This window comes from Rhinichthys klamathensis, unplaced genomic scaffold, assembly GCF_029890125.1.
Source record: "Rhinichthys klamathensis goyatoka isolate OS25496 unplaced genomic scaffold, OSU_Roscu_1.1 h1tg000098l_1, whole genome shotgun sequence".
Classification (NCBI taxonomy): Eukaryota; Metazoa; Chordata; class Actinopteri; order Cypriniformes; family Leuciscidae; genus Rhinichthys; species Rhinichthys klamathensis.
Genome location: NW_026606637.1, coordinates 3,900,894 through 3,972,808, shown reverse-complemented (window position 1 = coordinate 3,972,808; position 71,915 = coordinate 3,900,894). Strand labels below are relative to the sequence as shown.

At 39.3% G+C, this 71,915-nt stretch overlaps 4 protein-coding genes across 5 annotated transcripts; 3 read left to right on the top strand and 1 right to left on the bottom strand.

Moving 5' to 3' along the window:
- Positions 1-12,732: 12,732 nt before the first annotated feature.
- On the top strand, positions 12,733-14,787 carry ptgfr (prostaglandin F receptor (FP)). The gene is made up of 2 exons (XM_056252638.1): positions 12,733-13,572; positions 14,406-14,787. The coding sequence occupies exons 1-2, from the start codon at positions 12,733-12,735 to the stop codon at positions 14,733-14,735; spliced, it is 1,170 nt and encodes a 389-aa protein (XP_056108613.1). The 3' UTR covers positions 14,736-14,787.
- A 1,923-nt stretch (positions 14,788-16,710) lies between these two features.
- btf3l4 (basic transcription factor 3-like 4) lies at positions 16,711-20,477 on the top strand. The gene is made up of 6 exons (XM_056252714.1): positions 16,711-16,793; positions 19,350-19,411; positions 19,521-19,634; positions 19,715-19,916; positions 19,995-20,054; positions 20,137-20,477. The coding sequence occupies exons 2-6, from the start codon at positions 19,358-19,360 to the stop codon at positions 20,181-20,183; spliced, it is 477 nt and encodes a 158-aa protein (XP_056108689.1). The 5' UTR covers positions 16,711-16,793; positions 19,350-19,357; the 3' UTR covers positions 20,184-20,477.
- A 1,735-nt stretch (positions 20,478-22,212) lies between these two features.
- zfyve9b (zinc finger, FYVE domain containing 9b) lies at positions 22,213-43,974 on the top strand. Of its 2 annotated transcripts, none has more exons than XM_056252705.1 (16): positions 22,213-22,324; positions 24,497-25,061; positions 25,136-25,235; positions 25,325-25,458; positions 25,888-26,002; positions 33,066-33,188; positions 33,421-33,576; positions 33,668-33,898; positions 34,552-34,634; positions 34,738-34,842; positions 35,066-35,216; positions 36,531-36,611; positions 36,769-36,931; positions 37,007-37,112; positions 42,917-43,093; positions 43,623-43,974. In XM_056252705.1, exons 2-16 carry the CDS (start codon positions 24,603-24,605, stop codon positions 43,782-43,784), a joined length of 2,346 nt encoding a protein of 781 aa, XP_056108680.1. In that variant the 5' UTR covers positions 22,213-22,324; positions 24,497-24,602; the 3' UTR covers positions 43,785-43,974. The 2 variants fall into 2 exon arrangements, with proteins under 2 accessions (XP_056108680.1, XP_056108681.1); XM_056252706.1 differs by having other exon boundaries at positions 22,215-22,324; positions 33,671-33,898.
- Positions 43,975-45,807: 1,833 nt separating this feature from the next.
- On the bottom strand, positions 45,808-59,275 carry elovl1b (ELOVL fatty acid elongase 1b). The gene is made up of 8 exons (XM_056252711.1): positions 59,061-59,275; positions 51,782-51,883; positions 48,776-48,966; positions 48,489-48,569; positions 48,331-48,387; positions 48,130-48,235; positions 47,747-47,883; positions 45,808-46,650 (listed from the first exon to the last, which is right to left on the bottom strand). The coding sequence occupies exons 2-8, from the start codon at positions 51,840-51,842 to the stop codon at positions 46,312-46,314; spliced, it is 972 nt and encodes a 323-aa protein (XP_056108686.1). The 5' UTR covers positions 51,843-51,883; positions 59,061-59,275; the 3' UTR covers positions 45,808-46,311.
- Positions 59,276-71,915: the final 12,640 nt, after the last annotated feature.

The following is a 71,915-nucleotide window of genomic DNA, read 5'->3' as shown; positions in this document are numbered from 1 at the left end:
GGTGTAACAGACTACAACTTGCAAGTAATCTGCCCAGCATTGCTAACTTAATACATGTATACACTGCATATTGTCAACTAAATTTTTTAAATGAGTAAGTGCAGCAATATGAATGCAATGCTAAGTGTTTGAAATAACAGAATGCTACATTGCATGGTATGGTATCTTTTTAATTAAATTTTGTGTAAAAATGTCTTTGGTAAAATGATCTAATCAAAAGGTCAGAAAGAAGAAAATGAAGAACTGTAACTGTTTCCATTTATTTGGCAGACTTTAAATGAAAGGTCAAGACGAGCTTGTTGATTTCTGATATATGTTTTATATATTTTGTCATGCATTGTGCACCACTATAAGCTACTGCATTTATCGGCAAATGTAGTGGATCATACAGGCATTCAATGCATTCAGTATGTATTATTTATTATACTGCAGAAATAGTATGTTAGAATGCTATCCAAAACCTGTGAGAAAATTATGTGGTGATAATTTGATCAAGAAGGGTTTAGGTTGGATTTTCTACGTATTTGAAAGTTACATGGACATACTTTGCCCTCTAGTGGCTCTTCACACCCTTACCGTACTGAGGGTTGCAACTCTGGAAGGGCCATGAAACTGATGTGATATTACCACACATTATACATTTAGCTGCTTGTTATTTTAGCATTTGGTTTACAGTACCTTAATTGAAGTGACATGACAAGTGTCGTGCAAAATAATCAGTGATGATAGAGCAGCGTATGGTGATCAGTATCTTTTCAATTCTATTTGGGGTTGAACCTGGTTGGTGTAATGCAGTTCGATAAACGGACATATCTCCTCAAAAATTACTCCTGCTGTCAATGTTTTTAACAATACAGGTGTCAATTTTAACAATACAATACCCTGGTGTCTTGTAAAATCCCACTGCTGTCATTTTACTATTCAAGAAGCTCATTATTTCTTTTTTGCCACTGTGAACCTGATCTCAATCCCGTGTAATTTAAAGACAGACATTCAGAGATATAATTAGATGTAAAATAGTCCATAACTACAGCACTCAGAGCAGCTGAAGTTTATCTGAGATTTGCACTCAAAAAGTTACTAAACAGAAGTTAACTAAAGAAAAATGAAAACAGCAGTTTGCATCAACCTTTTTGAGTTATGACAACTAATAAAATCTACATTGGGTTAGAGAAACTTAAGGTCCCCCTGTGGTGTAAATTAAGCTTTTAATGTTGTTTATATCTCTATGTGGTGTTTTTAATATGCTATACGACAAACTATGTGCAAATTCATTAGTCAACACCATTGCTGAGTATTTGAACCAAAGACAGTCTAAAAATTGCGGTTTGAAATCATTGGTGTTTCTGACGTCACAAACTACCTTGTACGTGTGATCGTCAACGAGTGGATCTCGCTGGCTGTGCTAATCTGCATATTCATAGAACCGCGTATACTAATAGTGGCAAGGGTGTGGAGTTACATTCAAGCTATTTTAAGGCATGAAGAAAAAACTTTCAGGGAAAAAACTTTTAAATATGTCTTTTTTGTTGATCAAAGATGAGTTTTAAGGGATAAAATGATTGACTACAGGGTGACTTTAAGGATTTGTAGTATAAACACTTTTTTTAGCTGATTACTCAAAAGATTTAGTTGGTTACACTTTATTTTGATGGTCTCCTTTAGACATTCGGTTGACTACAAGTAACGTTGCACCTACATGTAAACTAACTCTCATGTATTAGTTGAGTATTGCTAGAGGCAGGGTTAGGGTTAGTAGAATAAGTTGACATGTACTTGCAAAGTTACTCAGGCTATGTTCAGACTGCAGGCAAATCAGATTTTTTTCTCAAATCAGATCTTTTCAGGCAGACGTCCGCACTATTATTTGCAAGTCATCAAATAAGATTTGTGTGTCCAGACATAACCAACCAATCTGCATGGTTTGATTTGGATAACAATGTACCCACGTATGTGACGAGGCTTTCAAAACGGATCCAGGAAAAATGGAGGTTCATCATCTCGCTCTCCAAATAAGCGCCCTGTCGAGTGGCGTTGCAGAACTCCTCCATTGCACAAGAAAAACTCAGCGACGGAGGATACTGGTGTTGTGACGTTCCATGCTGTAGTCACGGCCGCAATCTTTGGACATACCGTTTGAATACCGTACGTGTGAATACTTGCAGCATTTGAAATCCGATTTGTGCAGCCAGAGAGTCCAGACTAAGACGCGTCTGGACAAATTTGTCCAAAATCAGTCCAAATCTGATTATTTGTGTATCCGATTGGAATCTGAACTAAAATGATTGACATCCACATTTGCACCTGTTCAAATCCGATTTGTGTGTCTTTTGTTTTTCGAAATATCCGCATTGGTTTCAATGGCACTGTGATTGCGTTGGTAGGCATACGCCACAAACAAGAACGCAACATGGAGGGGTTTACAATACAGATGTTGTCTTATTTATTACTTGAATGTACTGCTGCCGCACTTGACTACTGCGTCTTATGAGGCTTATATGCAGCATTATTGTCTCCGTTATATTGTCATTTTCTGCTCATCTGGCACCTTGCAACAACACAACCTTGTTTTTGCAGTGACTTTCAGCATGTTTCCTATAACAACGTCTGACATTTTCACATTTTACGCAGCGTGAGAAAGTCACATAAAGCAAGCGAAATCTGGTCAGAGCAGTCAGACTGAAACGGATTTCAAGTAATGCAATTTGAATAGGATTTTTTGCCATTTACACTTGTTATATCTGTTTGGATTTCAAAATTTGGATATGCACAAAAATTGGATTTGGACTAACGTAGCCTATGTCTAAAGAGGACCATCAAAATAAAGTGTTACCTTAAGTTGTTCCAACTAATTTGAGTGCTGGCCCTGAACCAACTGTTCTTCTCTATTTCAGTTCAAAATCACAGCCAGCATTGCAAATGCTAAATTGCAAATTTCAAAAAAACATGCACACCATGTCATAATTACCATAATTTCAATATGAGAACACGGGACTGTGGCAAGCAGGCAGATTGCTAATGAGCGTCACCTGCGCGCCACACCGGCCTCGTGTCTCTCATGAAGGAGCTCCGGGAGGATAAAAGGTGATGACAGTGAAGGGTGAGAGAGGACCAGGCCTGTACTATTTTACGTTGTTTTGTTTATTTTTGTATGGCAGTCATCCGTGAGGGGCTGCCACTTTAATTTCGTTTTGTGTTTGTTTATTTTTATGTTAATGTTACGTTGAATGTTGACACTTCAGGACTGCGTTGTCGTCGTGTCCGGGCGCAGGTCCTTCATCAGATCCGGATACGGCCTGAATCCGGAGGACTGCGGTAAACCTCGGGATAAACAGAGAGACTAATATTAGCGTAGACGCCATCCTTCTTATGATGTAACAAGTACTTATGTGAAGTGTAATCAGGATTTATGGGAAGTGTTCCGGTTCCAGCTGACCTAATCTATGCAGCCTAACATTGAATTATAGAAGTCTATAATGTTATGTGTATGCTAGGTCAAAGAGATGTGTTTTTAGTCTAGCTTTGAACTGACAGAGTGTGTCTGCTTCCCGGACAAAGTTTTGGTGCTAAATAAGAAAAGGATCTACAGCCAGCAGTCGGTTTTGATATTCTAGGTATTATCAACTGGCCAGAATTTTGAGATCGCAATAGACGTGCAGGACTATAATGCGTTAAGAGCTCGCACAAGTACTGGGGAGCTAAACCATTTAGTGCTTTGTAAGTAATCAGCAATATTTTAAAATGTATACAATGTTTAATAGGGAGCCAATGCAGTGTTGACAGGACCGGGCTAATAATATGGTCATACTTCCCGGTTCTGGTAAGAACTCGAGCTGCTGCGTTTTGGACCAACTGTAGTTTGTTTATTAAGCGTGCAGGGCAACCACCCATAATACCATTACAATAATCTAGCCTTGATGTCATGAACGCATGAACTAATTGTTCCACATTTGTCATTGAGAGCATATGATGTAATTGAGATTTATTTTTAAGATGGAAAAATCCGGTTTTAAAGATACTAGACACGTGACTTTCAAATTAAAGATTGGTATCAAAGAGCACACCCAGGTTCCTAACCGACGACGAAGACTTGACAGAGCAGCCATCAAGTGTTAGACAGTATTCTAGGTTATTACGTGAGGACGTTTTTTGTCCAATAATTAGAATCTCTGTTTTTTTCAGAATTAAGTAGTAGGAAATTACTAGTCATCCAGTTTTTTATATCAGCTATGAATTCCGTTAATTTTGTGAATTGGGAAGTTTCGTCAGGGCGTGAAGAAATATAGAGCTGAGTATCATCAGCATAACAGTGAAAACTAATGCCATGCTTCCTAATGATATCTCCCAAGGGTACCATGTACAGAGTGAACAGCAACGGTCCTAGTACTGAGCCTTATGGTACACCATACTGAACTTGTAATCGATAAGACATCTCTTCATTTACTGCTACAAACTGATAACAGTCAGATAAATATGATTTAAACCATGCTAATGCAATTCCACTAATGCCAACATCATTTTCGAGTCTATATAAAATAATGTTGTGGTCAAAAGTATTAAATGCAAAAAAAAGAAGAGGATCTATGACCTATGGAAGCATCTCTTTCAATAGCTTAGTCGGTATAGGGTCTAACATACATGTTGTCGATTTAGATGATTTAAAAGGGTCATATAATGGTGCATGCACTTTTACAAGTTGATTGTACTGAAATGTGTGTTGGCAGTGCCTGTACACAACCATCATAAAATGATAAAAATCCATCCAGTGTTTTTGTTTTAATCTCCTTATATGTTTTCCCCTGCCTCAAATCAAGCCGTTCGACCGTGTGACGTCACACGGTCAGAAGCCCCTCCCACAATTGTTGACTGACAGGAGCGCTTCAACACAGACCCGCCCTCGCTCGTGAGGGAGCTGTCAATCATAGTTCGCACCGAGCACTGTCTATGAGCAGAATGGCGTCTAAGCGATTGTGGTGTTCTGTTCTTGGGTGTAATAACGAACACAGCAGTCATTTTAATGTTCCTAAATCCGAACCGCTTAAGACGCAGTGGCTGAGTTTGTTTTCGAAGGGAATATTCCCCACGAGCAACGTCAATGCTTTCATGTTTGCGCGAATCATTTCACACACCAGACTGCTTTATAAACGAGGGTCAGTATAAAGCTGGATTTGCTAAGAAGCTGCTCATGAAAAAAGGATCGGTACCAGATATTCGTGTTCCTGCTGAATCTCCAGAAGAACGGAAGTGAGTGTAACGTTTTATTAAACTTTATATTAATATATTAATCTTTGCAAATCGCTTGCACGCTTCACGATGAATGAGTCTAAGGTTTACACTCAGGGTACATTACGGCATTTTCTATGTATGACGTTCTCAATATAATTCATGATCCCACGTTTATACTGAACAACGTGTTATGGTTTTTGTGTTATTGTGTTACAAACGGTGTACGCACAGAACAGAGAGGCGGGGGGAGCAAAGCTCATTATCATTTAAAGTCATATGCACTGAAACGGCGTGCTGAAAACAGAGCTGTTTTTGACCAGGTAAAATAAGTGTTTTCTTACAATATGGGAATTTTTTATTAAAGTATATTACAAACTTTTAATTTAGACCCTAAAGAATCATATTAGCTTGTACAAAAATGGCATTATATGACCCTTTTAACAAGTTTAGAAAATTCTTCATCTCCTATAGCAATGAATGAATCAAATTTTTCCTCAAGGAAAAAATCCCTCAGGCTAATTTGAAAACTACAGTTATGTGTGTTGGAGCAGGGTTGGAACTAAACTCTGCAGATCTGTGGCCTTCCAGGAACTCAGTTTAGTACCCATACTGTCAGTAATTACTTGTCATTAGTATTAGCACAGTCATTGTTCATATAGTCAATATAATACAGTCATTGTTCATATAGTCAATATTTGTTAAAAGCCCTTCTAGGGACAGGTGTTGCGAATTAGCCTTGGCTATAAACACTGTGATACAGGCATCGGATTGTTCTTTATGTAATAATCTATGTTTTTTGTATCTGTCCCTATTCAAATAAACAATAAATAAATAAATAAATAAATAATATTTACCTTCATGTAGCCACTTACAACCTAACCATGAGCACTACTCTTCAGCACAGTGGTAGCATTTGCAAATTAAAAGGTTTAATCCAAACAATATGATGCTTTAACTTGAAACCATGCATTTATTTAAGTTGTGGTAATTTAGCAGGTAATTTTCTTTCAGAGTGATTAAAAGAACCTGTGAAATCACAGACCACTGAGCAGAGATGAGCTGCAGCTGACCAATGGCTCATGACAGAAACAGGGCCCAATACTAAAGTCGTACTAAAGTCGGGAGAAACGAACACCATAAAACCACACACCATTTTTCCTTTTTATGTGATACAAAGAGTAATGCAGCACATCTCAGTGTGTACTTATAAAAAGAGATTCTTTCTGACCTGCCCTGGGAAAGATGTCCTCGCTACACACTAAAGAGATACACTCTTCATTCTCACTTTCGAAGCCTGCAGACGTGCAGGTCGTAATCCATTTTAGTATTACAAACCTTGTTCTCTGCTAAGGCACAAGTACCTTCTCTCTCCTTTCTCTTTTTCGGTCTTTATTATAGTGCAAATCTGTGCTAGACATCTGTATTTCAGAGCCAGAGGTCTCTTTTTTTTGTCTGATATTAAATCATTTTTTCCCCGCTTCTTTATTGTGTTTTTGTCCACACTGTTTTTTGCAATCAAGTTAATGTTTTAAAATTAACTTACATTCACAAGATAAGAGGCCTCCGTAGATGTATTTTTATGTTTTATATTTTCTTCAGGCCACTTAGAAGCCTTTTCCAATTAGTACAACCTGCCAGGAATTAAATATATTTTTTAGTCCAACCTTTTGTCTGAGATTGTCCTGCTTTGAACCCATCAGGCTGACTTGTTATCATAAATGTAGTCATTAAAACAATTTACACCTCAGGTTTCTCTGGTGTAATCATGCAAATTTGAATAAGAATAAGTTAGAATTAAGTTTTTGGACTTTGGTGTATTTTAAAGACTGCACTGTTCACTTGAAGCAGGGGGTTAAACAAGTTGTTTCTTTTTCATGCGGACATAATGTCCTTTCCGGTACATGCTGTGTCCTTGGATACACCTGTTGTTCTAGAGGAAGATTGGTTTTCAAATATTTGCTCATGCTATTAAAATATGTTTTTCTAGTCAAGTCAGTCACCTTTATTTATTTGATTCAATGATGTAAACAGAGTTCAATTCTTCTGTAAAGCAGCTCGATAAAGACAACCATACGGGTAATCTGTGCCTATTTCTGTTTTGGGTGGGTTTGAAATGTGTTTTAGTTCAGTCCTGTGTTGCAGTTTGTTTCTATGGTTTTTCATTGATTGATTAAGTTATACACCTGTGACTTGTTTTCCTTGATTAGTTTGCCTTGTGTATACACACTCTGTGTTTGTTCTGTTCATTGTCCATTCACGTCACATTGTTCTCAGTTGTTCTGTTCCTGTTTTTGCCCAGAGTGTTTTGTTTGTTTGTGTATTAAAGTTTAATAAACTGTTACTGCCTGCGATTAGATCCTGCCTCTTACCTCTTTTCTGCAACTGCCCCTGATCAGGCGACAATACAAATCATCTTCCTCTCGCAGGGGGAACCTTCCCCCGAGAGACACACACATGACTTCTTGGATTTATACCATCTAGTCCACTACAACGATAATAGCCTCTGTGTGTTTTCCGGTCAGGTTTCAACATGGAGACGAGAGCTTGGCTGCCTGGAGACGGTCTCAAGAGATGTTTATGGAGTATGAAGAATAGGTGCTTCTACACAATGGTTCCCTCTTTACCATCTGCAAGAGAGAGGAGTCCACCACAGACATGGAGCCTGAGCCTGCCATGATTTCTATGCCAGAGCCGCAGCCAGTGCAAACAATCGTTCCAGAGCCTGAGTCCAGCAAGACGTCTGGAACCGCTGCATGAGCCGGCAACATCGTCTGTCCCCGAAGGAATACTTGGGGAATATGAGGGGATGGAGTGGAGCCCTGTCCCGTCAGCCAAGGAGGATGTAAGTGCACAGAACTTAGCACCCTTAATAATCTTGGAGGAGCATGAAGAGAGCCTTATGCCTGTTTCGTTGCCCTGCACCGAGCCTGTTTCGTAGCCCAACAGCTAGTTATTGAAGTCTTTGATGTTCCTGCCCTGCCTCCCATTCCTACCACCTCTGATGCGTAACAGATTCCTGACCACAGTACAATCCTGAAAATTCTGCCTGTTCCACGTCAGCCAAAAGGGCTGTTCCTGTGTCCAGTATCGACAAGGAAGGCCGTTTATGAACCCCCTGCCTGCACTACCCATTCCTTCAGCCTTGTCTTCACTGCCTCTCATTAGCCATTGGTCTCCTCTTATACTGCCTGCTCTTTTCTCTTTTCTTCGAGGACTGTTAGTTCGCCAACTCAGCCTTGGAGTATTAACCCTATAACTCTTCCCAGACCCTCTGAGCCTGTCATTTTACCTTGGCCAGTCGACAAGTCGGCTCCACCAGGTACCTTGTCCCTCTGGCTTACCTTGGTCAGTAATCACTTTGCCATGGCCATGGACTTACAAGCCTTCGTCTGTGACTTGTCCCTACACCCCTTTGGCTCCGTTGTGCTCCACCTTTCCTTCCGGCTCCATCCCAGTCCTAGGGTGCATCTGCTCTGCCTCTGTCCTCCGCCACCCTGGCTTTGCCTCAGCCGCTCGCCTCCACCTTGGTCTCCAGCACCTTTTGGGTTGGCGGGAAGGAACATGTTACGGCTAATCTGTGTCTGTGTCTGTGTCTGTTTCTGTTTTGGGTGGGTTTGACAAGTTTTAGTTCAGTTTACTGTGAGTTTGTTTCTATGCTTTTTCATTGATTAAGTTATACACCTGTGGCTTGTTTCGTTAATTAGTTTGCCAAACTCTAGGCGTTTCTCAATGTCAAGGAAGGATCCTCGGAAGCCAGAATTTCGAGGATGCTACGTCATCGACATCCGTCGAAGGACTGTTCCAATGTTGAGAATCCTCAGAATTTCAACCAAGGGCGGAGTCCTTAGTTCGGAAAATATCCCATACACAGGAAAGGATGTATATGTGTAGACTTCGCGCTCTCAAATCGTCCACAATCCTATGCGCGCAGCTTTGCTATCTTGTTAAAAAAACATACAAAATGTCGGACGTTAGCGGAGTCAGAGCAATAACGGGGCAATATGCTTTTAAATGTAAGTATATTTCCGCTACCATACATTTGTTTTAACCGTCATATAAGTAAAGTTTAACGTTTAAATGCCAGTACAAATTACTACCGTATTGATATTACAAATTATACAAATTACGTTGATGGCTAACCTGTCATTTTAACAATTGTTAGCTTGTTTGCCGTCACCGGCATTTCTTTTATAAATAACGACTTAAGTTGTACACAGTAATGTAACGTTAATATTATAGGCCTGCCGCCTACCATTCGCAGCGTTATTCATAGCTTTCTCGTCTTTTTTAACAGGGACCAAGGAACAAACGGAGGCGTTTACGTCTCCGTCTAGAAAAAATGCAGTTGTTTACCAGGGGGAGAGACACCGCGGCGAACGTGCACTTGCTAGAATGTTCCATTTACGTGTTCTCTCGAATCCTAAAGAGGATCCTCGCCTAGCCTCTGAAGGAAATGACTTGGAAGGACGCGTCCTGCCAAGGAAGTATCCTTGACATTGAGAAACACCTCCTGTGTTTGTTCTGTTCATTGTCCATTCACATTGCATTTTTTGTTGTTTTGTGTGTTAAAGTTTAAAAAACTGTTAATGCCTGCAATTAGATCCTGCCTCTTACCACTTTTCTGCAACACCATGACACGTAAACAGTTATTATTCAGTTGAAATCAGATCAGTGTGGATTCGTTTCGTTTCAATAACTGTGTAAAGTTCATCAATTATGGAATGAGTTCAATTCATCTACAAAGCAGCTCTGGAGAAAACAGTGATGTCATCATGCAGCTCAGTCCAGTTCTCATCCAATAGTGTCAGTGCAGTCAATCAATAATATTCTAATCTGGTGTTAATTAATAGAAAGACATTCTCTAAATTCTCGTTATATTGTTAGTAGTAAAAAGACATTTTAACCACAGTTATGTAAGTCTTCAGATTTGCTGCTGCTCACTTCAAAAACCTTTAGAGCAGGGGTTGTCAATCTTTTCAGACCCGTCAATCCCTTCATTTATTAATTCCTTTGATTGATAGCATCAAAAGCATCAGAGCGGAGCTAGGAACACCAAATACATTGGTTCTGTTCATATGAAAACTGCACATGCTGATAATATGCATTCTGATATGCACAGCATTCATTTACAACATCTGTTAAATGCAAGTTTAAGCATCATGCTATTGCTAAACTATAGTTCAAACTTTGCCATGTCCTGGATTCATCCCATTACTGTATTGTCCAGTGTTTGAAGCTCAAAACAGGCAAATAAACCAATCAAAGATCATTTTGGTTGCTAATAAAAGTCCAAGGACAGACACAGAGCACGTGATAACAAGATTTCATTTATTAACAAGAACTAACACTGAACAAACTTCTACAGCATTTATTAATCTTATAGCGGATTTTAATCTCAACATTTACTAATACATTTTTAAGATCAAATTGTATCTGTTAACATGCCTAATGCACTGTGAACCAACGTGAAAATGCATTTTTATTAACTGAGATTAACAAAGGAAATAATAAATCCTGTAGGAAGATATAGCTCATTGTTAGTTTGTGTTAGTAAATGCATTAACTAATGTTAACAAATGAGACCTTATTGAAGTGTTACGGAAATTTCTATATATTGGTGCACCCTTTAAAAAAAACTTGGCTCTAGAGGACTTGACCCAGAGCAAGACCTTATGGGGTTTGTCTCTCTGCCAATAAATGACATGAAGGGTTATTTTGTGACCTTGCAAATATTTTTTAGAGCTGTATAAGCCGCCTCATCTGTTTCAGTTTTATAAATTACTGCTGTTTGACAACTTCAAAGAACAGTGGTGGTGGAGTTTAGTCTCTACACATAAACAGACCCACTAATTGAAAAATTAAATTCATGCTGTACTTCATGCAAATCCTTTGTATGATGTAAACTCTATATCCGGCTGTGCATGTTACAAAAACCATATAAAATTTAACACATCTATTTTATGTTTTACTTTTGAAGTAAAAGGTTGAGTTGTGTTTCCTTTCTAAATTAATTTAAGCACATTTTAATCACATTTGTGTTCTCATATATTATGTATAAAATTATGACCACACTATGTGCTTCCAAATCCAAGTGCTTGATTATAATTCCATGTGCCATATATAATAAAATTATTAATTTCAATGTTTGTAAAGACACCTATTACAAAGTGGGGGCAAATCTATTGCTCCGTGTTAGTTAATGCAATGTTAACTGTTGTAAAGTGTTTGTACACTTATTGCTGTAACCTCACTCACAGCCTGTGCGTCAACAATCATATTTCCCCTTGTAAATATTAAATAAATAAAAACTGTCATAATGATGACATCGACATAGAATTTGGCACAATGCAATTTAGCCATTAAGGCTTAAATGTTATTTTATTATAGGATTTATATAATAATTTAGAAGAAGAAGAAGCAGGCAGGACACATCCTGTGCGTAATGGCACTATTTGGCACGCGCAGCGGGTGTTCCGCACATACTGGCCCCGGTAGTGAGAATAAACTGTTGTAATATATGTTAGAGTAATGGATTATATAATCAGATGAAATGATTTATTATATTATAACGATGGACCAAAAAACATAGGACTGTCTACTATATTGAAGAAATTTTGACCAAACCACATCTCGAGCCGACTGATGCGTGATGGGGAACTCGTTGGCCAGTTAACTGTGGTGAACAGAGTGCGCGCATCAGTCTGATATTTCACTGTCAGTGGATTTGCCCAGCAGCCGTTATTCACACTGAGAGAGCGAATGAACCTAGACTGCTGAGACTGACTCGTTTGATTAACAGATTATGGTGAGTAAAACGGAAAAAATTGATTTGGAAACAGGTGATTAGAAACATGAAGCATTTAAGCATTTGTGCGCTCCAAATTATGACAATACATCTTATTGGAAATCTGACCTCAAGTCTGTTATTTGTGATAATTGTTTTAGAAGAATTACAAAAGTTATTTAACGCTTTGGAATGAGCTAATGCTATTTTGTATTTAGGCTACGTTAATCATAGCTATATTTAGGAGATCATTTTGTTTTTATTTCTCAATATGGCTAAACAGGAAACTGTACATGTAACAACAATGAACAATAGTTGACTAAATGTTGTACAAAAGTTAAGCTATAGCCTATATCTTAGAGAGAGAGAAATTGATAGATAGATATATAGATAGATAGATAGATAGATAGATAGATAGATAGATAGATAGATAGATAGATAGATAGATAGATAGATAGATAGACATTTTATATTCTAGTTTTTTTTAACAACAGATTGATCCTAAATTATGCAAAGCTTAAAAATGTTCACAAATGTGCTGTTTCAAGTAAACCAAATAAGTTTGTAGAAAAAGTTACACATATTTTGTTTATAGTGTTGATTTTGGGATCTGGCTACACTGAGACCAAAATGAAGGTCTTATAATTGCACACGTTTGGGTTTCTAAATGACAGTAAATGAGTCTTATCTTGACATTGTTTCATATAAATGAAATCACTTGAATGCTTTGTTTGCAGTGTGAAGTGCCGATCATGTCTTATAATGGGTCAGCTAAAGCTGGATGTTTGGTGTCGAGTGATGATGTGTGTAACGGCAGCTGTACCAAAAGAGAAGTGTCCGTGACCTCGACTGCCATCTCAATGACGGTGGGCATCGTCTCCAACACGCTGGCTCTCTTTATCCTGATCAAAGCCTACCGCAGGTTCAGATTCAAGTCTAAAGCAGCCTTCCTCCTGTTTGCTAGTGGTCTGGTGGTGACTGACTTCTTGGGACACCTGATCAATGGCTCTTTGGCTCTCTACGTTTACGCCTCACAGAAAGACTGGGAAACATTTGACCCTCACAAGTCTCTGTGTGACTTCTTTGGAGTTTGTATGGCGTTCTTCGGCTTGACTCCTCTTCTTCTCGGGAGCTTGATGGCAGTGGAGCGCTGTGTCGGAGTGACCCGTCCTCTCTTCCACACCACGGCGCTGGGGTCCCATCATGTCAAGAGTCTGCTGGGTCTGACCTGGCTCCTAGGTCTGCTGGTGGCCCTGCTGCCCATCCTGTTCCAGCGGTCGTACCAGATGCAGCGTTCACGAAGCTGGTGCTTCTTCCGCCTGCAGGGGCCGCGTGACTGGGTGGATGTCCTTCTGCCCATATTGTTCTCTGTGCTGGGTTTGCTGGCTCTCCTCCTCTCACTAGTGTGCAATACCATGACTTTCCTCACTCTCCTGCGAAGTAGGGTACAACTTGACCGTGATTATCATCGCCATTGTCGTAACACATCACACCATTCTGAGATGGTCTGCCAGCTTTTGGCAATCATGCTGGTTTCCTGTGTGTGCTGGGGGCCAATTTTGGTGAGAAGATGACTCTTATTTCTCACACTGGCTGGTAAATTGCTAAATAAACACTGTGTTATTGCTAAGTAACGAAATTAATAAATAACTGTTCTCTGTTCTCTGTTCAGATACTGAATTTGTGGGATAGGCTATTATAATTCACTAAAAACTACTATTATTATTATTATTATTAGAATATTATAATCATTAATTATGATATTATGTTTTTATTATAATTATAATTACTAAAAATAATAAAAAATAAATAAAATCTAATTATTTGTAGTTATATTATTTACTGGTTAAAGTAAGATTTTTGCAGTAAAGACTGCAATTTATAATTTGTAGGTTTTTGTAATTCAAAACATTATATATATACAGTATATATATATATATATATATATATATATATATATATATATATATATATATATATATATATATATAAAATTATAAAATAATAAATATGTATTTAACAAAAATATAAAAATTGTAAATATATAAATATATACTGTTATATTTTATATTTTAACCTATATACTGTATATATATATATATATATATATATATATACCGGTATATATATATATATACATATTCATGTATTATTATTCATTTTATAAAAATGTAGATGTATTGAATATAAATATATCTTATCTTCAATAGATAAATTATATAATTAAATTTTATATTCAATAAATGTTATTTTATTTAAAATATATAAATTAATTTATATTAAATAAATGCATAAAATTGGTCGAGCATATAAAAAAAATCATTTATTTCTGCTTAGAGCTACACACACAGACGTATAATTTTAGTGACGGATGCTTTTATGATTGAATCCCCAGATAACAGGCATCATCTTCAGCCTACAGGATCACGGTGAGGATCAGGCATCTTACACTCATATGCTGCTGGTTGTACGCATGGCAACATGGAACCAGATCCTCGACCCATGGGTGTACATCCTCCTGCGCAAAGCTGTTTTGAAGAGACTTTTTCTGGTGGCATTGAGACTTTGCAGTCCTCACTTGAAAATGAAACTCCAGTGGCAGGGCATCACTCAGGAGAGCTCCACCATGGAGGTCAGGAGCTCAGTGATCAGCAGACCAGACTTCATCTGCCTGGATGGACCTTTTCCACCAGACACTGCCATTCAATCAGCTCACCCCTCCTGAGCTTCAATGGGGGATACGAGACCTCCATTCACAGATATTGGATCATTACAGAGGGAAAAAAAAAAAACGTTTCTGAGATCCATCCGATGTCTCTTGTAGAGGAAATTTGCATTCATTTAAAAGTTCAGTCTGAGGTCAATCACAGAGAAGTACAATGTGCCAGAAAAGTTCAAATAGGAACCAAAAAGAAGCTAGCAGCATGCATACTGCAACTTAAGACATTTGTTCAAATGGATAGCAGGGTCTATACATGTCTGGTTTTATAGTCTGTTGTGTCAACTAAGTGTGTTTTGAAACGTCGTTAAAAAAAGGTTAAATCAGTTGTATCAGTCATGTTGTATCAGTCATGTTATGCTGTTTTCGTTTGTCTCTCAATTACAGCATAACGTAGCCTAATTAATGTAGCTTTTGCCTTATATTTTGTATATGCTGCAATTTTTTTCAAAAATGTTATATAATGTGTTGTGTAATTTACATATTAAGATATAGTGGGTTTATGTCATCGTGATGTTTGTGTTTTATGATATCTATGTATTTTAGCATTTTTTTATGAAATTGTCTCGATTTAAAAGGTGAACATTTTGCTTGGCTGCTGTAAATGTTTACATGACCAGAGCTGTATATATCTGTGTCAAATATCTATCAAATATAAATATGTCATAATATAGACACCACTACCATATTTAGGACCTATAATGCTTATGTGTTCTGTTGTTAACTTATTATAAAATTTGCTCTGTCTCATGTAAAAGTGGAATAACACAGAATATACTGACATGCATTTATTATTGGGTTATCTTTTCCTAACTGTTAGTAAAAATGTTAAATTATACAAAATATATTAAATTGTGTACTTTATTGTTTGAAAATTTCTATTGGTCATTTTTAGTCAAGGAATAGGGGGAGACATGTTGTAACATGGGGTCAGATACAGTTATTTGACTTGCAAAATCTTAAGTAGCCGTTTCTATAGTTTAATTTGATGCTTTGCATTCATGATAACTTCAAACACATGCTAAAACAGTAAGCTATAAGTTATGACTGTTAGGGGTGAGGGCAGTTATATAACAGTTCATTAAAAAATATTACAACCAACCCCTTATGATGATTCTGATCCCCATCACATCCCCTGTTAAGACAAAAACATATGAGTGTTTTGTTTCATATTGAGGGATTTGTGGGATCATATTTATACGCATGTCTTATCGGACAAAAACATTGACTGTCTCAATTGAGCACATACAAAAAAAAAAAGTTGTGCACATTTGTAGAATTATGTGCATCTAGGAGTTTCCATCCATCGGTTTTTATGTGATATCCCCAAATTCACATAAAATAGGCAGATGGCAACATGGCTAGTAGTGACTGACTGTTATGTGACAAGAATACAGACAAACACACACACACAGCAATTGGTTTTGTGCTAAATGTACAGTCCTTAAAGAAATACAATACAATGTTTTTTGTTACTTTAAATTGTTCGCTTTATTCAAAACTGATCATTCTTTGTTCTTAAAACACTTTGATTGTGTGGATCTTATTTCAGCAAATTGGCTCTCATTCATTGTTGCGTCCATCCCCAGCTGTGTTGCAACTTGTTGTGGGTAACGGAACTCTTTGTGTTTGACATTAACTCACATTATCTGTGATTGTGTGTGTCCAAGAGCGTTATATTTGTAGCAGGTACCATGTATTAATCTTTGGAGATCTAAAACAACCACTGAGTTACCAATGCTGAAACAAAAGTTCCTTTCATCCCCGGTCTCTAAAGCACACGCAGGTATACTTTTATAATTTCATTTTTTTAATAAAAGGCATGCAGTTTATTGGGCTTTGCATGGAATATCTTTCGGCAGATGTCTACATTCAACAAGTTCATGCTTGTTTTAGCCATAGGTTTTAGCTTTACGTTTCCATTATTTAAGCCCGAGCCGCTAGGAGGCAGCATCACCGCTGTTCGCCATTACAACAACAAAAACAACGTGACGTCTTCTTTAGTCTGACCACTTCCGCCCTGCTCATTCAACGCATGCTTCTCTGAGCAGCTGAGTTTATCAGGTCAGTAATGAACCCCGTTCTGTGTTTACTTGAAATATATTACAACCACTATGTCTTCGCTGTAAGCGTTATATGTGTTAAAGTCGCTCATTGCCGTGTGATTGAGATGTGTGTGCATGTGTGTTACGGTGGAGTGGTGCACTCACTCAGATTATGCACCGTCAGGTTTTGTCTTTATTCTCCATCACTGCGTATGCCATCACGTCATGTGTTAGGGACAGAGACAATATTGAAGATAGAGAAGCCTGGAATATTCCTCAAACTGACGAGTAAGCGTTTTTAAACGCGATGCCCTGTCTCATGCCGTAATTTTCCCATCTCAACTAAAGGGCTTTGTAGCTTCCTGACAGGCTTATCGGCAGCAATTCTCTCTGTAAGGACCCTGCAACTCTGAAAGGAAGAGTAGTTTCACAATATATTGTGTGTTTGTGTATTTAGTTATGGAGCTTTATGTGTAGTTTATCTTTTGTGTTGCGTGCCATTTGTAAAATTTTGTATACGAGTAACTAATTATATTAATTGTAAGATATCTTTTAGATAATGAAATGAAAAGTTTTATATATATATATATATATATATATATATATATATATATATATATATATATATATATACATGTATATGTGTGTGTAAATATATGTGATATAAAATATTAGTCAGTAATCACTTTAATCGTCTTGGAGTTTCCATTCATTCATTTTATTATTTTATTTAACTTAAAATCTTAAGTCATGGAAATTTCACTTTTATGATGTGCCATTTTTAATGTGCTCTATGAAATTATCATGTGCTATAGTTTAAAAAGAATATAAGATGGAGAAATTATAGTAAAATATTTTTGTCTTTTTTCGCAAATGTTTGTGCTCCCCTCCCCTGAGAAATTTTGTTCGCTCCCAGATGTATTGCATTCCCCTAAAGAAATTGTGCCTTAACTCGCAAAACGTATCTTTGCAAGCTTCTTTATGAGCGAACGCATTCTTTGTAACTTAAATGTGAATGCAAATTTTCTTGGGGATCCACGAAAACGCAAAAGTTTTACAGGCAAACGTTTTGTAGGCTTCATACCGCACATGTTTTTGAGTGTTTTTAAACATGATTAAATGTGCTGTCTAATTTTTTTATTAGAAAAATGTTTATTTATTTGTTTGTTTCTTTGGTGGTGGTCTAGTGATGATAGCCATTTAGCCTGCAGGGGAAATCCAAACTAAACTAAATATGCAGTCATTTATTTATTTTTTGGGCAAAATTGATACTTAACTCATCACCTTGTATTTTAGTTACAACTAAACATTTTGGTAAATATCCAGTGATGTGAGGGTAAATGGACGATAGATTTTTCATTTTATAGCGAAAAGTGGATGGATCTTATAGCATTTGAATAATGAAGCATCTGTTTGTTGGAAGTCAACAAACCCGTCTAAACCTTCAATGTGGTTATGTGACCTTGTGTCATATAAAAAAAAAAAATATAAAAAAAAAAATGAATGATAGGATCTGTCCAAAACTTTTATAGGACTTGGAAACCCATGATTGCATATTTTGAGAAGATGAAGACTTTCCACCTTAAAGGATTAGTTCACCTCAAAATGAAAATTTCCTGATAATTTACTCACCCCAATGCCATCCGAGATGTTCATGTTCTGTCTTTCTTCAGTGGAAAAGAAATGACGTTTTTTGAGGAAAACATTTTAGGATTTTTCTCCACACAATGGACTTCAACGGTAACCAAATTGTTGAAGTCCAAATCAATGCAGTTTCAAAGGGGTTTGAAGTGCTTCAAATGGCTCTGCACGATCCCAGCTGAGGAATAGGGTCTTATCTAGCGAAACGCTAGGTAATTTTATAAAAATGTATATACTTTTTAACCACAATTTTTCGTCTTGTGCTGGTCTGCGACGCGCCTGGCATTACGTAATCACGTTGGAAAGGTCACGCTGGACGTAGTTGGAAGTATTCCTCAGCTGGGATCGTGCAGAGCCATTTGAAGCACTTCAAACCCCTTTGAAACTGCATTGATTTGGACTTCAACAATTTGGTTACCGTTGAAGTCCATTGTGTGGAGAAAAATCCTGAAATGTTTTTTTCCACTGAAGAAAGAAAGACATGAACATCTTGGATGGCATTGGGGTGAGTAAATTATCAGGAAATTTTCATTTTGAGGTGAACTAATCCTTTAATTGATCATTATAACTACTTTGGTAGAGACTGATTGATTCAAGCATGATCACCTGTGTTGTGCTTGATTTTATATGTACAGACCATGAATATGTCAAAGATTTGATTTGTATTTATGTATTTTTTCTTCTTTTTTTTTTTTTCTTGGGAGGATATTATGTTCATTTGTAAACGTGTGCATTGTCTTAAAGTTTATTAACCTATTTTGCATTTTTATTTATTTATTATTACAACTGTTCTTATTGTTATATTAACATTTGTATGTATGGTTAATTATTTGGCGGAAGGGGTTATTGTGGGTGGGGAGTTCTAACTTTAATTGTATGAAACTTAAAAAAAAAAGTTTAAATAAATAAAAAATGAAGCATCTGTTTGTTACAGAAGTCAGTATGAACCAAGAGAAATTAGCTAAACTTCAAGCCCAGGTCCGGATAGGGGGCAAGGTAAGAAGTATTGTCAATGAAACCTGAACATTAATGATTTTGGACATTTATTATAGTGTTGCTGTTTTTTCCCCCCTGTCTTTACTCAGTCTTGATTTGTTTCCTATAGGGCACTGCACGCAGGAAGAAGAAGGTGGTGCACAGAACAGCAACAGCTGATGACAAGAAACTCCAGAGTTCATTAAAAAAGCTTGCTGTCAATAATATAGCTGGCATTGAAGAGGTAGAGCAGCAGCTCTCCAGTTTTCTTTTCTCATTCAGTCCCGTTCAGAGAACATTGAGAATTTGATCTTGTTTTTACAGGTGAATATGATTAAAGATGATGGCACAGTCATTCACTTCAATAACCCCAAAGTGCAGGCGTCTCTGTCTGCCAATACGTTCGCCATCACGGGCCACGCAGAGACCAAACAGCTCACGGAAATGCTCCCAGGAATCCTCAGTCAGCTCGGCGCTGACAGTCTCACGAGTCTGCGCAAACTCGCCGAGCAGTTCCCCAGACAGGGTGAGTAAAGAGGTGCTTTTGAAATATGGGCGAATTTACAGTTTAGTGTAGACACTGACGTTGTCGTTTCATTTCAAGTTCTCGACAACAAAGCTCCGAAAGCAGAAGATATCGATGAAGAAGATGATGATGTCCCAGGTATGAAGTTTTGAAGTGTTTCTTTTGATCAAGCGGTAAATGGTAAGATGCCGTTTTAAATCATTCTATTCTCTCTTCACAGATCTTGTAGAGAACTTCGACGAGGCTTCAAAGAATGAGGCAAACTGATCATTGGACCTTCAGTAACTCCTGTTCAGGACAAAGTCTCCTGCAGTATTTTTAAATTAGAGTGACAGACATATCATTTCAACACTATCCAGTGAAACCAGAGACTTTTATATCATGAATTGGCTGTTCCAGATCCATCCCTGACCTTTCTCCTGCATTTATACTGTAAGACTGATGGTTACATGGTTATAAATCTTAACCACAATGCTAGTTGAAATGCTAGTTTTGACGGTTGTGTCTTAATTTTTTTTTTTTTTTCTGTTAATTAAATAAAAATAATACTCATAAACCTTTTCTATATGGTGCTTTGCTTTTCTTATAGAAGCTTGAAGAGATTTGACAGTAAAATTATTTTCCCCTTTGAATTGCTAAACAGGTTATGCCAAAACACTATTGGCGCTTTTCCACTGCTGGTACGGCTCGGCTCGGCGCGGCACGGTTCGGCTCGCTTCGCTTTTCCACTGCGTGGTACGACTCGGCTCAGCACGGCGCGGTTCGCTTTAGCTCGGTTTGCTTTTCCACTGCAGTTAGTACCGCTTCAAAGTGGGTGGGATTATAGTCGGACCGTTATAGTTTATCCGCTCCTCGGCAACCAACGAGACAAACGTCTGCACTTCGTCCACTGACCACGATTCAGCCATTTCTTTTTTATGGAAGTTTTCTTTCTTTCTTTTTTCTTCAAGCAAGTCAAGCAAGTAGTTTTAAAACAGGTGCTACAGCGGTGGCTGTTGTCTACTGGCTATTTAAATCTAGTGGGTTTAGTGTCTCGTGTCGCAAATACAATGACGCTGATAGTGACGATTCTGTCTGTCTGACCAATCAGTGATCTGTAGTGTTTTCACGTCACATTTTAGTATCGGTACGGTACGCTTGGAACCTCAACAGACCAGGTACCATTTAAAGTGAGCCGAAGCGAGCCGAGCCGTACCGTACCGTACCATGCAGTGGAAATGCGCCATAAGTGAGCCGTACCGAACCGAGCCGTACTGTACCATGCAGTGGAAAAGCGCCAAAGCGTGCCATACCGAACCGAACCGTACCGTTCCATGCAGTGGAAAAGCGCCATATCGCTACTACTTTTGGCCAAAATGGTGTTGTACAATTAATAATATACTATGTAGCCTATTTAAATGTCATGATTTTTTTATTTATTTTTTATGATGATTACAGCATGACAATCAAGTGGAAACTGCAAATATATATTAAATGTATTTGCAAAGTCCTAAACTGAGAATAAAGATGGTTAAAGTGTCACATGCCGATATTCACACCACAGCTGCTACTTCCGGTGATACTGTAAAGGAAAAATAGTTCATTGTCCAGTTTAGAGATGACAGAAGTCACTTTGAAACCAAGCAATTTTCTCTTGGTAAACGCAGAGAAGTTGTGTGACCAGCCCGGTGCAAAATCTGGAAATCTTTCGCCCTCTTGAGAAATTCCAGATTGCTTGGATTTCTATTGAAACGACTGGATTTCCGGTAAATGCAACCACACTTTAAACAGGATATTTTCTAATTTGGAATTCATTTGAGAATATGAGAAGCATCTATTTCGTGAAGGCTGTTAACCAAAAACATTGTTTCCTTACAGGCTTTATTTGTTTATTAATTTGCAATTATCAGAACATGAATGGTGAGTTAAAATACGATCACATTCACCGATGTTCGGCGAATTTTCGCGGGCGCATCCAGAAATTCAAAAGGAATCCACGCAATCGGTAAAAACTTTCCCACGCAGATTTCGCAAAGTGGATAATCGGCGCGTAGCAGCAGAAAGCTGGTTTGAAAGTGACTTTACTTTTCTTTTCTGTGACTTTTACCTGCGACATTTCGCCAATGTCACCGCACCTTTAAGGTTGGTAATATTGTAATAATAAAATTAAAATATAATATCTGCTATAATGAGACCTAGCTGTCATCATATAGGCTAGTCTACCCAAGTAAAGCAAGAGATGGGCAATATTAATAATTAAGAAAAAGAGGAGATAACTCGTCAGTGTGCACGTTTGACTTCTCAAGTGATTGCGACGCCCCTGTGAACGCGCGTTCATCTCGACCGCCGCTAGCCTCGCGCAGACAGACCTCTGATGGCGAGCACAAGTCAACAGCACACTGAGGTGGCGATGGGATGCAGAGATCCTGGTAAATATACTTACATACATTCGTTATATTTATTCATTCGATGTGTCAGTATCGAGCGCTACATAATCTCTATAATTCCTGAGGGAGTTTTCGGGGTTTTATTCTGAGCTGATGACTGTATAAGTGAGGATGTGGTAATTGGCTCTTGTTGACGGTACTGTGTCGCATTGCTGTAGTCACTCACCAGCAGCCACAGACGAGAGTGATGTGCATCAGCCATGAACACATGCGTTTGCTAACCAGAAGAGATTCTGAATCACAGCCACCACTGCACCGTGTGTGTCCATGTCAAAGGCGTGAAGATCTTGTGTGGAGGTTGCGGCGGCTTGTCTGCAATGCAGTGCTGAGAGAATTACCAAACGCACATTCAGTCATTCCTGCGGTTACAGATGCTACAATAACTTTTTGGAAAACAATTTCACATTAGACGGAGATTACAGAACTAGAATGTTTTGAGACTTTAGTGACGTGCAGACTTGAACGCTCACACTGCAAACGCGCGGCGCGTTCTAGTGTGTCGCGTCGCGGTGCTGGTGGTGTAGTTTGGGGTGAGGCGACAAACTGGCTCTAAATCAGAAAGCAATGCTGTTCAGCACTTTTTTGCAGCGGTTGTTTTATTTATGTCTGTGAATTTTTATATTGAATACACATTGAAATGTGTTAGTGTTTGGATTGAGTGTTTAAATGTATCATTGTGAATATGTATCTGCATACACCCATGCAGACTAGTCATTCTGCCCACTCAGCAAATCCTCACTGTGAAATAGTGATGCAGGACCTGTGTCTGAACACCGTTCAAATCCTGTTTTCTAAATGCATGTTATATAGCCTACCTAATTGTAAACAATTCATCCGTGCATATGTTTTATCTTAAAAGAGAAAAGTGACCATGTAAAGTCTAATCAAAATTTTACAACTGGATCGTCCGGTGTTCTCTCTGGTGTATGCAGAATACATTCATAATGATGCATTTGAACGCAATTAAGTATGCAGGACTTCTTCAATCATTTAGTCCCCTTAAAATCCTCCACTTTTTGAGTGCAACACCAACATCTCAAAATCCAATCAAGAACCAATGAAAATCCCCACTCTATTTTTTTTCTCTCTCTCAATAAACTGTTACACTCAGGACCTCATGTAACCGTTGTTGTTATTAGTAGTTGTTTTTGTTATTTTTTATTTTACTTAATTTTTTTCTATTTTGTTATTTTTCCTCTGTGTACTAAAAAGGAAAAGCTGTTAAAAAAAATTAAGTTTAAAAATAAATATTTCATTTGGCTGTACGACACTATATGGAAGAAAAGATCGCTACTTATGTTTCATCATGACTTTAATACAATAAGTCATTCCCTTTTTACCTTTTAACCACGTAAAGCCTGGCATATGAAATAAAATTCAGAAAAATCTTTGTTTTTAAATGGAAGAGTTTATTGTACCTTTAGACAAAATCTTAAATGTTTAAAAATAAAATAGCTTTCTTTTTTTATTGAGTATCATATTTTATACATCAGGCATTTATGGCTCATATAGTATTGGTACAGTTTGCTGTAGATAATAAAGTTTATCATATAGATAAAGGGAGAATTAGTTGTTTTTTATTTTATTTAGATTTTAAAAAAATATATTTCACTGTAATCTTTTTTTAGTAACTTAAAAAAAAAACTCTTATAAAGCTCACGACCGGGAAGGAAAAAACACCTTAATTTTATTCAGAGGCCGAACTGAGCAAAAATAATATTCGTAAGATATTTAAATGCTTATTTTTATGATCGAAGGTCTGTCGTTTTTATTGTGGGGGATTATAATACATACAACATATATATATATTTTTTAATATTTCCAACAATATAAAAGTTATTCTTATGTTTACTTTATAAAAATCAATAATGATTTCACAGCAAAAGACATGTGTACCACGACCTGAAAGTGGACATTTTTACTAATATACTAAAAGGCCTTTTACTTGTTTTAAAAATATATTGATCAAACAGAAGTTATGCAGTAGATTGTGTATAACTGGCATTTTAGCAACGTTTTGATCATGTTGATAATTTAAAAGAAACTTGTAATATAAAATATGATAGGCTTTATAGTGTTAAAATAGAGACCAAGCAGTCCTGACAAATCCACTGACCTGCTGGGAATTAATACATCTGACTCATCTTTTGGCAGGACTTTGTGCAGGCCATGTCGTGATGGTTTGAGGATAAAACACAGCGCGGGGTGGGCTAAAATATGATCAGCAACCCTCTCGCGTTGAGTTCCCTGCACTGAGACTATGAGGCAAGCAGTGACCGCCACTCTGTCTGTGTGGGGCGAGAGGCGATTCGGGTACTCCACCCTCAAGGACTCCAGCGAGTCTCTGCTAGACGAGCGCAAGCTGAGGCCTGGTCTGAAAGAGGACTCTGTCATTGAAGAGAAAGAGCGGGCGGAGAATGAGCAGGAGCACCTGGAGGCTGTGCTGGGACTCCCATCGTCCCCTGTGGAGGACACTGAGAGCGCGGAGCCCTCAGACTCTACGCTGGAGTCATGCCAGGACCGTAAGAAGAGCGGCTCTAAGAACGCTGACTCTGCGGAGAGGAAGGGTTCTCTAGGTGCTCTGCCTGTGCAGCGCTGCAGTTCCCTGGGCACTACGGCCCCTCAGTGGGTCCCTGATTCTCAAGCACCAGCATGCATGAAATGTGGATCCAAATTCTCCTTCACCAAAAGACGTCATCACTGCAGAGCATGTGGGAAGGTGAGAGATGCATGCGATTCTGTGACCAAATTGTTGTTTACCTTCAAAACGTGAAAAGTCTGTTTGGTTTGCAGGTTTTTTGTGTGGTTTGCTGTGACCTGAGATTTAAGCTGACTCATCTCGGTGGGAAAGAGGGGCGAGTCTGTGTCACCTGTCATTCAACTTTGATTAGCCGTGAGTGATGTGGTGGATTCCGCTACTTATGTGCTTATGTGCTGTTATTACACATTAATTACAGTGTTATAATGATGTAATTTTACCAGGGACTCTTCGCAAGGACCAAAAGAAGGTTTGGTTTGCAGATAATCTCCTTCCCCAGTCTGAGAGTAGAAGTGCCAACAGCTCTCCCATTCACAGGAGTGTGTCTCACACACAGAGGACTGAGCTCGCTCAGGCGGTATGACGGGAGATCTTTCTGCTTATTTTATTTATTCCTTTTAATTTTTTCAAAACACTCTTACAATGACCCTATTTAGATTTTTATTTTATTCTTATTTTTAATTTAATACCTTAATCCCTGTAATCTTTGTTCAGTAACTTTAAAAACACTCTTATAATAATTTTGAGATTATTTTAATATTATTTTAGTATTAGTATTTATCTTAATATGTGCTTTTTCAAGGGGAAATTAATTAAATTACAGTAAGTAATTACTTAGTAATGAGTTCCACCCAATAATCCTTATAAGGACATAAAATAGAGGATATTTTGTTTTATTTGAAATATTTTTGTTTTATATATATCTTGAAATAAACTTTAGAAAAAAGCTTTTCTACCTCATAGCACAGTTATTTTATGTATAGTTGTATTTATTTATTTGCTGTAGGAAGTGACTGACATTAGAGCAGGAGATGAGGTCAGAGGTCTTAATAGCAACTCCACAAAACCCACTCCACCAAAGGACCTTCCGCCTATTCTGACATCAACAGGGGTCAAAGGAGGTATGAATGTGTCCACACACTCACTGCTAATAAAGACATTAGCTCTAGCTTAAATTAGGCTTAAAGGTGACATCTTATGCCCCTTATTCACAAGATTTTAGGGTGTGACCAAAATCGTGCTGTTTTTGTGTGTCCCTTTAAATGCAAATGAGTTGCTGCTCCCCGCCTTTGTTCAGATCCTTTACGCGAGCTTCGGATACTCCAGCAGTAACAAACGCGAATTTCAGTCAAATTTCCGAAAAAACCCTTAGTGCAGCCTTACAGAGAGACTCAGGAAGAGGTTGTAACTTTTAGACTGCACCTGGCCGTTTCTGAATGGTTAGATGGATGTAGTTGTTGATTAATCTCATCACTTGCATGTACTGTCATGTTTAACTTTTACACAACTTGACACCGTTCCCTGATGGTCTTTACTCAGGGGCGGCGCCAGATAATTTTTAACGCAGGTGCTGAGGGGGTGCTAGATCATTGACAGGGGGAGCTGCGCAATTAGCCTATATATATATATATATATATATATATATATATATATATATATATATATATATATATATATATATATATATACACACACACACTCACACACACACTATTATTTAAATGAGCAAAATTTATGATGAGATGTGCCCCAGTTCACGTGCAATGCAATCGCGCCCGCGCCTCCTTATCTTTATCATATTGTCTGCTATATGTGCTTCTTATTTAGGCTATTATACCCAGTCAATTGGTTGATGAAAAATTGATTAAAATTAAGATACAATTTATACAAAACGAAATTCACTTTAAAAAAGGCTTTCTACAAAACAAAACTTAATTTATACTTAACATAAAAAAATAAAAATAAAAAACTTTTTCCTTTAAATCCTGCTTGTCTGGCTTATGCTACTCCGAGCAATGTCCGAACTTGGTATTTTGAGCATGCACTTCTTGCATTGTTTTTGCCTTTTCACGATGACTCGCTTGATTTAGTCCTCAGTTGAGTCGCTTTGGATAAAAGCGTCTGCTAAAATAAATGACTAAATGTAAATGTGTAAATGTAAATTTAATGGTCAAAATCATGTCTGACCCATCATATCTTCCGATATATCGCGCATCTTACTCATGCTGTTCAATTTTCATAATCAGCATATGTAAAAAAAAACAAAAAAAAAACATTATAATATTTTAACAAAAATGAAATTAAATGCGCTTATTTAATGGCTACAACACACATATAGTGGGCCTGACTCTCTAAATATTGAAACAATTAACATTAACAATGCTGAAGTGCAGTTAATTAATAGTAAATGTTAACTTATCTAATTAAGTGTTACCGATTTTTTATACACCGATTCAGAGGTCTCGTGAGTTCAGTGTTGGACATGTCAGTTGTTTTAACTATTCATTAAAGTGAATGGTTAAAATGAGTCATTCGTTTGCGAATCGGACGTGTCATTAGTGGACGTCTACGGCACGCTTGTGATTATCTCGGCAGTTTAGGACATCGCACAAGATTTGCGTCAAAACAGAAAACATTTAATCATTGGAGTTTAGGTCAGCTGAATGGGCGGAACGCTTTTTAGAGACGATAAGCTAGGCAACGTGTTTTTTTTTTAGCACAATTCACACACCGCGGTAATTCAGGAGAACAAATCTCCAAATGCTACACGTGAAACTGCGGTCTTCCGACCTTTTACTATCGTGTCAATTGATTTAGATTAATATGCGCGAGAAGTGTTTGAAGACGTGAGAGTGCGCTCGCGCGGCCGGTGCTCTCTCTCTCTCTGCTCGTGATGCGCCCAAGGGGGTAATCCATCGACCGGAAGTTGAAGCCGGCCAGGTGCCGCCATGTTGTAGCAGAACTTCACTTGCGTTAGCATTTCCATTGACTCCCATTCATTTTGGCGTCACTTTGACAGCGAATAACTTTACATCTGAGGCGTTTAAAGACTCCATTTGTCCATTATTTATTTCTAAAGAAACACGACAATGTATAAAGTGCTCCATTACCTTCTATGTTACATTATGGCCCCGTAGAAACAGTTTTAGTAAAAATAGGCTAACGATTGCGTCATAACCACTCGACTCTCTGTCGCGCTGTACAGAAATTACCGTACAGACAGGAGGAGAAGCTCGCAGGCAATCGGGGGGACGTCCCGTCAAGAGAGAAGCCCATAGATAATGAGTCCATAAAAGCAACGGAATACTTACTCCTGCTCACTCACGATAAAGGACTCTTTGCTCAAGTTCCCCGTCTCTGCAAGATTAACGTTGGCAATTTTTACGCACAGCTACTAGAAGATTAACGTCTGTCAGACAGGTTGCTCACGTCATCAAGCTTAGTTTGAGTCGGTTTGAGTCTGCGCGTCAGGAACGGAAGTGCTCAGAAATCGCTAAAAATGGGCTTCAACTGTCTCAACTGAGTTCCAATGAGATGGCTCTGTCCACTTCTTATACTGTCTATGGATGCGCCCTGTCAAGCGCAGCAGTCATTCTATTCTACATCACTCACCGATCAAAAAAGGCTTTGGCGGGACAGAAATGTGCCGTTATGTCGAAATACCGAGATATTATATTGAAATAACGACTTAATATCTCGAAATAACATATATTTGAATATAATTGATTCCAGACATTATTTTAGGGGGTGCTATCGGGGTGCTTTGGTCTTTCTTGGGGGTGCTGAAGCACCTGCTAGCCCCTCCGTAGCGCCGCCCATGTCTTTATTAGACAGCTGTGACATTTGTTGGTGAAATAGTGTTCTGTGCAGCAAACGACAGAAAAGTTTGCATGCTTTGCTCGAACTTTTGCCATTGCGTTAGAACTGGTTACACTGTTGTCGCTTGCGTAAACCAAATTGGTTTACGCTGTGGGTGGAAACGTGGTAATTAATGGGGAGCGAAACGTCAGAAGGGGAGCGAAATCAGATCGGCTTAAGTTTTGAAATGCTTGCAGAGAAAGGCTTTCCAAAACAAAGTCGCTGGGTTGTCACTTTTCACGTTTTCAGGGTTGGTAGATGCACAGGGGACCCTATTATAGCACTTAAACACGGAAAAAGTCAGATTTTCATGATATGTCCCCTTTAAAGGGATAATTTACCCCAAAATGAAAATCATTTCCCTATGGCTGCCCCCTAATATTCGACTAATTGGTATTCGACTAGAAGAGGCTTAGTTGACCAAACATTTTATTAGTTAGTTGCAGAAAAAAAACCTTGTGGCTAAGTTATGCAGTCCTTGAGGGACAGATCGTTAACGGTAGGTTCTTTTGGTAATTACGGGCAGGAAATGGTTATGACGGACAGGAAATCCAAACGTTCACCCATCATCCATCGACCGCAAATATGACTTATCATTTGTGTATGGCTTATCAAGTAACTTGCCCGATTGCTCTAACGTCAACCTAATTAAATGTGCGCTGCTATTATTAGGCGCATGTGTGTGTTTGTGCGGAGTGTGGAAGCTAAAGTATAACGCGTTTTACTGCATGAAATGGAAGTGCGATCACTTGCATTTTTTCCTGATAACAATAAATATTAATAATAATAAATCGTATTTCTAATGCGCCTTTCTCAGACTCAGCGCTACAGCATGTACATAAAATAAATCAAACAAGGAGGAAAAAAATACATATCAAAAAATACACAGTAATAAATTATAAATGAAAAGCTTGACTAAAAAGATGCGTCTTAAGAAGTTTCTTAAAACAATCCACAGAAGCAGCATTCCTAATAGATGCAGGTAACGAGTTCCATAACTTAGGTGCATTAAAGGGATACTCCACTTTTTTTGGAAATAGGCTCATTTTACAACTCCCCCAGAGTTAAACTGTTGAGTTTTACCGTTTTTGAATCCATTAGCATAGCTTAGCATACATCATTGGAGTGGACAAGACCATTAGCATTTCTAAAAAAAAAATGACCAAAGAGTTCCGATATTTTTCCTATTTAAAACTTGACTCTTCTGTAGTTACATCGTGCACTAAGACCGACGGAAAATGTAAAGTTGCGATTTTCTAGGCTGATATGGCTAGGAACTATACTCTCATTCCTGCGTAATAATCAAGAAACTTCACTGCCGTACCATGAGAGCAGCAGGCGTAATATGACATGACGCAGCGCCTGAAAATAGTTCCGTTGTGTTGACGGAAGGTGGCCTATTTTCAGGCGCTGCGTCATATCATTACGCCTGCTGCTCTCATGGTACGGCAGTGAAGTTTCTTGATTATTACGCAGGAATGAGAGTATAGTTCCTAGCCATATCAGCCTAGAAAATCGCAACTTTACATTTTCCGCCGGTCTTAGTGCACGATGTAACTACAGAAGAGTCAAGTTTTAAATAGGAAAAATATCGAAACTCTTTGGTCATTTTTTTTTTTAGAAATGCTAATGGTCTTGTCCACTCCAATGATGTATGCTAAGCTATGCTAAAAGTGGTACCGCCAGAACCAGAGATCGGCTGAATGGATTCAAAAACGGTAAAAACTCAACAGTTTAACTCTGGGGGAGTTGTAAAATGAGCCTATTTCCAAAAAAAGTGGAGTATCCCTTTAAGTTAATGTGGATACCCCCCCCCCCCCCCCCCCATGCCATGGATAAGCCTCTCTGGATCAGGCCTAGAGAGAAAGGGCAGATGGAAAAAAAGCAACCTTTGTTTAAGGTTAAAAAGTCAGCTGAGCATCAAAAATCACGCCCAAGTTATGCACCTGGCCAGATGGGGTTAGAGTATGGTCTAATGAAAGTTTAAAATCATTATACTTAGTGATATTAGATTTAATGCCAATGAGTAAAATTTCAGTTTTGGAACAATTAAGTTTAAGAAAGTTGTTTTTCACCCACGCCTTGATTTCCAACAAAGAGTCGAAGAGGAAGAATTGAGATCAGGCTGAGGGCTAATATAAATCTGGGTGTCGTCCGCATAACAGTGATAGCTCAGGCCATCCTTCTGAATGATCTGCCCAAGAGGCAGCATATAAAACAGGACCCAAAACTGACCCCTGAGGGACACCCTGAGACAAAGGCACTGTCGGAGATCTGTTAGGTTCAAGGTTCAATTTATTTATAGAGCACATAATAATACAACCAGAGTTGACCACAGTGCTGTACATAGGAGAAAATAACAATCAGAAAATCACAGTTAAATTCTACGCATTGCCATGGACACCTCAACATCCAAGCGGCGGCAATAAAAACCTATTACACCAGCACATACTCATGGACAATCAAATGCCAAAGTGAAAAAGTAAGTTTTTAAATGACCTTTAAACAAAGTAATAGAGGAACATTCCCTAATATAACGGGGTAGACAATTCCACAACCTGGGGGCAACCGCTGTAAAGGCGTGGTCTCCTCTCAATTTCCTGTACGTGCACGGGACCACCAGGAGATTTGTTGATTCCGAGCACAATGCTCTTTTTGGTTTATGTACCCGGATAAGATCAGCTATATAAGCTGTTAGTACCCAGGTAAACAAATTTAGCCTGACTGCGTCAGACTTCGTACTTCCGCTCTATTTCAGTTCGCTTCTGTACTCAGTCTGAGACATCGACATGTATCTCAGTTTTCCTCCGGCCTGAAAACAGCCGGCCAATCAACGAACAGAGGGCGGGCTGAGAGCCGTGACGTAGACGCTAAGCACCGAGTTTAAGATTGTATTTTAGGTTAGGGAAAACGACCGCGGATATGGAGACACGGGATGCAATTCGCTCTGTTGTGGAGAATATTCACGGCATTCGCAAACTGAAGCCCGAACAAAAGAGTGTTTGTTAAACATTTTGAATGCAGGTCATGTTGTGGCCCTACTCCCGACAGGTTTTGGGAAAAGTTTAATTTATCAACTATTACCGATCGTCAGGGAGAAACTGGGCAGGCCAAAGGCCAGGAAGGCGATTTGTGATTGTGTCCCCCTTGGTTGCACTCATGGAGGATCAGGTTAAGGAGGCAGCAAAACTCGGTCAGCCATGTTCACTCCTGTATTTCGCTCGATGGTTTCGTTTTCGCATCATACACGTTTACAGTGGAAGTTCGATGCGGCTGAGCTGGTGAATAACACGCGTGATAACCAAACGTTATGTGATTGGCTTACGGGTAACCAATGATTTTATACTTCAGACAAGCCCCCCCCCCCCCCCCCCGCCGCGAGAAAGAAAACACTTTTCAATTATGCCATGCCAGACTCTGTCTACGAAGCAAAGCGAAGTAGCAGAGTTTGGTATTACCAGGCTAAAACAAATTGGGAGCGATCTGAGAGGTAAGATTTAAACCAGTTCAACACCGTACCTGACACCTATGCAATCTGTCCAATAATATGCTGTGACATATGGTATCGAATGAAGCATTAAGATCTAACAGAAGAAACAACTTAAAATACTCCTTCGTTTTTGGTAATACATCATACAAAACTACTAAAGGCTCTACTTTTCTTTGTTTAAACTCACAATAACAAGAAAACGTTGTGTCTTTGTAAAAATAAATCCAACATCTCAGTGTCAGTCTATACTTGCCTCACAGACATGAGAAATATATCTATAGAAAGCTTGAAATGTCAAGTGATTGTCAAGCAATTCAAGTGGTAAACAAATATTCTCAGATTATGTAATCCGGATGAAACGTGCATATACTGCGACCACAACTGCGAGTATGTTGAGTCAGCATCGTCGACAGCCGAAAACATCTATAAATTAAAACATTTAGACAGTCTCCTTGCTGTGTTTTCATGACACATTCATAATTAATACTTTTGCCTGTGCGCTGTGGGAAGCTTTGTGTGTGCGCTTGAGCGTTGATTATGCTATGTATTATATATAGTCAATTAAAGGGTCATTACTTTATATACACATGCGATTAGTTAACTAATCTCTTAAATGAACGACTGCTAGTTGACTAGAAAAAACTTAAGTCGAGGGCAGCCCTACATTTTCCAAACCGTCATTACTTTCTTCTGTGGAACAAAATGATTTTCCATATAATGAATGCATACAGTGGGGACCACAAGCTTACTTTTGAAACTTACTTCTAAAGTATTTGATTGAAGGTTTGTGAGTGATTTTGATGTTTTGGAGGCTGGTGCTTGTGTTTTCTCTGCAGACTATACTCTAGAGGAGAAGAGAACGGAGTCGTCACTCTTAGAGGAGTTGGAGAGGGGTCTTGCAGAGCCTCTCGTCTTTGTGCTCAACGCCAACCTGCTGGCCGTGGTGAAGATTGTCAGCTGTATGTTCCCAATGTCTCACTCCACACTTGATGGATTTATGCTTTTGGTGATTTGACATGTGGAACCTGTGTGAATCGGTATGGTATATTATATCATGATTGAAGCTGTTCTAGTCTGTGTAGTTAGTCGTTTCCAAACCATCACGTGTGTGTGTGTGTGTGTTCTTTACATCTGATAACAATATGCTGGTGTATTCATGTGGATCGGTGTGGTGATTTTGTGTTCCCGTAGATGTGAACCGGCGGTGCTGGTGTGTTATGTCGAAGGGTATGCATGCTGTTGGACAGCCGGAGGTGGTCATTTTACTGCAGTGTTTGCCTGAGGAGAAAAGATTCCCAACGGATATTTTCAATCATTTCATTCAGATCTACTGGGATGCCCAGACAGGTGACATTTGTATCAGATGTTACTTGACCATAAAACTTAGATCAAACATTAGCAATGACTTGATAAATCTTGATTTTGCTGTTTCTCCAAGCAGCAGGAAAGCTTCTGAATCACCTAAGTCACTCTTTGGTATCCCGGGGGTTTCTGGGTAATAACGAGCATGCAGGCTTTCTTTACGTGCGTCCGACATTCCAGTCTCTGGAGGGCCTGCCGTTACCTGTGCCGCCCTTCCTGTTCGGACTCCTCATGCTCCGTGCCGAGGCTCCATGGGCCAAAGCCTTTCCACTGAGACTCATGCTGCGTTTAGGAGCGGAGTACAGATGTAAGAAAACCTTTTCAAAATAAGATAAATATATACCCTGACATTCCACAAATTTGCTGTGGGCAAGATTGTTATATGTTTGTGTTTGTTTTTGCATATGTGAAACGTTTCTGAAAGAAGTTTTGAAGCTGAATTTCCACCAGCCATTACTCCAGTCTTGTTCAAAACTTTAGGATCAGTAAGATTAAAAAGAAAAAAGAATGTAATGCTTTTATTCTGCAAAGATGCATTAAATTAATGAAACGTGAAAGACATTTATAATGTTTCAAAAGATTTCTTTGCCATCACAGGAAAAATACATAGAAATCAGCTATTTTAAATTGTAATCATATTTTACTATTTTAATATTTTATTGTATTTTGGATCAAATAAATTCAAATAAATGAACCTTAGACTTATTTAAAAAAAAAAAACGCTTTTAAAAAATCCTATCGACCCCAAACTTTTGAATAGTGGTGTACTATGATTTGGGTTAACTACTTGTATAACATGCTATTTATTATTTGGATAATATGCTAATTGAGATGTAGCGTTAGTCTCTACGATCTTAAAATCTCTAATATCAGTCATAATCTCTGTACGCATCATTTTAATGACCCCTGACCTCAGGAAGTACACCAACTGAGTCGTTTGTTTGTTCTGCTGTCCTGTAGTTTATCCCTGTCCCTTGTTCAGTGTGCGCTTCAGAGAGCCTCTCTTCGGACCCGTCAACAACAGTATCATGAGGCTCTTAGTGGTGAGACTTATGACCCGTTTCATTTACTATATCCTGTCATACAGCGTATGTAGTTTGTGTGATGTCTTTAAATGTCTTTTTTATTCTGTTTTGACTTTCAAAGGATTTTCGTTTTTACCGTTACACGCTGCCGACGGTCCCGGGGCTCGTGGTTGATCTAGAGGCTAGAAGCACCTGTATAAGAATCCCTAAAACACGTCATCCAGAGGTACCATAACCATGAACTGCTCAAAATAGAAAATGCATCAGGAGTACCATGATGGTATCATGTCCAAAGACAGTAGATGGTAATAGCATATTTACTAAATGTCAGAATATATTGGAGTATCAGAAGGATTATCATATAAATGATGTCCAATATAAGCAAACCTGAGGTAATAATTCCTTGATTTCTCAGGATAATGTGTGTTTTGTCTCTGCTGGTGTTTTAGCTGCTGAAGGCTCTGAATAAGTCTAATGAAAGAGTGCTGGCCCTGGGCGCCTGCTTTAATGAGCAGGCCGACTCTCATCTCATTTGCGTGCAGACGGCAGATGGACAGTACCAGACCCAGGCCATCAGCATTCACAGCCAACCCCGCAGAGGTGAGCGAGAACATCCCAACACCGGCGTGAGCTGTCTGTTGGCTCTTTTTAAATGTTACTACATGAGCCCCTAAAAGTATCTGGACACCGGCACCTACAGCTGTACAAATGTTATCAAACCTAGTGGCTTTTATTTTCAAGAAAGTTTGCACAAACATATTTTTCAAGCAAATCATTTCACAAAAAGAAGTTTTAAATGATACTGTTTGTGGTTTTACAGACTTCTTAAGCCCTATTCAGACGGTAATTGTTTGTCATCAACTTGTAATTACGGTTTCTACAAGGACGTGAATCTTGTGATTATGGTAATTACATCATGGCGTGAACGCATCTTCAGATGGCGGTTTATTCTTGTGATGGAGCAAATCATCCTACAAATCCGGGAATGCACTGCTCACTTGGTCAGTCACATGATTGTCAGCTGTAAACAAAATGTTATTACTTGGACAATTAATACATTTATATTTCATTTATTAATAGTAAAATAATTTCCTATTATACAATTATTTAAATATCCTATTTTAAAACGGGAAAATTGACATGCTGTATTTTAAATGGATTTCTCTCTTACATTTTATCTCTCAAAATTATGGATGTTATTTAAAAAAGAAGAAATTAGCAGAAACAAGTTAATGCAAACTCTAGCTAAACATTTGACCTAAGTATTTGTTCGACTAGTAAAATGATTACCGGTAGTTGTGCAAGCCCTAATTTATATAAAAGTATATAATATATTAAATATTAAAAATATTTATTGAACACCATAATAATGGACCATTTTTAAAAGTTTCCAGAATAATGAAAGGCTCCATATTTTAAATGCCTGCACATCACTGCAGCAGATACTGTACGGCACTTGGCAGTGGTCAAAAAGCATTTACAAAACGACTTTTGGATTGATGTTTGGCAGGGAAATCAGAAATTAGCCTACTTTCCCTGTTAGAAACCATTTCCGTCTGAATAGGGCAATACGATGGACGTATTGTGGTTACTCAGCTAGGACACCCGTGTGAACTTCATACATTCACTAAAATGTAGTGTAAAAATCACTTTATAAATGATTTAATATTATCACATTATTTAATATGACCCAAACAAAAGAGAAAACGTTTGTGAATGTACACATACTGTATGAAAACGGCATCAACGAAGGACTGATACAATAGCGTCTTTCCTTAAACGCTCACTTGAGGGCGCTGTCTGACAGTCTTGGAAAGCGCGTTCACTTTGTACGTGTTCAGTCGTTTGTTGTATTCCGTGTTGACTGGAATGCTCCCACTGAATTTAAAATCTTTGTCTCTGTTCACCTTTCAGTCACCGGCTCGTGTTTTTTTGTGTTCAGTGGAGGGCTCAAACCTTCATCAGGGTACTTGGCCAAGTCCAGCATTGTAGAAGGTTAAAGATTTGTTCATTCCTATTGTTTCTTGTTTCTCACTTCAACAGCTATTTAATGTCAATGCCTTTCTATCTACGTTTATCTTACTTGAATGTGTACGTCTAGAAGTTTAGCTGTGCATGTGCTAAGATTCCACGCGTCTGCTTATCATTCCAGATGGCTTGATGGTGCAGGTAACCATGGAGACCATGGGCGAGTTACGCCGATCTCTACGGGACATGAGAGACTTCACAGTCACCTGTGGAAAACTCCACCCTGCAGAGAGGCAGGAAAATGTGCACATTCAGTGGCAGGATGAAGAGCCGCGCTTTAATAAAGGGTAAGAAAAAAAATATATAGTAGATTAAGTTTAAATCTGTGCTAGTTGCCACTCACTCTGTCCTGTATCTCACAGCATTGTCAGCCCCATTGATGGGAAGTCTATGGAATCTCTCACAAACATCAAGACCCATCAGCGCTTAGAATACAAAGCCAATGGGAAGCTCATACGCTGGACAGAGGTAAACACTGAACATGTTTATGCACAGAGTGTCACTTGTGGACTGTTTGTGTTTGGGCTTGAAAAAGGAGGGAGAAATCAATTGGTTCGCTCCAAACAGAATAAGTATTTTAACGTTTCTGTTCATGCGTTCCTTCTGTAACATTACCGTATACTGACAGAGTGTGTCTGCTTCCCGAACAATGTTAGGAAGACCGTTACAGAGTTGTGGTGCTAAATAGGAAAAGGATTTTTTATTTTCTAGGTATTATCAACTGGCCCGAATTTTGAGATAGATAGCAATAGGCGTGAAGGACTTTTGTCATTGTTAAGAGCTCGCTCAAGTACTGGGGAACTAAAACATTTAGTAATTAGCTAGGTTTTAAAATGTATGCGATGTTTAACGGGGAGCCAATGCAGTGTTGACGGAACCAGGCTCAAAACACCTCAAAGGCGCAAGCGAAATCGAAGAAAAAACTGGTGTGACAAAATCAGGCCAAAACAAAGTTCGTTTGGAGTTTGTTTCGGGAGTTTGAAACAGCTTGCCGAAGCTGCCATTAGTCTGTGGCGAGAACGTAATGGGTGTGTGTGCTCTGGGGCTCTGCCCTTTTTCACATGGAAATCTTCTGTTTCATATTTCCTCTGCTGAGTCTGTCGGTCAGACGTCCGTGAGTGGAAACATAAAGACTGGAGAGCTGCTTTTTTTTGTAGAAATTGAAGTGTAATTCTAATAGAAAGCAACACAGATGCTGTTTTTCATGTTTAATCCCAGCTAACAAAAAAACGTCCCCAGAACGTTCCCTGAACGTCCACTGCGAACGTCCCCTGAACGTCTTCGTGTAGGGTTCTTTAAACGTTCGCAGGACGTCGTGGGGGACGTTCGCGGGACGTCCCGAGGGACCTTCGCGGGACGTTTAGAAAACTTTCGGGGACCTTTACGTAACGTTCACTAGAAGTCCTTTTAACGTCTTAAGACCCTTTTATAGTGTAGCATTAGTCTGATAACACAAAATCGAACAAAGGAACAAACACACAACAAGGAATATCAGGAAACAAAAATACTTTTATTTTCATAAACAAAAAAAGTGCGTGTGTGTGTGTTGCGTGTCTAGTTGCCAAGTTTCCAGCTGAAACGAAGTTCACATGTGTCTTCAAATGCGCTGGCAGCTGTGTGTGTGTGTGTGTGTGTGTGTGTGTTTGTCGGTCAGCTGTGGGATTAATCCGATGGCAATTCTCCCCCTTTGGCCCTAAAACAACAAAATAAACATATTCAGTTATGATTTTATCCAAGTGGAATATAACGTTGTCTCATTTCAGCTACATTTAACGTTAGCTTCGTAGTGATAGGCATAACGGTTATCAGCGGTAGGCCTACATTGCGGACAACTTCAGCAAACGTTTTAAAAGGTAACATTTTCATATAATTTAAAGACGGACAGTGGTTATGGTAACTAATTTATAATAACCTAAAAATTAAAAATACCTTTAGACAGACGACGGACAGAGAAAACACAATAAGGCTGCGTCTGAGGAGGACCGTTAACTGTCACTACGCTACCCAGCTGAGCGTTGCCATGGATACAAACCATAGACTGTGATACAAACCGCGTACATAAGGAATGACGTCACTCGCTTAGGTGCATTTGATCCTATGATTTGATCGTCACTTGCTTGTTTCTCCAAAAAAAAAATTGTGTTATTTGATCTGCATGTGCTATCAATAATTAGAACAATATTTTTCCTAAAATATATTATTTTTAATAAAACCAGTCACCTTCGCCTGACCAACAGTTTGACAGGTAAATGTTAAGGATACTTTTATTTGTCTTACCGTGTTACTTTCCACTTTCTTTCCAGCAATTTTTCATTCTTCACGTTTTCCTTGGCTGCATTCATCATTTGAAGTCGATGCATTCTTTTAGAGCTCCTGGGATTCAACCTCTTCGTGCATGTGGAATAGCCTTTATAAATTGTAGCTCATATTCAATTGAATCAATTTTCATGTTTTTGATGTTTATAACGGGTGAAAACAGACTCGTGGTTTTATTACATATTTAATTAGTGATATAATTTACATGAAGTAACATGAAAGTTATTATCTTAACATTAAAAACACTAACATTTTTAGCATGAACTTAATTTTACAATTAATGCAAATATTTGCATTTATATTTTAGTTTAATTATTCGTTTGTCTGAGTTGCAAAGTGTCAGTTGATGATGGCAAACGCATGGGCGACGGGATTTTGCAAGTGTTGTCATGGAAATGCCAGGTGAGGGACGAAATAGGGACGTTCGCAAACTGGCCCGGACAAATGTCCTCAGAACGTCCGTCAGCGAACGTTATAAAATGGACCAAATGCGAACGTCATCGGAATGTCCGTCAGCGAACGTTACAAAATGGACCAAATGCGAACGTTATCGGAATGTCCTTCAGCGAACGTTACAAAGCGGACCAAATGCGAACGTCATCGGAATGTCCGTCAGCGAACGTTACAAAGCGGACCAAATGCGAACGTCATCGGAATGTCCGTCAGCGAACGTTACAAATGGGACCAAGTGCGGACGTCCTCCGAACGTCCGATCGGGAACGTTACAAAGCGGACATAATGCGGACCTAAAGGGACGTTTGAAACGTCCGGGGGACGTCCCTTGTTTGCTGGGAAGCACTCTGTTGTATGAAGTGCTGTATAAATAAACGTGACGTGACTACTTGACTGGCGTGTTGAATTGCAGTACTCGTGCAAACATTCAAACCGCTATTACCAGATGCTTTCTTAACCGCTGTTTTCTCACTGCTGTCATTTTTGTTGTGTGTTTATTTTATTGTTGAGAAGAAAGAGAGCAGCAAATATTTACATATTTATCTAAACGCCACTCTCAGCAACGTGGGCGGCGTCGGGATGTTCGCTAACAGTGTATTACTACAATGGTTTTTCAAACGTCTCTACCCCTAAACGAAAAATGAAAAGGACTGCGCTGTGAGCATATCGGGGCCTTAACAATTACATAACAACTTAGAAAGGAAAAGGACCCTCCTCCTAAAAAATGCCAGCTATATATATATTCATGTATAAAGAGCCATTTTATACTGTGACTAATACAAATCTGTACTGGATAATATTTTGTTTCTATGTATTTGTTTGCTTTTTCTTAATATAACCACTAATTCGGCGGTGGCGTGTAACACAGTGACTCCTAATAGCCACTTTGGCAGGTTGAATTTTATATCATATACATTTTTTAATTGCAGTCTTTCAAAAAGGCATCTGAAGTAATAGACTAAGTGCAATCTAGTGTTTTCAAAAATATATATTTTTCGATACATAGCGATACTGCAATATCTGAAACTCTTCCGAAGGATACACAATACTAGCCTCGTGAGACCATCCTGATCTCGCGAGCTTTCAAGGTTTCACTCGCAGATCAGTCTGGATACTTTCCGTTAAAGAAAATTTGGGAGCAGTTCACCAAACGAACGTCCTATCAGCGTTGGCTTTGAGGCGGGTTGAGGTGTGACGCAACGAGAAGCGCGTCAGTTCAGTCTAAAGAACATGTCGGCTTCAGCGGATGAAACTAGCATCAGCGTGGCTATCGAGCAAGTTTTATCGGAATTACAGAGTATTTCTTCACTGAAAGAAGAGCAAAACACTGCTCTGGAGGCTTTTCTCAGAGGAAAAGATACGCTCTGTTAGTACGTCATATGCTTCGTTGATCTGATTGGTTGATTTGGCCCGTCTATCACCAACATAGGCCAATCAGCTAACCAGTATTTTCGCCCCTTACCAAAACTACTTCAACGGAAGGTTTCCAGATGGATATGCGGAGCAAATCCATCTGGCGGAGTCAGGTTAACACAATACCAGCTGCACGTTCTCGCTCTCTAATCTCTCCGAAAGCGATTTGACCCACACAAAAAAAGTTCTCTTTAGCCTTTACTCACTCGTTTCATTTGCTCCGGATGAATTTTGAATTTCGCCCTGGGATTGCGCGTATTGAACATAATTTTACTCCTTCCCGCTAGGGATGCGCGGTATACCGGTACTGCAAAAATACCGGTATATATTTTATTTCAAACGGTACAATATCATAATTTTGTTCAATTCGGTATTTGATCCGCTGCTGTTTCGAAGTTCACCGCTAGGCGGCAGGGCGCTACCTAAACTGACGCGGGTCACGCGAAACCGGCAAACGGTGTCAACAGAGGAACACGATGGATCAAACGAAGCTCATTCGAATTTCTACACGCCCGAAATTAATAAATAGAGAGAGCAGTATGAGTGAAATAAAGCATTACTTTGCCAACAAAAGTAATGAGAAAAGTAAAGAAACAGATCTCAATTCACCACTCTGCAAATGGGGAGGCAACACATCAAATCTGCCGAACCACTTGACTTGTCAGTTGCTCATCTTGACTTGTTCAAAGAGTTCAGAGATCGACAGGTTAGTCCATTATTCAACTGATTTAATTTAGACTTTTATTGAACATTGAACAGCGCACATACATAAGAGCTTATCATATATGATACGGTAAACACGAAGGCTCAAATCTGCTTGAATGACACACTAGAACCAATTAAGTTTAGGTCTCATCATTTTTGCACTTTCAAACAAACATATATTAATTGAATTTGAATGAATAAAGAATAAAAATGTGAATAATATTAATTTTAGTATTAGTGATAGTAAAATGATTGGCATATTAGTGCCGCTGTGGCGACCCCTAGAGCAATAAGCCGAGAGAGGGAGAGAGTAATAGTAGTAATATGAATATTACTAATATTACAATTAAGCTACATTTGTCAACATTAATTAGGTAACCTGACCTAACAGTAATATAGCATTTATTAATCTATATCAATCAGTAATTAAATAACCTAGAAAATTTAATTTACTAATACATGTTTTTAGCATGTTAACATTACTTTATGCAATGCGTTAAACTAATATGAACCCAAACAGTAACCAAACCAAGATGAATAAATGCAATAAATGTTGATAAATCTCTGTTGATGCATGACAGCTAATGGTTTACATGTCATTTCATTATTCTATTATTATTATTATATGTGAATCTATTATTATAGATATGAACCTATTTTAATTGTATAATTTCAGGGGTTTTTTTCTAAATCAAAATTTGACCTACTATATGTTCCCTGGCTGATTTTTTTTTTTTTTTTTTTTTTACAATTTGATACATTTTCTTTGCACATTTGGTAGTGGAGAATTTCAAGCAGTGTTTTTTAAGTGTCACTTAAATTTTGAGACTGTTTTTTTTTTACCTTTGGTATCGATTTAGTATCGATACCGAGGTATTAGGTTCTGGTATCGTACCGAAGCCAAAATTGTGGTATCGAGCCATCCCTACTTCCCGCAGATTTTGTGCTCACACCCAAAGTGAGTGCTCATAAAGACACTATATTGGCTATATAAAACAGTATAATGGATCCGTGCGTCAGGTCTTAAGTTGAATATGCCTGCTGCCAAATTATGATTAATATTGAAAATATCTATATGGCGGTTTTTCCCTATGGTGTCGATGTCAAAATTGTGGCCATGTGGAAATGCTGAGTGGCTAGTAACTTTGGAAAACCACTAGCCACAGTGGCTGGTGAGCAAGACAAGCCCTGAATATAACCATTATATATAAACAAAATCTTCCTAACAAAATGATGTCAATAGCCCTTTATTTTGATTTATAGTTATGGACTAAGAGCTTTCTGCATGTATGTGGATTTATCTGAATGTGATTTTTTTTTTTTTTTTGAAAATGCTTTTGAGAACCACTTTCAACCATTGGTTACTTCATGTTTTGATGTCACAGGTGTTTTACTTGCTGAAAGACCAACATCCAAATGGTCTCAATAACCACACCAGCCACAACCGTCTATCAGAACGTCTTGCACGGGCGTTCTGCTTGGCACTGTGTCAGTCCCTCTGTTTGCTGAAGGAGGACGGCATGACCAAACTGGCACTGAGAGTAATTCTGGATGGCCAGAAGGTGAGATGGCGATAATTATGTCCACAGCTGTGATGCCAAACGATTATTTTTTCCCCCCATCGAGGTATTTTATTAAACACAGAAGAAAAAAAACCTTAAAATGGAAAAATTACATAATAATATTTTTAATGGCTTTTACACTAAATAAATGTAGACACTGTAAATCATTTATATTTACAGAATTTCTGCCTTCATTCTTCAAAAGAACTAATTTCTTTTCATATACTGTACCTCATCTATTGACTTTTCCAAGTCTGCTAGTTGACTACCAATTTTATTACTCCTTTACGCATACTTGGAACTATTTTTTCAATCTGATATTTAATCATAGATTCAACATGTACACTTTGAGCTGTTTTAATTACTGTAGTTCAGTATTGTGTAAGGGCAGGTCAGGAGTGTAGCATGTGAGTGTTACGTATCTGACATTCTCCCCAGTGTTCTGCTTTATTTTAATAGTGCTGTATTTGATTAGATCTATGGGGTTCTTAATCTATATTATCTTCATTTTTTTTCTTTAATCTTTCAGATGGAGTTTTTGGCAGGCGGTAACGGTCAGCGCCTTCCAGCACCGTATCAGGACTGTCTTAACCAATCATTAATGTCCGTGGTGCAGAGTAACTCTCAGTACCAGGGTCTCGCCGCCTGCCAGCTAGAGCTCATCTTCTATATTCTGGAGGATACGTCATAGAGACGGACCACCCACTGTCACATGTGCCAACACTCCCAGAAACCTCATGAGCATATCCTTTGAGTTCAGTATAATTTGAGGGTGGAATGTAGTAGATGTCCCCATGGGGCAGCTTATTTTAGTAGTTTATTCAATACCCCACTGCTCACTGTGAAAAGGTCGGGGGTTACAACATCAAATGGCTTTAAAAACTGCTAACATTTCTCAGTCATCACTAGAGGTCGACTGATATATCGTTTTTGCTGATTGATCGACACCAGTAACAGCTCTTGGAATGATCATATAATGGCAAAAATGATATTTCATTAGGTGCCACAAAGTTCTTATGGAAGCGCATTTCCACCTCAAAGTTCTAAAATTAAAATGTAACTGCTACTTTATTTCTCGTTATCACATCCTTATATCCGGCTATTACAACTTTTTGCAAAATTCTCTTAATTGTGACTATATCTCACAGTTGCGACTTTATCTTAATAGTAACTATATCTCACACGTGCGACTTGTTTTCTTGTAATTGCAGCTTCATGTCTCACTATTGTGAATATTTCTCATAATTGCGGCCTCATATCACGCTTTTGCATCTATTTGTCTCTTGATTTTGCAGCTTTTCTTGTAATTTTTCGCGTAATTGTAACTTTATAGCTTACGTGTGCGACTATATTTCTTGTGATTGCGGCTTTCTATTGTGACCATTTCTCATAATTGTGACTATTTCTATTCACGGTAAAAAGTAACTGCGACCTCATATCTCACTATTGCAACTATTTGTCTTATTCGTGACTTTATATCTCACAGTAGCAACTTTCTTGTAGTTGTGACTTTATTCCTCAAAATCACATTCAAATCTCACACTTGTGACTTTTTTTAGTAATTATTGCAACTTTATTAACTTCAGTACTAACTTCAACCAGTCAGTAATTATACTGGTTAAAGATATTATTCGCATTCATTCAACCGATAAAAAAAAAAAAAAAAAGACAAACAAACTAAAAATGTTACGTTTCCTTTAAACATTGATTTCTTAGTTATGAGTATCAGCAAAACCGATTGTCGGTCGACCTCAAGTCATCACCAACGGATCATCTGTGACAAATCGAAGTAGCTGTCTGTAGTTTATAGTCTGGACTCCTCCTAGAGACCTTGGCTTGGTCAAAAAAAAAAATTGAAACCTAAGGCCAGATTCTGGTAAATGAGGACCAAAGTGCGACATAAAACATGATTCTTGAGCAAATGACTTTTATTAGCATGACCTGATATTGGAGAGAGACTTGGTTTCTTTTCCTGAATCTTCAGTCTTCCACATGTAGAACTCATTGTAGCTGTGACTATCTCGGTTGTACTTCACGAGATAGGCATGAGGATGACATCCTTCTGAGTCACTGTACAAATCCCATGTAAACGCCCTCTTCTCCCAGCTTGCCGAGAGGAGCGCCCTGAACTCTGCCCTACATTAACGCACACCTGCTGGGGGGAAAAAAAGACGGAAGGAATTTAGCCAAACAAAGGCGAAGCTTGGATAAACAGGAGCGCAAACTATACGCACAAACTCTCGTGCACTGTGAGCTTGAAGTCATTTGTTCCTACACGACCTCTTCTCCCTCGCACACATACGGCGTAGGACGCTTGCTCATCTGGTCTTCCTCTGTTGCTTTTCAGGAACTGAATGGACTTTTTGTTTACATCCAACATGCTGCACATACTCGAGATGACAAATGCAGATTATGAAGAAGTGTGGCATGCACACACACACTGCATTTCTTCATAAACCACATCCGATGGAAGCCAACCGAATGGCCGATGAATCCTAAAACGCGAGAGCGAACACCTGCATTCATGTAGATGACAAAATGTTATACAAAAAGTATTTTAATATGTCAACCATTTGCATCGGAGATGCCAAATACCATGTGGGAATGTCAGCTGGAATTGTAGGTCAAATTCCTTTGACCTGCACTGATTTTATTGGAGGAGGAACTACAATGTGCCATTGAACAGCATAACTTACATGAAATAAACAGATAACTGTATTTTAAAATGGAAATTATTTATTTTTTGTATTTATTTCAATCGTAACAATATTTAACGTAACGTATCAATCCCGTTAGTTTATACGGTAAAACTATTTACAGATGTAATTCAAGTTTACTGATGTTGACTGTACAGTGTCTGCTATTGGGGGAGTATGAAAGACACACAGATCTGTGTGTGTGTGTGTGTGTTTGTGGCCATCTGTGAATTCGTTCTGTTGAGCAACATCAGCGAAGGATGCATCAAGTCACGACTCTTCCTTTTCCTCTTCTCTTCATACATTTTACTCAATAATTATTCTTTAGATTAATTTATGACAAAAAATATACAAATGGGGTTAAAGGCATTCATATCCCCATGTACTTATTTAATGTACACATAAAAAAAAAAACAAGATTTGAAAATGAAAGGTCCCAAAACACTCTTTGGACTCCATAGTGCCATTCTGCAGGTTCTCCTGGTCATCCATTTTGGGTCTTCTCCTCCTGAGCTCAGCTTCTCAGGCATTCTTCATCTTGCCGTTGAGAGTGCTTCCATTCTCGTGGTGTTTCTTCCCGTTGCTCTGGCCGTTTGCATGTACGCCATGGCCGTTTGAAACTACCGACGAGCCGTTGGCCACTGTGGTAGATCCATTAGCCTTGCCGTTCTGGGTGAGCTGTTGGGTGTTCTTCGGTAGCCTCCTGCCCTTCACGTACGCCTGGTACCAGAAGTTCGAGAATAGCACGAAGAAGAAGGTCCCGTACATCCAGATGAGGTGAATGAACAGAGGCACCTGGTAGTCGCAGCTCTTCATGAAGTACCACTGGGTTACATGAAGAGACACCAACACAAACTGAATCTGTTGAGAGGAGTAAGGAAGTCTGAGTTTTTGGTATAGTTTGAAGACATCTTTAAAGGGGATAGATTGTGTAAAACCAAAAGAAATGTGTAATATTAATGCAGCTCTTTCCAAACAACACCAGTTCAGAGTTATGAAAGCTTGTTTCACCACAGAATACAAAAATATTGCGACTATTTAATCTCACAATTCTGACTTTGAGAAGTCAGAATTGCGGAAAATCAATTCTAACTTCTTTTCTCAGAATTGTGAAATATAAACTCGCAATTGCAAGAAAAAAAAGTCACAATTATCTTTTAAAATGTTTTATTCTGTGGCGGAAACAGTCATTCTAAACTTTAAAGGGTTATTTTACTCTCATCATTTACTCCCCCTTAAAGGGATAGTTCACCCAAACATGAAAATTGTCTCATCATTTACTCTTTGTTCCAAAGCTGTATGACTTTATTTCTTCTGCTGAACACAAAAGATATTTTAAAGAATGTCAGTAACCAAACAGTTGATGGGCCCTATTTGACGTCCACAGTATTTTTTCCCTCCATATTATGGAACTCAATTGGGCCCATCAACTGTTCGGTTACCCATATTCTTCAAAATATCATCTTTTGTGTTCAGCAGAAGAAAGAAATTCATACAGGTTTGAAACAACTTGAGGGTGAGTAAATGATGACAGAATTTTTTAACAGAATTAAACCTTTAACTCCTCCACTGCTTTTCTTCCCATCCAGTGAGCGGTTGACTGAATTTGTCAATTGGATCAACCGATTCACTGAAAAGAACGATTCTTTCCTGAATCAGATTCTTTGGTCTCTGACCTCAACTCACTTGAGTGGATTATCAGTGAATAATGACTTATTTCTGTTTGTTTCTCACAACTTCGGAAGCCTTGGAATAAGTTGAATAGACCATTTTTATGGGCCTTTTTTGGTCCATTTTAAAGCTTGACAGTCATGGACACTACGATTCTTCAAATATATCCTTTTGGTGTAACAAAACATGAAGGCGAATAAATAAATGACAAATTTCAGGGTGAACTATCCCTTCAACATCCACACAGGCGAGTTTTATACTGCTCTACAAATCGAAAAAAACATACCAGCTGAATTGCAGTCATGTATTTCTTCCACCAGAGGAACTTCTGGAAGCGAGGCCCGGCAGCAGAAAGGCCGTAGTAGGAGTACATGATCACATGGACGCATGAGTTGATCATGGCATGGAAAGAGCCCATTCCACCTGCAAGAAACATTGCAGTGAGTCTTAAATGTGAGTCACATATGCTAAAGCAGTTCAACAACACACTCCCAAGAGCTTTATTTACAAAAACCATTAGAAGATGCAAAAGTTCTTGGCTTGTTGAAAAGCATGTCTGACTGGAATAGAAATGTGTCAGGGTCCATTAACAGGTTTTCAACCGAAACAGCATGTGCCGATCATGTAAATATCTGCTGACTGACCCAGATGGGAAGGAGAATGACTCACCTGGTGCATAGCTCACGCCCCACCACCACGTCCAGGGCATGAAGGAATGGTGGAAGATGTGCAAGAAGGTGATCTGACTGTGTTTCTTGCGCAGCACAAAAAACACCTAAGAATAACACATCATCATCAATACATGAACCAACATGCTTTTCAGAACTAGTTTAAAATCAGAAGTTTTGGAGTAGCGTATTTAAATCTTACTGTGTCCATAAGCTCAATGAACTTCGAAAACAGGAATAACCAGGCGACTCTTGTCATCTAGGAAAAAAACGACATCTTTAATATGGAGAATTTGATTATTTATGCACAAACTGCAGTAATATTTGAGTATATTACAGGGTATAGAAAGCAAATCTTACTCTGAGTCCTTGAGGGCTGTCTGAATAATCACATGGGTCACATCTCCACGTGTATCCTGTTGCCCACCCCGACATCATGAACTACACATCAATTAAAGAGTATATGAATTTATCTTCAGGAACTGGTTGTGAGCAGCAATTCAAAAACAGAATAGCGTCTCCTTAATAATGGATCAAATATAACACGCCTCTCTATGTGTCAATACCGAAAAACAAACGTGTATTCAAGTTCAAACACATCTGTGCAGTCACGCCACCTAGCAGAATGAATATCTCCTGATTCTCACCTCATATACGATATACGCAGACAGGACAACCAAGGACAAGTTGTAAATGATCATAGCTTCTTTCAACTGGAAGGGTTTACGGTTGGCCATAAACTTGGGGCCGGCGTACAGTACGAAGAAAAGATAAGCAAGTAGAATAGCAGACATGTTGACTGGAGTCCCCATTAGGAGGTAATCCTTCAACCGTGGGTCTAAAAGGAGAGAGAGAGAGAGAGACACAAAAACACAGAACACAGCTCTTTTACATATAGCAACAGCTTAACATAGAGATTTCACTCACAAAAATCAACTACATTTTATTCAAATATTATAACTGGATGACAACAGTTTCTCCAAAAAGACTTGACAGTTATGAATTAGTGATGGAGAAATGTATCGACAAGGCCCACATTCTGAGATTTTGAGTGTTTTAGCTTTAGCAATTAAATTTTAGCTTCCTTGTATCAGTCTAAAAAAATCTATTGACAGCCTTGTAAATCCATAATAAACTGTTTCTGACTTAAGTAGCTGACATTTTTCTGACAGTAAATTGAGTAACATAAATATTAATTTCAGATATTTTGTGTACACGCTCTCAACACAAGCGAATGCTAATGCCTCTATTAGCATTTCCCAGATGGCAAGTTGCATTCCATTCTGAAATGCGTCGGACCACAACTCATAACACTTTGTTTACTTTGTTGCTTCTACTACAGTCAATTTCACTTTCCCATCGACTATATCATGGCAGAGAAACAGTTTAGAAATCTTGTTGAACATGTTCCAATTTTAATAGCCATTTCAGCTAGCATTTGTTGTTATCAAATTGTATCGTGTATATACACCAAGGATCCAAACTCATCAGAGGTGAAAATTGATCAAACATCAGCTTTAAAAAATGGGGATGTACAGTATGAGAAAATAAGGAAAAACTCAACCAAGACTTTTCAGTTGTCTGAGGCTACATACACACTGTTGTTTTTATAAAACCCATTATATAAGGCTATATACTAAATCTACAAGTACTACTACTACTAATAATTATTATTAAATATTTCTATTTTATTAAATTTTCAGAATTTTAAAGTCCCCCTGTGGTGAAAATGAAGTTTTTATAGTTGTTTATATGTCTATGTGGTGTTTTAATATGCTTTAAGACAAACCATGTGTAAATTCAACACCACTGCTGAGTATTTTCTCCTTAAAACTGCAGTGAACCAAAGACAGTTTCCAAAACGCGGTTTGAAGTCGCTGGAGTTTTTTGACGTCACAGACTAGCTTGTAACTGATCACGTGAAGAGTGGATCACGTGAACCACGTAGAAGAGTGGATCTCTGAGCTGGTGTGAGTGAGTGGAGGCGGGGCTAATTTGCATATTCATAGAACCACGAGGCAAGGGTGTAGAGTTACATTCAAGCTATTTTAAGGCATGAAGAATCTTATTTTCAAGGAAAAAACTTTTAAATATGTAATTTTGGTGATCAAAGATGAGTTTTAAGGGATAAAATTATTGACTAGAGGTGGACTTTAATACGGTGGCCGAGAGGTGCAAAACAAATTACAATTCAGAAAACAAAATAACAATTCAGAAAACACAACGACAATTCAGAAAACAAAATAATTCAGAAAACACAAAGACAATTCAGAAAACACAACGACAATTCAGGGAACACAACGACAATTCAGAAAACACAACGACAATTCAGAAAACACAACGACAATTCAGAAAACACAACGACAATTCAGAAAACACAACGACAATTCAGAAAACACAACGACAATTCAGAAAACACAACGACAATTCAGAAAACACAACGACAATTCAGAAAACACAACGACAATTCAGGAAACACAACAACAATTTAGAAAACAAAATAACAATTCAGAAAACACAACGACAATTCATTCAAAACGGAAAAGGTAGGTATATTTTGAGAATGGCATACTTGTCGCTGATTGGACGAGACACCTGTCAATCAAGCCAGAACCGGAATCAAGCGATTACTGGAAGTACCGAGGGTAGAAAAGCGATCCGTTTTTACCATAGACTGTAAAAAAACAGGTTTTTACGTTGAAGTCTTCTTTTGTTATTTTTTTGTACGGTTACATTTGTACATGCAGCTTTCTCTACCGTAAACGAGATTATAATGTTATTCCCCGATGCTGATGTACAGATCAAACGTTAAATCTGAAGTAGTAGACATATACTTTTCTCTTTGAGATTCCCTGTGAAGTATAGGCTAACGTTACTGGCATAAGCTGGCCTAGATATTCGTACATTTAGGGACCGTGCCCGTCTCTAAAGTTACATCCGACATTGGTACACACGTTTCCGATAGCATTTTAATGACTTGCAGTCATAAAACCATCTGTAAATTGTTCATGATGTAGATGTCAGGCATGATGCACACTTTTTAGATAGTTGATATTAAAATTAATATGAGCTCATGCGGTACTGAAAAAATATGTACACATGATTTGACAGTTTATTTGATTAAAATACCAAAAACGAATCGCTTTTCTACCCTCGGTACTTCCAGTAATCGCTTGATTCCGGTTCTGGCTCGATTGACAGGTGTCTCGTCCAATCAGCGACAAGTATGCCATTCTCAAAATATACCTATCTTTTCCATTTTGAATGAATTGTTGTTGTGTTTTCTGAATTGTCGTTGTGTTTTCTGAATTGTCGTTGTGTTTTCTGAATTGTTATTTTGTTTTCTGAATTGTCGTGTTTTTTGAATTGTTGTTGTTTTTTTCTGAATTGTTATTTTGTTTTTATAATTGTGTTTTGTTTTGCACCTCTCGGCCACTCTCCTTTAAGAATTAAAAAAAATTAAGCATAATTTTATTTTATAGAACAACAGTAAACACAAAACTAATACAAGTATGCATCCCTGGTATACTAGCTAATACAAGATCATCCATTGAAAAAGTCACATCGGTTCACCATTAATCTGAATAGAACCAATTCAGATTCAGGACTACTTAATGTATCTATGTAATCATTTCATGAACATGCATTTTTACCTGTTCCCGCTAAGAGGCTGTCATAGACCTCCAGTACTCTGTCTTTCACCGTCTCCAGCATTTTCACTGACGTCAGCTTCACGTTTGACTGCACAAAAGCACCTGTGAGGGCAAACAGAGATGTTGTCAGTTCAGAGTATAATGTCACGTGGCAGACAACATGCATGAGTGCAGATAGTGCGATTCCTCAGTCAGTACTTGATCTCCACACAGGCTTTTCTACCAGTCAGTCTTATTGAGTTAAATGCCAAACAAAAAATGCAGTTAGTGTTTGTGAGGGATGGAATGAGTTCACTGGATCAGGTGACCAACAGCTGAGCCAGTAAAAATGAAAGACCTTGAACCACACACTGGAAACATGTGATGTTCATCTCGTGTCTAGCCAGATGCTGCATTGATTTTGTCTCTTACAAATGTGAATTACAGAAACACTTACTCCACATCTACTAGAGTTCATAAAAAAATACATGTATTGTATCTGAAATAATCACCTAAAACGGTTGGAAAGCGAAACATTTTATTTCATTTTATCCTGATTTGATTTCTTCGTTTATTCCAAATTCTGTTTCATTGTCACGTTCCATCTGCCTCTTTCCCTTCATGCATTTCTTTGTCCTCTTGGTCTGATGTTGGGAGGTGTGGCCACAGGAGGGAGCGGAACGGCACAAGTGATGTAATGCTTTCCTCATTATAACCTTCATGAAACGCTCGGTCACCTCCACCATGAATGTGTCAATGCTTGAGCTTTGACACAATAAACATTAATGGATTCATACAGCTGACTACACAGAGAGAAGAAAGCGGAGTCTGATCTTATCACAGATCTAGTCGTCCCAACTGAACTCTGGGTAAACACTGGAAGAATTCAGGTGTGTCGCGCACTTTAGTTTGAAGTCTTTCTTTTCAATAAAACAAAGAACTTCCTAAAGAAAGCTGGGAGGAAAGACTGTACAAAGACTGTACAGAAAACACTACAGCAAACTCCCGCTACCCAGTCCCTGCGTGACTCGTCATAGACAAACAGAGAGGGGCAGCTACGGCTTCAATGTTCTTCCGCAAGACGTATGCATATTAACCGCTAAAGTGCCAAAAGTTACAGACTGCAGCTTTAACAAATGCAGGTGTAAAAATTCACCTTGGCTCTGCTGCATTGAATGGGCATCTCATTATATGATATAAATATAATATTTATATATATATATATATATATATATATACATACACACAGGCACAGCCTGGAATATTCAATTGAGCTCTCTTTCACATCTTGCGCTTGTAAGGACAAATTCACACAACGTATTCTATTAAACATAGTTGGTTGTCTTGAGTGAACGTAAAGAGTTGAGGAAAAAAACGCATGTGTACAGTATCTGTAAATTGGAGGTCCTAATAATCCTGCTGCCATTAATGTTAATCAAACAACAAAAGAGAAAGACAAAATCACTCACTGCTCTTGTCTGAATAACTTTTTTATTCAGGATTCATCCGTGTTTAATTTATACAGTAGACTATGACTATACAGTGCTATTTTACATTTGATTACTTTATTACATTTCTGTATCTGAAAACTACTGTTAGATCTACCTGAAAATGTACCTGAAAAGCACTTTGTTTCTTTTTTTCTGTTTTCGGTATTTGTTTGTGCAGTTACTGACTGTTCATATGTCTTTAATAATGTTTAATAAAAATGAGAGAATTGTGAATTTTGCAAAAACAGTTTAACATGGTAAAAAATATTTATGGCCGGTAAATTGTCTTAAAAAAGTTACGTTTCGGATTGTTTATATATACACAAAGATAACAGATTTTACATATAAATATAGATATATTATAAAATGAATTATATAGATATTTTTTTATATGAATGATATATTTATAAAAAAAAGTGTCACTCAAAACTACAGCCAAATGTAATCCACTGACCCATTCAGTAGTCATGTATGAGGATATATTTTTTATAACCGTATATTTAGATAAGATTAGCAGTAAATTACTCATTTACAGCCTTGATACAATGATGTGCCCGTATCAGCTGGGAAATATATGACCCAACGACTCCACTGTCCTTCTGATAACATATATCCACAGCACACACAAACTGACTGGCTCTCATTTGTCAAAAATAATGACTTCATCTAAAGGGCAATTATAGCAACTAGAGGACACAATGTATAAAGGGTCAATAAATGCTATCTTTACCTTCCAAGGGCTCCACTCACATGAACAAATAGGTCTGCCTTCCCCGCCACCCAACGATGGAAACTTCTCTTAAATGGCAAGTTCAGAGTGAAAACTGACAAACCCAGACTGGTTCTCTCACATATTCTCTGTGTAGATCCCTGGATTGGGGCACACAGATGTCATTTGAGATGCTAGTGATAGAGGGAGTCACTATGGGCTAGCAGGCACATTCATAGACTGAAGGACTGATCAGAATCATGGACCATTTTACGTCAGCACACAGAGACGTTCATAGGAAACGCACTGTGGCCTTCAGGTTCAACCACTTTCTGGTCGCTATCGCTTCAAGGAGACTGTGTGATTGTAAAAAGGTGATAAAATTCCTGCTTTGTGAGTAAAATCGAAGAATTCAAACTACTGCATCATATTGACCAGCAAGTGGAAGTCAGGAGACCTGAGATAAGATAAGTGCAACACTGACTTTAGCAAAAGGAAACACAGCTTGAATGTACACACAAATGCATGTGAACTGACCGACTGTTATCAGAAATATTCCTTCCTTTCAGACTTTGCAAAATATAAATTCATAGGAAAAAGCTCATTTAAGTTTTCACAATAGTCAAGAATTAGCGGGAGTTTCTCCGAAAAAAAAAGCCTTTATCCAGCCAGGTGTGATAGAGGTTGAACATTCAGGTCACATGAACTTGTACGATCTTGTTCTGTAGGGAGATCCTTTAAGGATCAGATGCACGGAGGAGGAACGGAATATGATGCAAACTAGTTTTTGAACACATCATCGTGTACACTCAATAAAAATGCATGAAGCGACTAAATGTAAATAGGCCCAGTGTGGTCTTGTACGTTTGAACCCTGTGTTTACGAAAAAAAAAAACCACAAGAAAAAAACCCCCTGAATGCAAGCAGTGTCTGATCACGGTTGCCAATGTGGGGGAAATCTAATTGTGCAAGATATGAGAGGCATCTGTAAGTCGTCTCAGGATTGTTAATGGCTGTGTGGATGTATTGTGAGGTTTTGGCATGGCTGATGGAACACATGCCTCAGGAACTAAATTCTCCAACAGTGGAAGCTCGTGGAAGCCACATCTATACACACAAAAGAGCTTTGACTTGACCAGGTCTAATTGGTGTTTATGTGTCAGTGGGTTGTATTTGGATTTGCCTCTGGATTGACTGTCCTGATGAAACTTTACACTTCTTGGAAGGGATGCACACTTCAGAATGACAACACTATGAGTCCGTGCCAATGATGTTAGTAAACCTCTAATTTACAGAAGAAAAAGTCGCTGAGTTTAAGAATTCTGTAAAAGGTTTCAATGTGTCATCACCAGAAATGCAAAGTTCTTCTACGGATTTTTTAGTAATATGTGCAGAACTACCCAGTAGACATGAAGCAATTGGAATTTTTTTTTACAAAAAACAAATTTGTCTGAAAAAACTTTTCTAAAGTTATTCTCTAGGGGACGGGTGTAACGAAATCTCGTGCCACGAGATCTCGCGATATTAAAATATGACGATATTTCTCGTTGAGGTGAAACGCTGTCTCTGATCTCGCGATATCAGCATATTAAAACCATTTAATCATAATTTAGCATATTTTATTGTGAATATGTGCTGCAGGTGAAGCGCGACACTTTAATTTTATGCGTACATGTTTCTCAGAGCTGCTCCGTTCACAGTAAATGCTGCTCCACAAACTCCGTCTCTGCATGTTTCCAATAACGTGCATTTGGAAATGCATTATAAAGTCTGATGCGTTTTGATAGCTAAGTGTTGCGCTGTTATCATACATACGTTGAGCACGTCTCAGCTGCTCGGTTAACAAACTCCATCTCTACATATGCTGTGAGTTTGGGTTGCTTATAATGTTCATCTGGAAACGCAATATTCACCATCTCACCAGGTTTGTAACATAAATCATTTTAAGCCTACACCAACACAGGAGAATACATCAATATGTTTCTAAATATGCACATTGTTCATTGAGATTTCAAAATAAACGTTTAAACCCTCACTCTGAGTTTGCATGATGTCCACATGTTCTTGTTTTATGAAATTACAGTGGCTGTAGCATTTGTAGCAAATATTGTTTGGCCAATATTAAACAAGGATTTGATCATGCTGTAAGGTGTAACAACAATCACCAGACAAGCAGGCATTTGTTATAATACTTAATGTACTTAAGTTGATTATGTTTATATTATGTAATGTACATTACATGTATTTTAACAGTGTTTTTCAATAAAGCCTAATGATTACTTTATTCGAACCCATTATTATTTTCTTATTATCATTTTAAAGGCTATTGTTTACTTAGGTCTATTTTTATTTCCACACACAAAAAAAGACCCAATTACTCGATTACTCGTCAGAATATTCGATTGATTACTCAAATAATCATTAGTGACAGCCCTAGATTAGTTAAAACATTTCAATAGGCACCTGAATTATTTTGCATTTTGTGACTTTCAGTCAAATAAATGACTATTTTTCAAGTCATATAATTTGTCATTGAAGATTTCTCAAAAAGTGTTAAAATATCGTCTTGATCTCGTGAATTCAATATAGTGGATCTTCTTCACACCCCTAGTAGTAACAATAATGAGATTTTTCCATTACGATAATGTGAAAATTGAACGTAAAATATGCTTAATTGTCATGAAAATAATGACCAAACATCTTAACGGCCCTAACATGCTTAAAGGCACACTGTGGAACTTTTCAACCTTTATAATATATTACCAAAACCCATTGAGATGGTACATCGACTTACAATAGGTTGAATGACACGTCTGCCGTAGCCTGAAGGTGTCTGTATCGCTTTTCCTAGCACTATGTAACTTCGGGTTTCGGGTAGGAACCCGAGCACAAAAAGAACTACAAAATTCAACCGCTTTACGGCATACGTCACTTCCCCCACCACCCACAACTTCCTCAGATTCTGACGTGAGTGCTCAACTCGCGTTTGATTGCCGTCTGTATGTTTTCGTCATGGCCGAACCAACAGCTACAAGGAAGAAGGCAAAGGTTTTGTCAGAGGACACTAAAAAAAAAAGAAAAAGCATAGTGACAAATGTAAAGCCAGGACGAGGATCACCATTGGTCCAGCGTTCGCTCGCTGGCGTGAGCTACAGGAGGAGGAGGGGTGCCCGACCGATGCTGACGCTTGCCTGCACACAAATGCCGTTTCCAAGGTGACCCAGATAAATCATATAAGTAGTGTAGTATTTTCTGGTATTCCGGCCACAGCCGATGGTGTTATGAGTGTAATAAAATGCCCACAGCCCATTGTTCATTTCTACACACAAACACAGCCCGCCACAGTGCAGGGCTCGCACAAATAGTCGACTCATGTCAAATGTACATTAAATGTAGTGAACGTGCCCACGACTCAGTGCCCACAAACACTACACACAACATGTCCCACGGTTTCTGTAAAACGAAACCAACACACATAAGTTACAGTCAGCTCAGGCCGACGATGTTTTTAGTGCAGTAGAAATGTGCCCGCCGTCCCGCGCCCACATTCACTCACAGACATGTTAGCACTAAGCCCCACGGGGCTCGCCCCGCTCTCTCTCTCTCAGCAGACTGCTATAACCCCTCATTTACACTGCACACGTCTGCGGCGCATTACGGCTGCGACACGGTTTTATTCCGTCCTTCACACAGTGCCAACTCACTTCTGGGAAGCTTCTGAAACGCGCCGCTTCGCGGCCGGTGTAAACACACGCATTGACTAGAATGGCCGCGATCAGCTCCGGTAGCCGTGTCGCAGCCGTAATGCGCCGCAGACGTGTGCAGTGTAAGGGAATCGAGCGCGGCAAGGCTGCCCGCCTCAAACACTGCACACAATCTAAAGACACGGGAGGCTGACCCACTGTCTATGGGCTGACCGGTTGATTGTTTGTTGACTTTTGCGACAGTGCTGCGGAGCTTGTGGCCTCTAGGGACGCTAGACGTGAAAGTTACAGGTCGAGCGCCACTAGTGGCCAAAAGTTCCGCGGTGTGCCTTTAATTTTCTTTTAGTAAAAATATATTGATTATTTAATTATTTATATTTTGACTTTTTAAAATTGAAATATGACCCAGACACATTCTTAAAGGGTTTCACTTCAGAAATGACCAGTGTCATTCAGCTTATAGACCAACTCTCAAACTGATTGTCATTCTGTACTGAACCTGAATACATAACAGAAAAGAAAATCAGATTATAATCAGCTAGTCATTGAGTGAAAATCAAACCTGAACATATCAATGCAGCATTGGTCTCTAAAGATTAGACAGGAAAAAGAGACTAACACAATGACCATTTATGGTAACAACACCCTCATCAAAGCCCTTTAAATGGAAAAATAAATCATTCCATCGTATGTTAGCATTTAGTTTCACAGAGGTCTAGTCCCTCTTCCTCCTCTACTCTATCACACTTCCCCCGCTCCCTCCCTCTCTCTCCATCTCTCAACATAAGGAAAACATAAAGCCATATCCGGCCCTTTAAGTCTGCTCTGTGAGAATTAGCGGGCAGGCGTAAAATGACACGGTTGCTAGCAGAGACGAGGAACCACCCTGCTGAGAGCATGTGGCCCGCCTGTCATGTGACCAGACCTCATCAGGTCAAAAGCCACAGGCAGAAAAAGACATCTAAAGACAGCAGAAAATCCCTATTAACTGAATAATCTGTCTTTCCTAGACAGTAGAGCACAAATCACTCTTTGAGCAAAGAATACGACTCCAAAACAAGTGCACTTCAAAGTAACACTTCCATTTAAGGGCAATAGGGAAAGTTTTAAGTACTCAAAGTGAAGCTCGAGCGACAGTTAGCTGCCAGGAGAGCGAATGGTAAGGGTGGGGTTACACACAGGCTGCGGCAACAGGCATCCTGTGAGTGAATCATGGGGCGGAAAAAGGGAACATGTTTAGAGTTAATAATAAACGGAAGAGAAGAACCACAGTATAAAAGCTGTTTGGAGAGGCGACATCTCCACTTTAACACACTTTATAATAATTAAAAGCAGTCTGCATTGGAAGGGCAGGAAAAGGACTTATGGAAAAAGTCTAAACAAAACGAACGGCTCACCTTACAAACTCCTGCCTCCTCTGAGATTCCTGGTCGGTGCTGGCAGCCCAACTCTTATCTTCTCCTTCGGCGTCTGCCCTCTCACTGCTGATAGAGAAAGAAACCAGGACAGCGGTAGTGGAGAGAGAGAGTGAGGGAGAGGCAGAGAGAGGGCAGGAAAAGAGAAGGAGTAGTGGAAGGAAAGAAACAGAGTATAAGTGTGTGTGTTAGAGAAATGACGGTGTGACTGGTACGGCTGGCCTCCTAGTCCCTCCCACCCTGACTCACTCTGTGGATGAATAACTGGCTCTGAGACAGCAAACTGGAGGATAGAGACTGAAAATGGGAGTAGGACAGATAGAGAGAGAGAGTCTGTGCATGTTTGACTAAACGGCGAGTAAGTTAGAACTATTGACCTGCAGTTTAACAGCTGTGGCAAGGATCCTGTTACTGTATGAAAGTTGTAGGTCAACCTAGGGCTGCTCAATTATGGCAAAAATTATAAATCATAATTTTGGTCAGCATTGTAATCACGATTATTTAACACGATGAGTGGGCCATATGACCAAAACCTTATACGAGAAATGTATTTAGCCGATTTAAAATTTTCAATTTCACAGCAGACTACTAGGCTAATAATAAAACAATATTTTAAAACAATAAAAAACAAAAAAGGAAAGTACAAACACAATAGAAAAATTTAAAAAAGGAAACAAACTTGAATTTTTTTCATGCAAGTCTATAAATATTCAGCTAACAACCTACTGCAGAAATGTAAAAATCAAACGTAAAATAAAACACAGCATAGTCTTCACTGTAAGAATTAAACTAGCTGTGAATCTTATAATTAAAACTAAGTAATTCAGTCAAGAGCAGCGAGTGATTTTCTCATTTTCTTAAAGGGGTCATATAATGCCATTTTTGTACAACTTAATATGAATGTGTAGGGTCTAAATGAAAACTTTGTAATATACATTTATTAAAAATTCTCATTAGTATTTTAAGAAAACACTAATTTTACCTGGTCAAAAACAGCTCTGTTTTCAGCTCGCCGTTTCTGTGCATATGCCTTTAAATGATAATGAGCTTCGCTTACTCCGCCCCTCTGTTCTGCTGGCGTTTTGATACAACGCACGTGGAGTGTTGCCTTGACAACAGTTGAGGGTATATTTTGGAGAAAGAATGGCAGCGGGAGTCTCTGAGGACACATTTGTGCAACCGTATCAATTTGAACCGGAGTCGGACCCGGAACAAGATGACGGCCGCAAAGAAGTTCGACAATTAAGGCTCGAATAGGACGTTTCTGAATGGGTGGTTAATAATGTCACTCTGATCTATTTTTGTATGTACTGGCAGGGTAGAGTAGAGTAGTGAGATATGAACGCTATGTGTTTACTGATGGATACGTTAGTTCATTGACAGATTGATGTTACAACTAATGGTCATGAAAAACTTTTTTCCGCGATTTGCAAAGATTAATATAAAGGTTAATAAAACTTTACACTCACTTCTTCTGGAGGTGCAGAGGGAACATAAATAGTTGGTACCGATTATTTTTTCAGGAGCAGCTTCTTAGCAAAACCAGCTCATACTGACCCTCGTTTATAAAGCAGTCTGGTGAGAAATGATTCGCGCAGACATGAAAGCATTGACGTTGGTCGTGGGGAATATTCCCTTCGAAAAAACAAAACTCAGCCACTGCGTCTTCAGCGGTTCAGATTTGGGAACATCAAAATGACTGCTGTGTGGTGTTCTGTTCTTGGGTGTAATAACGAACAATCGCTTAGACGCCATTCTGCTCCAGCGTATCAACAATGACGGACTACGTTGAGCTAGCTCGCTCAGGGCGGGTCTGTGTTGAAATGCTGCTGTCAATCAACAATCGTGGGAGGGGCGTCCGACCGTGTGACGTCACGGCTCGATTTGAGACAGGGGAAAACATATAAGGAGATTAAAACAAAAAAACTGGATGGATTTTTATCATTATATGATGGTTGTGTACAGGCACTGCCAACACACATCTCATTACAATCAACTTGTAAAAGTGCATGTACCATTATATGACCCCTTTAAGTTAGTAACATTTTAGTCCACAGTCAAGTAAGACAAAATGCACAGATCCAATATACTGATACTAGGGCTGCACGATTATTCACAATATCCATGTAATCGCACTTAAACCGATTTGGCTTATCGCGATTTTGAAATCGCAAAGGCTGCGAATATTTTTTATGCGCAGCTTGTCATTGATGTGCGGCTCTGTAAACGCTGCTCCATCTAAAAGCACGGAGTTTGAGTCACTTATAACGTGCATTTGAAAAAGCAACATGCGTCAAACATCTTTCCAAACATGAGAAGCATAAATAAACCTCTTGTCCAACAAAAGACAACATTTAATAACATGCTTTTGCTAAACTCACTTCATAACGACAGTTGAGCATCCTTCTGTGAGATGATGTGGCTTTTTACACAGAATAAGGCAGTCGTGTGTTTATTAGTCATGTTTAATCAAAGCGTTTCAATCTTCTGTTTATTCAGCTACAGCGATGATAGGGATTTCCTGGAATGATGAGCGTTATCTACTTCTGCAGCGGCACATATTTGGAGAGTCTGCGTGAGACGCCCTCTGGCTTTCAGATGGAGCAGCATTTACTACCGATCAGCCGCACTGCACTGACAAACTGCGCATAAAATAATCGCAGCCTTTGCCAAATCGTGTGCGGTTTCATTGCGATTAATTGTGCAGCCCTAACTGATACGCATTCTATTTTCTCCCAACTGTAATTTTATTCAGCAAGGATGCATCCAATTGATCAAAAGTGACAGTATAGACATTTATTATGTTGCAAAAGCTATTTATTCTATTTCAGATAATTATTCTTTTGAACTTTCTATTCATCAAAGAATCCTGAAAAGCAATTGTACACAACTGCTTTCAACATTGATAATAATAATAAATGTTTCTTGAGAACCAAATCGGCATATTAGAATGATTTCTGAAGGATGCCTATCTGAGTTGTCGAATGTCGAGAGCCGGAGGCGGCACCAAATTTGACGGAGGTGGCCACCTCGTAATTCTCTATGCAGGAAAAACCCTGATATACAGTATATAAGTATATAAAGAAAAGAAAAAAGAAGCCAAAAATAATCAAAGCATGTTTTCCACAATTTTTGCAGCCGATTCCGACTAATAATTTTTTGTCATCATGATCGGTCATTACTGATCCTGATCCAGATCATTCAATTTAAATGATATGTAAGCTCTCTGTTGACTGTCAATGTTAACCCCTTTAACCCTGAAGGCATTTTGAATGCTTTTACGTGATTTCAAGTGGCATACTTAAATATAATGGTTTATATATATTTTCTACAATTATACAAAAAAAATATATATATATCAAGTACATTGTCTTAATTGATAGAGTAAATAAAAGAATAAAATAGAATACAATTTTAAAGAAAATAGATTTTGATCCTGTTTTTATGTTACAACACTGCTGGGAAAACCCCATGAAAGAGTGATGCAATTTATTGATTTATATTGTTTTTGTTCATGATCGACATGATGACTATTAGAAAGGATATGGCAGGTCATAAAATCAAGTTTGGACTTGCATCCCACAAGCATGCCAACTGCATCTGAGATAAATTTTGTGTTGATATCTCAAAGCAATAAAAAGTTATGGCATTTTGAACCATGGTAGACTTTTTATCAAAAGTCCAAAAACCTCTCCAAACAAGTGATCTGATTGTTAATGAACATAAGAACGACTTAAATGTTACGCCACAAAACATAAACATATTTAGAATGAGTCACAAGTAATAAGATCTTGGTTGATGAGTGATGATCTTCCAGCAGAAGTATACCTGTCAATGAACGATCAATCCAATCCAAACGAGGTCAGTGTAAAACAGTGTTTTACTTTGAGTTGAGATTGGTCTCAACACATTGTCCCTACCCAATATACACACCTCCAGTTTTCAATATACCAACATACCCAAGATCCAGTTTTCATTGGCTGCACTTTCAAATGACGTTGGATATCACTGTGTAATAATCGCGACACGATCGGATCCCAGAAGTCCTATAGCTTTAGCCAAGCAGCATGTCATGTCACTCCGTGAGGATTTTCTCAAGATCTACGCATCATGTTATATTGTGTGTGGGCTCGTTTGAATCGATACAACCTGCTCTAAATAAAGCTGTGTGATTTACTATGGTTTACTAATGTTTTTCAAAGTTACAAAGCAGTACGTGGTGCAAAAGCCTCATCTGTAAACTTTTTACGTTTTTTTAAGTCATCAAATTGCGATCAGTTCGTGAGATCGACCAAACCTACTGACTACCGATCAGGACATATAATGTGATTATTGGCCGATACCTATCTGTGGCTGATCGATCGGAGCATCCCTAAGAATTATTTGTCATTTACTGTTTGCCCTAATATAACAATACAAATAACCTACATATTTTTACTAAAACATCTTAATACATCATTAAAAAAAAAATACAATGCAGACATTTCCATTACACAAGAGTAGATGCTAAAACTTGCTGATTTGTACTCGGCTTTCGCCAAGATAAGCACAAACTAAGACGTAGCTTTACAGTAACCTATGCTTCTCCATCCATTTACGCTTCTTTCCATATGGTGATGTGAATCTGATGAGAAATCAGTGAACTTTTCTGAGTGAACTAAACGAGCCAATGGCGGGCGGCAGTGGCTCAGTGGTTCATGTGGGTTGTCTACAAACCGGAAGGTTGGTGGTTCAATCCTCGGTTCCACCTGACCAAGTGTCGAGGTGTCCATGAGCAAGACACCTAACCCCAGCTGCTCCCGACGAGCTGGATGGCGCCTTGCATGGCTGCCGTCGCCCGTCGGTGTATGGATGAGTGAGTGAATGGGTGAATGTGAGGCAAATTGTAAAGCGCTTTGGTGGCCATTGGGTCTGTGAAAGCGCTATATAAATGCAGTCCATTTACCATTTACATTGGCGTGCAAGATTTGCATCTAATTAGATTTGCATCTAATTAGATTATCTAACAAGATTATACATCTTGTATAAATATGGAAGCAGATGCAATGCACATTCAGCTTTTCGCTTCGGAGCAGAGCGGTTCAATTGTTCTGCTCTTCAATCATCGGAGTGTGAATTCAGTGAGTGTCTGTGAATGTTTTTCGGGAAGAAGCCTCTATTCCGGTGTTGGTGTGACGGCGCTACAGCAGTGGTCGTGATCTCTGAGAGCATTTAAACGGCTGTTTTCACAGCTTTTGAAAGCGTTGTGCCTTAAATGAGAGTGCTGTTCATTCAGCTTGAGAGAGGTTGTTCATTCAGCTTCAATGAGTTTGAGTACACACTGCAGGCTGCACTATTTCCTGCTAGTTGTGCCGCGGCCATTTCCCCTGTGTGCTTTAGCGCTTTACAGAGAGCTCAATTTCCATGAAAGAGCAATATATTTCAGAATAGCCAGTGAGGTCTGAGGTCCACAGTGAGGGCAAGATGTGGAGCTTCTGGTCCTTCCCATGGGGGGCCAGTCGTCTTATTCGGGGCTCCACCAGACGATGAGATGTCGATTGCTGCATCGGAGGGTGAGCTTGAGTCCTCCGGGGATGAAAACTCGGCTACGTTGCCCCCTACGGGGAAAGTAGCGTTGCCCGAGCCTGACCCAGAACTGACGGCTATGTTTCCCCGGGCCGCTGAGAGAGTTGAGCTCGAGTGAAGGCCTCCACTGTGTCTCAAACCCTCGAGGTTGAACAATTGGTTTCTCGGGGCGGCTCGTGCTAGTTCTCAGCGCACTGCCCTAGCACCTTTCTTTCCAGAAGTGCATGAAGAGGTCACCAGATCGTGGACAGCACCTTTTTGGGTCTAAATCTCTTCCTCCCCCTCCAGTCGCAGGAAGGCTGCCAAGCCCGTCCAGGCCCCTGCCAAACTAGGCTGCAAGTATAAGAGCAAGCGGCCCTGAGTATGGAGGGAATAGCTCTTTGGGAGATGGTGACCGCATCACTCCCTCCCCCGGAGGAGGGCAGGGTGGAGAAACTTCTGTTCAATTTTCTTTCAGTTCCACCACTGGCCCTACAGCCGGCCGTACCCAAAGTTTCAATAAAATTTCTGGGTCCCAAGAGGGTGTGGTTGGCGGTGTGCAATGCTATGCCTTGCCACCCTTAGCCCCCTCTTATATCGCCAGCGGGCAACATCGTGCACTTCAAAGATGCAACCAAGTTCTAGGAGTTCCCCTAGAACAGGGGTCGGCAACCCAAAATGTTGAAAGAGCCATATAAAAAAAAAAAAAAAATCTGTCTGGAGCCGCAAAAAATTAAAAGCTTTATATAAGCCTTATAATGAAGGCAACACATGCTGTAAGTGTTATATTAGCCCTCTATAGTATCAAAATGATAAGTAGGCTACAAATTAGAGCTTAGATCGGGCCCAAAAAATCAAGCCCGGCCCGACACATTAAACGTAATTATGAGCCCGAGCCTGATTTTAACCCGACCATTTTTTAATGCGTGGGTCGTTATAACTGACGTTCTCAACTTACTTTCTCCCGCCCGCAACATTTATGTTTTGTCCCACTCCCGCCCGCAAATAGACTTTTTTCTGTACCTCCAAATACTTTCAAGTTAGCCTACGTGTCGCCACCATACATCCTCCTGATAAATTATTTGTTATTAAAGCATTAAAACACAAACCACTGTTAATTTAACATAAAAGCAAGCAGTTTACTATGCGTGCATGGTTTGGGATGACTGAATGCGCGCAAAGTGCGCTCTCTTAATAATTCCTAAAAAGCTGACAGTTCATCGCGATCTCACACATCTCTGTTATTATCAATGAAGCTGACTGCACAATGAATCTTTCATAATATCCACACGTTGTTCGTTATAATTGGAGGATTTGCCAGCATACAGAATTCAGCACTGAACAAAAAAGTCAGTTTTGAGCAGTGAGGGGAGTCTATCTTAAATGATTCTGATTGGCCATTGCGTTCAAGAAATCAACACATATGTCTGTGATTGGCTATATCGCTCAACGCTGCAAACATGTTATGAATAGAAATTCTGGCCTGTAAATCGTTTCTATTTTGTTTTAGTAGAGTGAGTGCATTACCGCACGCGCCCGCGCTCGCACTCGGCCATCAAATCTAGTCCCGCGCCGCACTAGAGTGCGTTGGGAGTGCTCAGCTATCTTTCTCTTTTTCCCCTTGGGATCCATGGCCCATGACACACCCGCCGGTTTGTTTGTCAGCCACCGGTCTGGCATCACGCCGATCTGACAGACACGTGTGTCACAGTCTATGACGTAAATTCTTCGTTGACAGAAATGTTGAAATTAAATATTTATTATACACATTTTTACAACGTTGAAAAACTTTAAGAATGTTTGTCATGTTTTTCATCCTACAGAAATTATATTAAAACAAAATATTTTTTCCATTTTCAAATTTTTGAAAAAGCTCCAGGGAGCCACTAGGGCGGCGCTTAAGAGCCGCATGCGGCTTTAGAGCCGCGGGTTGCCGACCTATGCCCTAGAACAAGTGTCCATTCATGGTTGATGTTGACCTATTTGCCGCTCCGGACACGTCTCACTGCCAGTTGTTTTACTCCCTGACCGAGGGGACCCTCGGCACGGATGCGCTGGCACACAGCTGGCCCCGGGGCCTACGCAAGTATGTGTTTCCCCCAGTGAGCCTACTCGCACAGACACTGTGCAAAGTCAGGGAGGACGAGGAGCAGGTCTTGCTAGTTGCCGGTATTGGCCCAACTGGACCTGGTTCCCAGGACTCATGCTCCTCACGACAGCCCTTCCCTGGAGCATTTATCTGAGGAAGGACCTGCTTGAGATGGGGCACCCTGTGGCACCCATGTCCAGACCTCTGTAATTTCCATGTCTGGTCTCTGGACAGGACGCAGAGGATTTAGGTGATCTACTCCAAGCGGATGTGGACACCATCACTTCAGCGAGAGCCCCCTCTACATGGCGTGCTTACGCCCTGAAGTGGAACCTCTTTGTTAAATGGTGTTCTTCTTGCCGAGAAGACACCCAGAGATGCATGATCAGATCCATGCTTTTCTTCCTGCTGGAAGGGTTGGAGCGAAGGCTGTCTCCCTCTATCCTGAAAGTGTATGTTGCCACGATTGCACCACATCACGATGCAGTAAATGGTAAATCAGTGGGTAAGCATGACCTGGTCAGCGAGGCTAATTCCTTCTCGCTTTCATTTTGTACCCTCTTGGGATCTCTCATGCTTACAGCATTGCAGAGAGCCCCCTTTAAACTACTGCAGTGGGCTGAGCTAAAAATCCTGTAAATAAAGACAGTGCTCCTGACTGCGCTGGCTTCCATCAAGAGGGTAGGGGACCGGCAAGCATTTTCGGTCGATGAAGCTTGCCTGCAATATGGGCCGGCCAACTCTCACATTATCCTGAGACCCCAGCCCGGATATGTGCCCAAGGTTCCCACAACTCCTTTCAGGAACCAGGTGTGGTGAACCTGCAAGCGCTGCCCCTGGAGGAGGCAGACCCAGCACTAGCTTTGCCCTGTCCCGTCCGCGTTTTGCGCCTGTACGTGGACCGAACGCAGAGTTTCAGGACCTCAGACCAGCTCTGTCTGTTATGGAGGCCAGCAGAAGGGAAAGGCTGTCTCTCAGCAGAGGATGCATCCACTGGATAGTGGATGCCATTGTCTTGGCATACCAGACCCAAGGCATGCCGTGCCCCCTCGGGTTGAGAGCTCACTCAACCAGAAGTGTTGGTTCTTCCTGGGCGTTGGCACACGGCACCTCGATGACAGATATATGTAGAGCTGCAGGCTGGGCGACACCCAAATCATTTGCTAGGTCCTATAGCTTTATTGTAGAGCCGGTATCCTCCCATGTGGCCACTTCCCATAGCCAGTAACACTGGAGACCCCCCTTAAGTGTAGGGCTAAGTATCGAGTTCAAAACTTTTTAGGTACCGACCGAATTGCCTCGATACTACCGAGTATCGAAACATGTCTTGTTTTTCGGTACCAAATTTCGATACCTAAGGGGCTAATCTACTCAACGTCAGTGAAACAATAAGCATGCAGCATGATTGGCTGTGGCGGAAAAACACTAACGTTAGTTTACGCGGTTGCCCAGAGAGACGTGGCTCGTTGCACGTGAGGCTGTAGTGTGTGTGAGCGTCCCAACCCACATAGATAGAAAATATGTGGAAAAGATCAAAAGTGTACCTACCTATGAACCACACTCGATGCCAGAAGCACGCGATGCAATATTTTCGACAAGATAATTGCTGCCAAGACCGGCAACACGATAAATCTGATAAGGCACTTAAAACCGCACAGAATACACTTAAGAGTAGGAAGTTTATCCGTCTTCGACTGCATAGCAAGAACTGGAGCGCGTCACAAATGAACCGAAACTCAGCGTATATGATACTTGCCTCACAGATATGAGAAATAGCCCTATAAACAGTAAAATGAAACAAAACAATTAGAAATAAGTAGTTTGATTATGTAATCCATATAGGCGCGTGTGTGCGTGTTTACTACTGCAGTGACGAGTCTAATGACGAGTCAACATCGCCATATTCATCTTTGCAGCCAACACACTCAATAAACACTTGTTTTATTAATAAAATTTTAAAATATTTCCTTGCTATTTTTTCCAGACACATCCATAATCATTAGGCCATCTTTTGCCAGTGCTTTGCCAGTGCTGTGCTTAGTCAACAAACGGGAAAAAAAAGAAGAAAAATTAGGTAATGCAATATTGTTAAAACGGACTTCCTAAAATTGGTATCGAAAAAAGTATCGTTCAGGAACCGGTATCGAAGTCAAGGTATCGGTTTCGGTATCGAAAATTTTGTTACGATACCCAGCCCTACTTAAGTGTCGGCTTGCTGTGCCATTCCCCTCCTTAGGACCGAATGCGTGAGCTATTCTGCTCCAGTAGAGTTCCCCAGTTGGCGAGCCCTGTTGAGTTCCTTTACCACCACCTTCGGCAGTCAGACGTGTCGGAGTGTACGACGCCAGGCCTAGGACTCATAAGTACTCCCATTGGTTGACCTCTGATCCCTACGGCGAGCCCGTGTATTTCCCTTGGCAGAGTCCACTCTGCCGGCTCTGCTTGTGTATCGATTCCCCCCTAACTAGGTCGGAGCTACCTCAGAGCCCTTCCATATGTAGTACTGCCAGAATGGCCATCCTTACGGGAAGGATGTGGATTCCGCAGCATCCTTTCCCAAAACTTGAATGGGCACGCTTTCCCAGTGTTATCCAATAGTCTCGCTGTATGAGTCATGCGGAAAACCAGTGATTGATCTTATATGAGTAAGCCCTGTTCTATCTTGCACCCCAGGAGGTGCGGGGGGGATCAGGAGGCTTACGTAGGCCGCTGGAAGGGGCAGCAATAGTGGCGCTTTGTTAGAGATCCCAATTTGTCGGTACGTCCACGTGACGAACGTGACCGCCTGAAAGGGAACGTCTCGGTTACGTATGTAACCCGCCGTAACCCTCGTTTCTTTGAATGAGGGAACGGAGACGTCACCTCGCTGTTACGCGTGTAACCCTCGGTCACTGAAGGAGGGAACAGAGATGTCACGTCCTGTCGCCACAGTCGCTGTACCACCGCTGAGCGGCCGGGTCACCAGCTCGGCTCCTCAACGAAAACCTGAATGTGCATTGCATCTGCTTCCATATTTACACCCATGGAGCACGAGATGCAAATCTTGCACGCCGATGACCATTGGCTCATTTAGTTTACTCTTGAAGGTGATTAAGCTCTCAGGCGAGATCCCAATTCGTCGGTACGTCCTTCAGTGAATGAGGGTTACATACGTAACCGAGACGTTCTCTGTGTTGTTATTGTTATAGTTGTGGTGTGGTGTGGACTCTGCTATACTTTTATATTAAGAACGATTTTTCACTACTAAACTTTAAAGCAGTGTTTTTAAAGGAGGTCACACACAGTGATCAGCAGCAAAAAAGGTGACCAGACATCATTTATTTTCACTGAGAGTTGCACAAGACCAAAAAAAACTTGTCACCTGACCTGACCCGCTTTTTGGGAAACCCAATGGCTAAGAAAATCATGCATTGTTTTCAACCCTGTTATCACTAGTAAAATCCTCCCGGATATATAATATATAGTATGTTTATTCTAGTACTGAAAACTGAACCCTCCCGGCCTGCACTTATAATATTATTCACAAGCCGAGGCGAGAAATCAGTGCAACTCTGTAATGATGAAGGGGGCTATTGTTGTACACCACCCGCTCTTACCAGAAGGACAACAGAGAAACACACCCTGCAACACAAAGCCAGCATCTATAACATCACTAACTCTCATAAATACAAAAACCTCCTCCAGACCAACAAGAGCACAGCCCTCAGTGACCATACACATATTAAAAACACCCGATGTTCTTTTTGCATAACCTAAATTTAAAAGCTAAGCTGTCATGTTCATGCAAATAATGTAAACTACTATGTCCAGTCAAAAAGAAATCTGCATAAACTGTGACACATAAATGGATGATTTGGGCAGATCAGTAGAACATTTCAAACATACTTTCTTTTTTTTAGTTTATGCAAAGATTTATAAATGGATGGCATACTTAATTGAATACTAGTAAAGCTGTGAGGATATACATTTTTGAAAAAAATAAAATAAAAATCTCAAACTAACATTTGTGGTATAGGGTGTTCAAAACCAAAGTGGATTCACTGACAGCACCTGAAGTACCACTGTATTAACACTTTGTTTGGACATGTGTTTAAATACATTTTCCCTTAAAAACAACCTTTGAAAAGGTGTCAAGGTCAAAGCATTTATTGTCATATGCACAGTGAGGAAACAAGTTTCCCTGTACAATGAAATTCTTTCTTTGCTGTCCACAGTGAATGCCAAGACTAAGTACTTAAAAAAGAAAACACACACACAAACAAAATAAAAATGCTATAGAATAATAATTAGAGCGTATTAACATTTTTAAATATAGTACATCTATGTAAGCAAATGTGCAATATTGACTATGTGCAATACAATTATACATTAAAGTGCAATTTGAGTGCAGCTCCATGATAATTGCACATTAACAGATGTGCAATCGATGCAACAATTAGTCCAAATATTCTATAAGATGTGAAGATGTAATCTTTGTCCACTGGCTATTTGTTTAAGAGTCTGATAGCTGAGGGGTAGAACGAGTTCCTAAATCTGGAAGTCCTACATTTTACACTTCAATATCTCCGACACTGCTATACCTCCGTGGTGGTGCAACAATCAAGTAAAAAAAAATTAGTGTAAACATCTTAAATCATTATTTAAATATATATTAAATATTTAAATACATTTTTTTTTTTTTTTTACATGATTTAGATTTAGACCAAATTTCAACCTCAAAAAATTTAGTGTAGCTAGCCTGGCTAACGTCAGACCACGTCTCATTGACATTGAGACGTGGTCTGGGAACCACATGTTCATTTTCTCTTATTTGAGGTGTGGTTTACTAATGCCCAGAGCCGTTTATTGGGTGCTACGAATGTCTATCAAATGCACCTGTACGTAGCTCATTGCCAATCGTTTCAATTATACCAGATGACGCATGTAGAGCGAAAGAAATTAGACGAGGAAGAAGACGATGGGTCAGAGATTTATTTGCGTTCTTAACTACTCAGAACAATATCTAAGGCTGCATCGAAAGGTAACTTCGCGCCTGCTGCCATGTTTGATCCATAGGTATAAACAAACTGTTTCGGTGTGTCGTTGTCATAGACGTTGTCATCGTCTTGCTGCTCCCTCCCCGTTCTGTGATTGGTCCCCTCGCTGAGGCGAAAATTTGGTCCATGGTATCCAGACTACCTAGCAGCGTGAATAAAATCGCGCTG

What these genes read in the sequence shown, in the direction of transcription:
- ptgfr (XM_056252638.1), top strand. Translation starts at nt 12,733, where the DNA reads ATGCTTTGTTTGCAGTGTGAAGTGCCGATCATGTCTTATAATGGGTCA. An exon ending in TGTGCTGGGGGCCAATTTTG is followed by an intron (nt 13,573 to 14,405) that starts GTGAGAAGATGA and finishes TTGAATCCCCAG; the next exon opens with ATAACAGGCATCATCTTCAG.
- btf3l4 (XM_056252714.1), top strand. Translation starts at nt 19,358, where the DNA reads ATGAACCAAGAGAAATTAGCTAAACTTCAAGCCCAGGTCCGGATAGGG. An exon ending in ATATAGCTGGCATTGAAGAG is followed by an intron (nt 19,635 to 19,714) that starts GTAGAGCAGCAG and finishes TTGTTTTTACAG; the next exon opens with GTGAATATGATTAAAGATGA. An exon ending in CGAGCAGTTCCCCAGACAGG is followed by an intron (nt 19,917 to 19,994) that starts GTGAGTAAAGAG and finishes TTTCATTTCAAG; the next exon opens with TTCTCGACAACAAAGCTCCG.
- zfyve9b (XM_056252705.1), top strand. Translation starts at nt 24,603, where the DNA reads ATGAGGCAAGCAGTGACCGCCACTCTGTCTGTGTGGGGCGAGAGGCGA. An exon ending in ACTGCAGAGCATGTGGGAAG is followed by an intron (nt 25,062 to 25,135) that starts GTGAGAGATGCA and finishes TTTGGTTTGCAG; the next exon opens with GTTTTTTGTGTGGTTTGCTG. An exon ending in TTTAGGAGCGGAGTACAGAT is followed by an intron (nt 33,899 to 34,551) that starts GTAAGAAAACCT and finishes GCTGTCCTGTAG; the next exon opens with TTTATCCCTGTCCCTTGTTC.
- elovl1b (XM_056252711.1), bottom strand. Translation starts at nt 51,842, where the DNA reads ATGCTGGAGACGGTGAAAGACAGAGTACTGGAGGTCTATGACAGCCTC. An exon ending in CAGCCTCTTAGCGGGAACAG is followed by an intron (nt 48,967 to 51,781) that starts GTAAAAATGCAT and finishes CTCTCCTTTTAG; the next exon opens with ACCCACGGTTGAAGGATTAC. An exon ending in ACATGACTGCAATTCAGCTG is followed by an intron (nt 46,651 to 47,746) that starts GTATGTTTTTTT and finishes TCCTCTCAACAG; the next exon opens with ATTCAGTTTGTGTTGGTGTC.